This window comes from Podarcis pityusensis, assembly GCF_964106645.2.
Source record: "Podarcis pityusensis genome assembly, chromosome: 6".
In the NCBI taxonomy this organism is placed as follows: domain Eukaryota; kingdom Metazoa; phylum Chordata; class Lepidosauria; order Squamata; family Lacertidae; genus Podarcis; species Podarcis pityusensis.
In genome coordinates, this window is record NC_138030.1 from 3216349 (window position 1) to 3287790 (window position 71442).

Sequence of the window (71442 nt, forward strand, 5' to 3'; positions counted from 1 at the left end):
TCTTCTTCTTCTTCTTCTTCTTCTTCTTCTTCTGTTTTCATGTTGTAAGCTGCCCTGTGATCCTCGGATGAAGGGCAGTATAAAAAATTCAATAAAATAAATAGATAAATGAACAAGTCACTGGGTGACCCCACTGGGTTTTAGTATTGTGGCAGAGGGAGTATCAACAAGAACAACAACTCAGCAGTGATGGAGCCAGATGGAGCCAGATGGGGCCACCACCAAGAAAGCCTTGTTCCCAGTTCCTGGTTCGATTCCTGGCAAGTCCAGGTAGAGCTGGAAAAGAAGAACTCTTTTTGTCCGGCTTTTTCTCAACCTTGCGTCCCCAGACATTGTTGAACTACAAATCCCATCATCCCTGACTACTGGTCCTGCTAGCTAGGGGTGATGGGAGTTGGTAGTCTAACAACATCTGGTGACCAAAGATTGAGAACGGCTGGACTGGAAGGTAAACAAACGAAGGGATTCAGGAAATGGGAAGGGGGAAATGTTCAAGTCAAGCATTTAGCCCATTGGGACTGGTAGGACGGAAAGCAAGGAGGTCAACAGCAGGTGGCGCCAGGGGCAATGACAGGCAGGTCCAACTAATTCTGGTCCTTCTCCCTGCTGAGTCTTACAAGGGCAACACAGAGATGGAGGAGGAAGAATATGATGGGCAGTGCCACCCCTGGGACTGGTGGTTGTAAGTGAGAAGGCAGGCTGGCGATCGCTGCTGAATGACAGATTTGAGCCTGTTGGGTTACTGCCCCATTTGCCCAAAGAGAGCAAATGTAGTTTGCCCCTCACAGTTCCTAGCAGCCCTTAACAAACTCCAGTGCCCCTAATTCTTTGAATTCTGCATCCTATGTGCTTTAAAGGTACAGGAGCTTCCAGATGGCCTGTTTACTGAGAATTCATCTGGATTTGTTTTTCAGGGGGATTACACAGGATTGGCGATTTAATATGCCTTCGCTTGGATTTTTTTGCAGGGAGATGACGTAGCGGTGGTCTAATGACCATCCACTTGGAATTGTTTGTGGGGAGGCTAGACAGCGGTGCATCAAAACCAGCACTGCCACACATTTTCCAGCTAATTTCCCTGTCACCTGTTGCAAAAACACTGTATTCTGTCCCTTTTCTCCGCGTGTCAATGAGAAAGAACCCAGCAGGATCTTGAATCATTGATGGGAGGAGAAGAGAGTGATGCTTCCCCTTTGGCCAGTAAGATGTTCAGAACACTTTCAAGTCCTGTTTCATTGGATGAATTTCTTGAATATACAGTATGGACAAGGCGCTTGGATGGGTTTGGGAAACTACTTGTGCTCTGGACCTTTGTCCCTCATGGCTGATAAAATCCAGCAGGGAGGAGACAGCTGTCTGGGCCAGGGAGGTGGTCAGTGCCTCTTTACTTGATGTTTTTATCCCCAAAAAAGTTTTTGATTTGAGTTTCCATTGAAATGAGGCTGTATTTTAATATTTTAATGTTGTATTTTAATCTTGTTTTTAAGTTGTATTTCAATCAATTTGTTTTTATATCGGGTGTTAGCCGCCCTGAGCCCGGTCTTGGCTGGGGAGGGCAGTGTATAAATAAAAATTATTATTATTATTATTATTATTATTATTATTATTATTATTTACGAGAGGGGGTGTTTTTTTGGCGGAGTGATGAGGCCACTGCTTAAGCAACCACCCCTAAATTCTGAGAACCTACTCAACTACCAGCCAGTTACCAACACCCCTTTTGGGAGCAGAAAGTTATTGAGCAGTAATTTCTAGCATTCGCTAGCTTCTTAGATTTATGGGCGCTTTTGCACCCCCAAACTATGGTACCCCAAATCTGTAATAATATGATGCATCCTGGGCGGGGATGTGGTAAGGCTCTATCAGAGGGACAAGATGGGCCAGCCTGGCTTCTCCCCTGGTTCTGCTGAGAGACCAGCTCCGCCAAGCCTCTCCTTCCATCACCTGCAGCGGAGAAAGTGAAAGACAGCAGAGCCACTCCATCTGCTCAGCTTGGAGACCAAGACAGTTTCATCCCTCCTCTGTTTTCCATTCCAGCTGGTGTTTTACAAGAACTTTGTCACTAGGAACTAGTGCCTGAGTTTGCATTTTTCCTCCTTCCTCCCAGGCCCTTTTCCTTTTGTGCCATGTCTCTGTCAGGAGCTCGTCCTACACTCGAGTAGGACTCTGGCAGAGACACATGCCTGACTGGCATGTTCCCTCCCTCCTGGTTGATCGTTCGGGAGCTTCAAAAGCTTTCTTCAGCCCGAACATCACAGCGACCAATGCCAACCGACACCGGCACACTTAGGGATCCGCAGAGTCTTCGCAGCTTGCATAACAGACCTCAGCAACTCAGCATTTTGGCTAATCTACTTTATTTACATATAAACACACACAGAGCACTGCAACATCGCTCCCTCTTTCTCTAGCATCAGACAGCAAAGAGAAAAAGAACAAAGGACAATAGTCCTACTTCACGGAACACAGTAACACAAACATCCTGTCTCCATCACTTCTCACTCTCTGGAGTCAAAACATACACCGTCATGTGATAGACAACAATCCCATGACTGCAATCATGGAGCAGGAATTCTAACAGTCTCAGCCTGTGGGAAAGGACGGTCTTTGGGTTGTTGTTTTTTCTCTTTACCAATTGTATGCAAACCTGCATATGGGAACCATTTCAGAGTGGGATAAAATGTTTTATATAAGCACATGAATAACATTCGGGGTTTGGGGGGGAGGTAGAATGCTGTAGCAAGTAGGCTCTATCGGTCACCCCAAAATTAGTTGCAGAGAGAAGAAACACCAAGGTGACCTATTTCAGCAAAACCGGACGTCTTCATCTGCCCCACCTGCAGTAAAGCCCATCTCTTCCATATCAGTTTCTACAGCCACAGCAGGCGCTGTGACTCTCCAACAGTTTGACGTTTCCCCCAAAGAAGCACTCTCCCATTGCCTCCCAAAACAGACAGATGCCAACAACTGGTTCTAACATTGTTTTATTTCTGGTGGCTTGAGGAAGGGGTCAGAGAAATCTGATTTATTTCTTTATTAGCGTTTCGAAACCACTTGGCATTTAAAAACATCTAAGCCAGATACAAAAGCAACATGCAAAAACAAAAAACAGCATCATAAAAGCAGGTACACAACATGGAAACCAGTAAAAGCAGTCTTATAAATACAAAGTTTAAAAAGGAACTTGGTATTAACAGGGCAAAGGTTAAGGACATTCACGGCACAGGAGCAGTGGTGGAAAATGCCAATTTTTCAGGCTACCCCACACTGTGATTTTCTGTAGGGCGTGGTGCCACAAGTAGAATTTTCCCAGTTGTTTCCAAAAGGCGTTGTGGGATTACTAGAGGTGGGTGCTAAGAGGCAAGGGGGCAGGTGGAGGTGAGTGGCTGCCATTTCCTAGCAACAGATGAGCTAGCCAAGGGGAACCTCTCCTGACTTGGTAAGATCAATCGCTGTGCCAAAGCCGGTCCTACTGTTAGGCAGTGTGAGGCAGCTGCCTTAGGCAGCAGCTGCTGAAGGATGACAATTGTGGGATAACCAGCCTCAGACATCCCAAATGAAGGGGTTAATACCATAGAGTAAGCTGTCCAGCCAGGCTTAGCTAAGTCCTCTTTCCCTCACCTTAGGAGGAACTAGGAAATCAAGCCTTTGTTCACCCCCAGACTGCATGTGAACTTTGGAGTGTGAGGAGCTCTGAGCTGCTCCTTCCACCCACATGGCTTTAACAAGCCTCTCGTGAGTTCCTATAATACCAATATCTAGGAACCTTTACCACTTTCCAACTAAGCAAAGTTTCACTGCCTGTGCAAATTTGCTAAAGTCCATGAACCCGACCTTTGAAAAGCTTGTAAGTAAACCAATGTTTAAGTTACCACTCTTTTACCTATGCTAGGGGAAGAGGGAAACTTTTTAACTGTTAAAAGGGACATTTTTTGGAACTCACTTGAAAGGTCTAACAGCCTTGTTTTTGTGGCTTTAAACTCTGCTCGGGTTCTTGTCCCAAATTTGGATCTTGGCATCTAGGAATTCTCCCATTATATATATCAAGAAACTAAGAAAGTCTAGGATTTTGATTATTTGGGGTATTGAAGGGAAGATTACAGGCCAGTGGAAAGATACAAGCTAAGATTCCTTTCCAAGCCAGGGCCTCACCTGGGATAGAGGCATTAACAGGACAAAGGGTGGTCTTTGGCTGTAATAAATTATGATGATGGTGGACAAGGGGTGTTGATGGCCCATCTAGGAGATATTGAGCCTGGAGAGACAGAAGGTTGCCAGGATAACTGGCTGTGAAGTGTCAGGAAAAGAGAGTCTTTAGAGCAAGATGTGCTGGGAAGAAAAAGGGAGAGAGAGAGAGGGGGGGGGGGAGAGAGAGAGAGAGAGAGAGAGAGAGAGAGAGAGAGAGAAAGGAGAGATCCATCTTGGGCAGGTTGGCTGAAGGCTGGCTGGGAAAGATGCTTTTGACTCAGGTGTTGCCATGCCGTTGGGGACAAGCCCCTCTTGAAATGTCCATGCTGTAAGATCTGGACTCCCTCCAGGCAGACCAAATGTGTCAATATGTGAATAAACCATATTTCTTAAAGCTATGGCAGTCTGCGCCGTGTCTTCAATTCTCCAAAAGGAGCACATACTCCGGGCGAGTGCCTGGAACGCCCTGGGATCTTGCTATCGCTCAGTAGAGGGTGGGGTTGGTACCTAGCTTTTTGTAACAATATTTTCCAAGAGGTGGAGGACAGGGCTGTGCATGAAACGGGCTCTGTTTTGCATTTCCTTAAGCTAGTCTGCTCTTCTCAGGCGGGGCAGAAGGCAGCATCCCAGTATCTGAATTGAAGGAAGGTGCAACTTTCAGTCCTGTTGGCTTTTAGACGTGGAACTGGAGGGTGATGACATCTTGTCCTCTGGCTTCAGGCAGCAAAATATTTTGGGCTGGCTTTGCACTGTCCCATCTCTGCCCAAACCTGACTTCCCCAGGAAAGGCCCAATGTCCCCGCATTGTCCTTGATCACTGCCTCAAATGGCTCCTGAGCATGGAAGGTGAGCATCTTGGAAAAAACTCTGAGGCAGGAACAGGGGGCAGCTGCCTTTCCTCTTCCTTCTGGGTGCCCCTCACGGCTATACAGCAGCCTGGGGCTGGTGGACCAGGTCAGTGGCGATGAACATGTGTCCCTGCAGAGGGTGGAAAAGCCAACAATGCTAAGATTCTGCTCTACCTCATATATCTCCAGTCTGCTTTACAATCAAGTTTTTAATGTTTGATGTTTTAGTGGTCTAAACCACTGAGCCTCTTGAGCTTGCCGATCGGAAGGTAGGCGGTTCGAATCCCCACAATGGGGTGAGCTCCTGTTGCTCGGTCCCTGCTCCTGCCAACCTAGCAGGTCAAAAGCACGTCAAAGTGCAAGTAGATAAATAGGTACCGCTCCGGCGGGAAGGTAAATGGCGTTTCCGTGCGCTGCTCTGGTTCGCCAGAAGCGGCTTAGTCATGCTGGCCACATGACCCGGAAGCTGTACACCGGCTCCCTCGGCCAGTAAAGCAAGATGAGCGCCGCAACCCCAGAGTCGTCCGCAACTGGACCTTAAGGTCAGGGGTACCTTTACCTTATATTTGTTGGAAACTGCCCAGAGTGGCTGGGGCAACCCTGTCAAATGGGCAGGGGGCAAATAATAAATGTATTATTATTATTAAGTGGGGTTTTTTACATTTAATTCCTGAACAATTTCTTGCAAAAAGAAGTTGTTCTTTCTTTTCCCTTCTGCATCATTTTTAAAGGCACTTTATACAATGAAATTCCATAGAAAGCTAAAGCACCTGCCCCCCCCAAAGGTGCTTCTGGACAGTCCCTATTTTGTGGGTTGGATCCAGTCCCATACCAGCAGATTCAGACTCTGCAATTATAGTGCATTGGGAGGTCTTGCACTGCAAACCAATTTACACCACCCCAAAGAGGACTTTTAGACATAAGGAAAGTGATGGAGTGGAATGCACCAGGAAACAGAGGATATCTCTTGCTTGGTGAAACACCATACACAACCCCCCCCCAAACAAATCACTCATTACAAATCAGTAACTAGTCAGTGTTACTCCATGTAGTAACATTGCTAACCTCCATGTAGACAAACCAAACAAGAAACCTGTTTATTAAGCATTCTAGCTGATTTGTCTTAGGAGAGGCCAGATGACGTTGGGTCAAAGCCACAGTGTCCAGTGTGTTTCGCGTCATTTTCCTTATCGCAAAAAGGCTGATCTGGAGGTAGCAGGTTTGTCACTCAAGACCTTACCATCAACAGTGACTGTGGCACCTGATTTTGCAGGTATGCCGTTGAGAAAGCAGAAACCGCAACCATCTTGAAGTGTCTTAGATAATCTGAAAGTGAGGGGCAATCTCGGAAGTAACCCATTCCGGTACTTCTGGGTTTGCCGCAGACGTTTGCCAGAATGGACGCTAGACAAGGTGGACGTTCGTGGAGGTATTACTGTACAGTGGTACCCAAGTCTTTCTGCAAACTTCCATAAATAAAGCATTATATATACAGTCGTACCTTGTTTTGCTAGCCAAAAAGGACACAGGGCAAAGCTCCATGTCTATCCATGCGCTCAGAGTGGTTTGTGCTTCTGCACATGTGCGAAGCATGATTTAGTGCTTCTGTGCATGTGTGAAGTGCAATTTAGTGCCTCTGCGCATGCGCAAGCGGCAAACCTGGAAGTAACCCATTCCAGTACTTCTGGGTTTGCCGTGGACGTTTGCCGGAACGGACGCTAGACAAGGCGGACATTCGCGGAGGTATTACTGTATGCCACCTTTGGGCATTTATATTCCACTTTTTATGCAAGGAGATCAAGGTGCCATTCATGGTTCTCTCCCCCCCCCCACCTCATTTAATCCCCACAACAAACCTGTGAGGTAGGTTAGACTGAGAGGCAGTGACCGGCCCAAGGTCATCCCCAGTGAGAGCTTCATAGCTGTGTGGGGATTTGAACCCTGTTCTCTCAGGGTCGCGGGTGGCGCTGTTAAACCACTGAGCCTAGGACTTGCCAATCAGAAGGTCGGCGGTTTGAATCCCCGCGATGGGGTGAGCTCCCATTGCTGGGTCCCTGCTCCTGCCAACCTAGCAGTTCGAAAGCACGTCAAAGTGCAAGTAGATAAATAGGTACCACTCTGGCGGGAAGGTAAACGGCGTTTCCATGCGCTGCTCTGGTTCGCCAGAAGCGGTTTAGTCCTGCTAGCCACATGACCCGGAAGCTGTACGCCGGCTCTCTCGGCCAATAAAGCGAGATGAGCACTGCAACCCCAGAGTCGGCCACGACTGGACCTAATGGTCAGGGGTCCCTTTACCTTTACCTCTCAGGTCTTAGTCCAACACTCTAACCACTGCACCACACAGCCTCAGTTTATTCCAAAGAGCGCAATACTTCGGCAAAGGCTGTATCCTTACCCATTGTTTGTGAGGGCTGTGTGGATTCACCTTTTCAGGGAAGAAAGGCATTTGCAAAATTCTCTGTTCCAGCTTTCCTCAACCAGTACAGCCATCCAGATGTTTGGGCTGAAACTCCCACCAGCCCCAGTGAGCACAGCTGGAGCTACTGGGAGTTGTAGTTGGAGAAAGCTTCTCTTTTCTTTTATCACTTTCGCTGCCGACTCTTCCTAAAAGGCCCTCAGGCGTCCTCAAAGTGCATCTCAAGTAGTAGTAGTAGTAATAATAATAATAATAATAATAATAATAAATTTATTTACACCCCGCACATCTGCCTGGGTTTCCCCAGCCACTCTGAGTGGCTCCCAATAGAATATTAAAAACATGATAAATACATCAAACATTTAAAAACTTCCCTGAACAGGGCTGCCTTCAGATGTCTTCTAAAAGTCAGGGAGTTGTTTATTTCCTTGACATCTGATGGGTGGGCGTTCCACAGGGCGGGCGCCACCACCGAGAAGGCCCTCTGCCTGGTCATATCTTGCTTTCTCCTCACAGAAGGCATCGCCTTGTGTTGGCATCTGACCTTGGCATGCGACTGGGCCTTGTCTTGTCCAATCTCTCTTGGGTTCCATTTTGGGTCCCGGGCGCCATCTTAGCTCCTGAATGATGCCATCAAAAATCATGCTTCCTAACTGACCTTAATCACCCAGAAACATGACCTGGTCTGAGCATGACCAAAGGGAACCATCAAAGCTCTCTCGACTCCTGGAGCGGAATTAACGGCGCCGCCTTTTGACATTTTTTGCCTGGTGACATTTGCAGCCTTCTCAGACTTTGCCCGAACGTGACGGACCTGCTTCAACTTAATCAGATCAAGCCGTGAGCTGAAAAGAGCAAAGCTTTGTTCTCTGCACCCCATTGTAAGCGACAATATCAAGATCCATTGTGCAAAAAGGAATTTCAGCTGTGCCTTCTTGGCTCTGGGGAAAATCAGAGTCCCTCTCTGGACTGAACAGTCCCCTGGTCAGAACACCCTGTTTTGTCCAGATGATAAAGCCAGTCTTGAGCTAAGATCGCTGCTTGGCACCTTGCCTCACCTACTTGGGAGGAGAGTCTGATCCCAACCCATGCTGGTTCCAGGTTCTCCTGTTCCTGGGCCAGACAGCCTCCAACCTGCAGAGAGTTCTGCTCCTTACTTCCATTCTCACCAGCTGCTCCTGCTGAACACCCTCTTCTTCCTCATTGCCATGGCTTGCTTGCTTGCCTGGCATTAAGGAGCGTATACCTGAAGGAGAGTCTCCACCCCCATCGTTCTGCCTGGACGCTAAGGTCCAGCTCCGAGGGCCTTCTGGCGGTTCCCTCACTGCGAGAAGCCAAGTAACTGGGAACCAGGCAGAGTGCCTTCTTGGTAGTGGCACCCGCCCTGTGGAACACCCTCCCACCAGATGTCAAGGAAATAAACAACTACAGTGGTACCTCGCGTTACAGACACTTCAGGTTACAGACTCCGCTAACCCAGAAATAGTACCTCGGGTTAAGAACTTTGCTTCAGGATGAGAACAGAAATCTCATGGCGGTGGGAGGCCCCATTAGCTAAAGTGGTGCTTCAGGTTAAGAACAGTTTCAGGTTAAGAACAGACCTCCGGAATGAATTAAGTTCTTAACCTGAGGTACCACTGTATCTGACTTTTAGAAGACATCTGAAGGCAGCCCTGTTTAGGGAAGTTTTTAATGTGTGACATTTTAATGTATTCTTAATCTTTGTTGGAAGCTGCCCAGAGTGGCTGGGGAAACCCAGCCAGATGGCCGGGTACAATTATTATTATTATTATTATTATTATTATTATTGATTGCTCCTATCTTCTGGGTTGACAAAGTCTGGTTCACAAGCAAAGTGAAGCCGCCACACCTCTCCCACCAGTAGGAACTCACCTTGTTCATCATGACAGTAGAGTTCAGTAAACTGGAGCCGTATAAGTTTGGAAGAGCAATCGCTTGCTTCAGCCGTTCTACAGAAATGCAAACGATTTGTTTAGCTGAAAGTTTAACGTTGCCTTTCGGGGTAAAGCTGTCCCAAGACACCCAATACCATGTAAATAGCAAGGGGCAGTGGTGGCCACCAACCTAAATGGCTTTAAAAGGGAATTGGACAAATTCATGGAAGAGAAGAGGCCTATCGATGGCTTGGAAGCTGGTCAACTCTCCTTCCTTGGAGGTTTTTAAGCAGAGGTTGGGTAGCCACCTGTCAGGGATTATTTAGCTGTGAATCTAAAAATAGGATCCCATGAATTTAAAAGGTTCATGGGATCCTATTCTAAAGCCCATAGAAGTGGCCTTATTCGAAGTCAGGAGCCATTGGCCATCTCGGCCCAGTATATCTGAAGGAGCGTCTCCACCCCCATCGTTCTGCCAGGACACTGAGGTCCAGCGCCGAGGGCCTTCTGGCGGTTCCCTCACTGTGAGAAGCCAAGTTACAGGGAACCAGGCAGAGGGCCTTCTCGGTGGTGGCGCCTACCCTGTGGAACGCCCTCCCACCAGATGTCAAAGAGAAGAACAACTACCAGACTTTTAGAAAACATCTGAAGGCAGCCCTGTTTAAGGAAGCTTTTAATGTTTAATAGACTATTGTATTTTAATATTCTGTTGGAAGCCGCGCAGAGTGGCTGGGGAAACCCAGCCAGATGGGCGGGGTAAAGGTAAAGGGGTAAAGGGACCCCTGACCGTTAGGTCCAGTCGCGGACGACTCTGGGGTTGCGGCGCTCATCTCTCTTTATTGGCCGAGGGAGCCGGCGTACAGCTTCCGGGTCATGTGGCCAGCATGACTAAGCCGCTACTGGCGAACCAGAGCAGCGCACGGAAACGGCGTTTACCTTTCTGCCAAAGTGGTACCTATTTATCTACTTGCACTTTGACGTGCTTTCGAACTGCTAGGTTGGCAGGAGCAGGGACCGAGCAACGGGAGCTCACCCCATCGCGGGGATTCGAACTGCCGACCTTCTGATTGGCAAGCCCTAGGCTCAGTGGTTTAACCCACAGCGCCACCCACGTCCCGATGGGCGGGGTATAAATAATAAATTATTTATTATTATTATTCAGCTCTGTACTGTTGACACTGGCTGGCAGCATCTCTCCACAACTTCAGGCAAGAGATTCCAGGGGACTGAAAATGAGATCTTTTGCATGCAAAGCAGATGCTCCATCCCAAATAAGGTGGGAGGTGGCAGAGGAAGGGGGACCCCCAGCAGAAGCGGGAGAGGAAAACTGTTGTGCACTCACTGTTGAGCCTTGACATCCCCAAGTTGCTGGCTGCCTTCAGCAGCGTCTCCAAAACAGTCACCTGTGTAGCACAAATACAGTGGGTTTGAAAAGTGGAGTAATCAAACATCTAGAAATGTAGGGTCACCATACAGGAAGCAGGGAGCTTTTCAGCCTGAGAGCCACATTCTCTTCTTCTGGGGGCCACATGGCAGTGTTGGGCAGGGCCAGAGGCTAAGCAGGCCGGGAAACCAATGCAAACTTTATTTATTCTATTATTTCATAAAATGCATGCACCTGGAAAAACAATGTACATGAAGGACTGCACATGTGAAAGGGATTTTTTTTTTATAAGATGTAACTGAGGTGCTGTTTGTAAGATGAAAAAAGTAGCCAGCTGGAAGAATGGTTTGACGGCAAGTGAAGGATGTCAACTGGACTCTAAATGAGAAATGATTTGGCTATGCGAGGAAATGATGGTGGTCATATGTTTGGAACAGGAGCGGGAAACCTGATTTTTAGGAATTGTACAGTCATACCTCGGGCTGAAGTTGCTTCAGGTTGAGCATTTTCAGGTTGCGCTCCGTGGCGACCCGGAAGTAACAGAACGCATTACTTCCAGGTTTCGCCGATCGCGCATGTGCAGATGCTCATAATGATGTCACACGCATGCGCAGAAGTGGGAAATCACAACCTGCACACGTGCAGATGCGCAGACGCGAGTTGCGTTCTGCTCTGGATGAGAAACGGGGCTCCGGAACGGATCCCGTTCGTATCCAGAGGTACCACTGTATTAAATGAAATTAATTTGGTTTGATTTGTAATAATTTGGAAAAATAATAAAACAAACATGGGGGGGGGGAATCGTTTTCCCCAGACGTCTGCCCCTTCCTATCTATCTATCTATCAATCATCTATCTATCTATCTGTCTGTCTATCTATCTATCTATCTATCTCTATCTCTTTTGAGAACCCGGACGTATAGTTTTAAGCAGTGCTTAAAAAAAATGTCTAAAAAAAATGTTTAGGGGTATTCTTATTTTCCTACTCATATTGAAATACTGCCCCTCAATGAGGCCAAACTTAGATTCACAAAAAGTTGAGGGGTATGCGTACCCCTGTGTCCCCCCAGAAAAAAAGCACTGGTTTTAAGGAGGGAAGAGTGTGTGTGCACTTTTTTTTTTTAACGCGTGCTCCAAAGGTCTTCTCTTACTACATTAGGGATTATATAGATATATCTGAAATTTCATGCATATCAATTAATATCTTGACCCTGCTCCACTGAATTGAAATTTCAGCCTTTACGACATAGGAAAACGGCCCTAGTAAACAGCTATTTTCATGGAGGACGGTCAAGATATTAACTGATATGCACGAAATTTCAGATACAGTGGTACCTCTGGTTGCGAACGGGATCCGTTCCGGAGGCCCATTCGCAACATGAAAAGAACACAACCCGCAGCGGCGCATCTGTGCACGCACGGGTTGCGATTCACCACTTCTGCGCATGCGCATGATGTCATTTTTCGCTTCTGCGCATGCGCGAGCGACGAAACCTGGAAGTAACCCTTTCTGGTACTTCCAGGTCGCCGCGGGACGTAACCTGAAAGGACGTAACATGAAGCGGACGTAACATGAGGTATGACTGTATAGCTATATAATCCCTAGTGTAGTAAGATAAGACCTTTGGAGCAGGCATTTTCAAAAAAAAGTTTTTTATGAACCACCCTAATGTGCACAGCTAGGTGCATCTCACAATCCCAGTCTCCAGATTCCAAGCCCCACCCATTCCTTCATCCTCCTGAGCTCCTCCTCTATACTCACCCTGATCTCGCCAACCTTGGACCATTCCTTGGACAGGCGCAACCTGCAGGGTACACAGAAGGATGAGAAAGCACCGTCGGGGTTCATTTATGCCAGGGGTCCCCAAACTAAGGCCCACGGGCCAGATAAGGCCCGAGGGACTCGTTTATCCAGCCCGCAGCAACACCAGCCGCCCGCCGCCACCGCCCACTCTTACCAGCGCTGCACTGCGCGGCTGCCCACTTCCGGGTCGGAGGAGCACTGGAAATAGCTTGTGCACATGCGCAAGCATTATTTGTGCATGTGCAAGCATTATTTCTGGTGCACATCTGGGTCGGAGGAGGCCCCTGCACATGCGCACAACCTATTTCCGGTGCTCCTCCGACCTGGAAGTGAGCCGGAAATAGCATGTGCGCACACATATGGGCACACACTCCCCCATCCTCCGGCCCGCCACGCGATCGGCGCTGGAGACACCGGCCCGAGGTACGGTAAGTTTGCTGACTCCTGTTTTATGCTCTTGGGAACATTTGCTTCTTCATTCCATTTCTTATATCCCACCTTTTCCCTCCAGTTAAGCTCAAGGGGGTATATGCATTGTTCTCATTTAATCCTCCCAACAGCCCTGTGAGGTAGGTTAGGCTGACAGGCAGTGACTGGCCCCTCAGGTCACCCAATGAGCTTAATGGCCAAGTTGGGATTTAAACTCCCATCTCCCAGGTCCTTCCATCTGCACCCAGCGATGCCAGGGACCGAACTCGGAGCTTTCTGCATGCAAAGCAGGTGGTGATGGGCAGGGGCAATTAATAATAATAATAATAATAATAATAATAATAATAATATATTATTATTATTATTTATACCCCGCCCATCTGGCTGGGTTTCCCCAGCCACTCTGGGTGGCTTCCAACAAAACACTAAAATACAATAACCTATTAAACATTAAAAGCTTCCCTAAACAGGGCTGCCTTTAGATGTCTTCTAAAAGTTTGGTGGTTATTTTTCTCTTTGACATCTGGTGGGAGGGCGTTCCACAGGGCGGGTGCCACCACCGAGAAGGCTTTCTGCCTGGTTCCCTGTAACTTGGCTTCTCGCAATGAGGGAACCGCCTGAAGGCCCTGGCGCTGGACCTCAGTGTCTGGACAGAATGATGGAGGTGGAGATGCTCCATCAGGTATACTGGACCGAGGCCCGTGCAATAATAATAATAATAATAATAATAATAATAATAATTGCACGGAGGCCCGCATTAAAGGTGAGAGAACAGCAGGTGGGAATCCTGCGCTAATCCTGGGGATTGGGGAAGGGGAGTGCGGAATAAGAGGAAGACCCTGGAGCCATAGAAGAGGAGCGATACTCACTTTTTCAGGGCCACAGAAGCCCCGGCATAGCCAAGGGACTTCCCAGACTTCCCAGGCTTAAGAAGGGGTTGTCCCGTGAGGTTGGCGTCCTGTAAGCCAAAGTGAGAGAATAGCCAGAAGAGTATGAGCAGAGTCTGGGTTGGGTGATGCATCTAAGGCCGTTCATGCTTCCTGTGAGCATCGGGGAATGGTATGTAGGAATAATCGCTGGGTTGCGGAGCATGTCGGGATCTCCGCTCAGCCAAGCTCATCTTCTGGAATCGCCCTCCCGACAAATAATTAACGGCCTGAGCCTTTGATGAGGCTCCAAGGCACGTTCCCCCATTCAGCAGAGAATCCAAAACAGCACGCGGAAGTGATGAGATTTATGGCTACATGCTATGCTTTATTTCTAAGCTACGCAGACAGCAAAGAAATATACATCCTCTCCCTGTGACAGCAGAGAGCAACTGAACCAAAGAACAAAGAAACAAAGAAACCAGTACGCCACATCCGTCTCCCTTCTCCCGTGAGACTTCCAATAGCCTGGACTGTCTCGGGAATGTAAACAGAGCCTTGTGACTCTAAGCAGCTGCTCAGTTGCAAACAGAAAGTAACAGAGCACACTTCCGCCTGCGGACAGGCTCAGCTGTCTGCACGCGTGACCTTGGGGTGTGGAGCACACTCCCCCTCACAGATAAGGCCACAGCTGTCTGAACATCTTGCCCTCTGTCTAACCTTTTGCGGTCTTACTAGTCTGCCGTGTCCTGTCTGTGACCTTTGTCTCTGAGACCTTTGTCTCTTTCGTCATACATTGTGCAAGGGGAAAATGACGCGGTGGAAACAGGTGCCAAAGTAACTTTGTACCACCCCACGATCTCGGGACGGAAAGATGCATAAAGGTCACAGCCCAAAATGTATCTGCCTGGGTTTGCATATTGTGCCAATAAAAGGAGCCTTCACAGAGCTAGCCGGCAGCTTGCTTGTGCACAGCTCACCTGCATTATCAACTCCTGCCTCATGTCCTTCACTTCAGGTAGGGCAGAAGGTTGGGAGCCAAACAGCAGGTGGCGCTAAACCAACAATGGAGGAAGCCAGAGCCAACGGCAGCGAGGGCCGACTCGTTCGGGCTTCGTCCCCATCCACCCTGAGCCGGGGAGGGAAGAAGCCGACAGGCAAGATCACTCTCTGGGCTAGCTTTAAGTAAGAAAGCAGGGGCAGCCTCCCCTTACAGCTCCCAAAAGCACACTTATAAAATTGTAGAGCTGGAGGGGCCCTAGGGTCATCTAGTCCAACCCCGTGCGACGCAGGCACTGTTTTGCTGCGCTAGTAGCAGCAGCAGACCTGTGACACACACCTCCCAACACACTCATCCTTTAAGACAGTTCACATTGCAGCCTCACCACCACCTCATAGAAGGACAGGGATCTCCGTTCCTCCACCAACCCCACCTGTTAACGATGCTTACAATATTCAGCAGGAACACGGAGGCCAGGCTGGCGTTCGGGAGGATGACGAAGGCCTCTGCAGACGCAAAGAGCGTGACCTCCATCCCGGTGGGCTGGAAGCGTATTTCAGGTTCCTTTTGGGCAGCCAGGTGGAACTCCATGGGCATATTTGGAAAGCGCTCGTTCAGCTGCGGAGGGGAGAAAAGAGAGGCGCTGCGATGGAACGGGTGTTTCATTACGATTGGGTCAGTGGCACGGGGAGAGATCAATATTTCTGCGCCCGGGGGGTGCTTCCACATGAGAATCATTACGGGGTGGGTGCGTCTTGCTAAATGCAAGGTGGTTCTTTTAATGAGATTCAGTGAGGATGCCTGCTTGAGATCAAGAGGCAGGGAGTTCCAGGTGCCGCCACACTAAATGATCAAGTTCTTACAAATGTGGAATGGGGGTTTTGCGGCATCTACATTGGTGTCATCAAAAATATTCAGTACTTTGAGATTGTTCTTGTGCAGCTGTGCTCCTTTGCACCCGTCTTGCCAAATGCAAGATAAAAGGAGATTCAGAAGCAATGCAAAACACAAGTGAGCGGGAAGAAGAAGATTTTATTTCTAAACAGCAAGCAATACAGTGGTACCTCGGGTTAAGTACTTAATTCATTCCAGAGGTCTGTTCTTAACCTGAAACTGTTCTTAACCTGAAGCACCACTTTAGCCTCCTGCTGCTGCCGCACCGCCGGAGCACGATTTCTGTTCTCATCCTGAAGCAAAGTTCTTAACCCGAGGTACTATTTCTGGGTTAGTGGAGTCTGTAACCTGAAGCGTCTGTAACCTGAAGCGTATGTAATCCGAGGTACCACTGTATATACATACCAAGCGTAGCTAGCTAGTGCAGATTATTAATTAGCTAGCCCCCTCTTCCAATACCGCACGTTCCTCCAAACAATGTCTAACATCAAAGGAGGTCAGAAGGTACCCTGCATCATCACTTCCTTCCAACAAATTAAAGGCTGTTCACAGCCGTCAAAGAGCAGAACAAGAGATAGAGAGGGGAAGTAAACAGAGGCAGGAAGAAATGACCATGTCAGATCACTAAACTCCTCGAAATACAAATATCTTCCGGAAAAGATTGCCCCTACAGCAGGGGTTATGCTAGAAAAACGCAAACTGTGCTGCTGATATAAGTAGTGTGACTCACGCAACACGTTGGCGATTAATATACACAGAACAATATTTATACATTCTTTATCAACCTTCTGAGAAAAATACAAAACATAAACAAAGCCACAGAGACTTGCGAACTACCCAGCCTAAGATGAACTTATAATGTCTGGTTTCAATAGATTTTTCAAAGGCTTAACTCCATCTTTTAGATAAGTTCATGAAGATACCAACAAAAGGTAAGTTTGGTGTTATTCACAGTACCGGGAGATGCCAGTGGAGTTGTAGACAGATGTTAATGAAGTTGTAGTTATAAGTTCATTTTAGGTTGAGTAGTTCTCAAGTCTCTGTGGCTTTGTTTATGTTTTGTATTTTTCTCAGAAGGTTGATAAAGTATGTATAATTATTGTTCTGTGTATATTAATCACCAGCCTACAGCAGGGGTTGGCAAGATTTACCTCGCCTGGGCTGGTTCACTCCCACGGAAATCGCTCCTTGGGTCTGCGCAGACGCAATTTCCACTGCAGCGGAAGCGAGTCTCCGCTCCGCGCTGCGCCAGTTTAGCGCAGTGCACAGGGACTCGCCGAGCGGGTGGCTCGGTTCGGGGGCAGCTCATGGGCCATTTAAATGATGCCCGTGCACCTAGGACATGAAAATTTTATGCAGCATCAACTTTGGCTGTGATTCCTGTGCTGCAGGGGGTTTGACTAAGAGACCTTTGTGATCAACTCTGCAATTCTATGATTCTACGACACAACAAACAAAACCTTTTTGTGACCCATTGCTCCAAAAGAGAGAATATTTCACGAGAGAAAGGATTTCACAAGAGATTTTCAGCTATACATTTGGCTCTTGTGGCTGGGTGGGGCAATCACATTGCCCTCTGTTCCTCCCCACCCCTGGCAATAATTCCCCCACCTTCACAAGACTGAACTCACCTCTGGTACAAATATCCCCACATTCTTGGTGTTCAGACGCAAAGGCAAACTTTTGGGAACCTGAAACGACAACGCGTGTGAATGTTCGATTGGGACAGCCCCAGTTTCCAAGCTGACGCACTGGATTTGCTCTCCGTAATCTTTGGAGATCAGGGACCACCCACACTTCTTCTTGTCCTGGGCCTAGAAAGGTTTTCCGCTTGTCCTGTGTTGTCTAGGACCAGGTATGTGCTTCTTGCCTTTGCCCCACAGTTCTCACTTAGATGAGCTGCTCTTTAGTGCTAAATTGGAACAAACAGCCATCCACAGAAAACCCAATTGCCATTTGTTCAGTGCTAAATATCACATTTCTCTAGGAGAAGTGGGGGGGCAATCGGAGGTGCAATGACAGAGCTACATTTGTGGGGGGGGGGCCTTTGCAACCAGCAACAAGGTCTGGGCAACCACTGCTACCATCTTCCGTGGGGCTGTTCCATGACAGATCACCAGATTTTTTTTTAAAAAAATTAACTACACCACCTCTTATTTTGATTAAAATTGCTGTACCGGATTATCTCACATGCCATAGTCACTGGTGTGAATAAACATTTTCTATGCCTTATTAGTTTCAAGTTATGGTTGCGGGAGTTAGAAGCTTCATTCGTTCCATAGTAGAGCCACACCTTCAGAGGTTTGAATCAGCCCTAAGAGGGGTTCAGGCAAGGATCGGCTTGCCGTACATCGGGAAAATTCCTGACATGTCCTGGTTTTCGGGTGTAAGCATGGTGTCCGGGGGGAATTTAGCTGAATCGGCAAAATGTCAGCAAAAACCCGGATGTATGGCAATGCGATGGAAAAAGCACCGGAAACAGCTCCAAAAGCTTAAAATCACTATCTGGGGGGAATTTGGGCTTGTTCCCCCAAAAAAGCTGGTTTCCTAAAAAAAAAGCTCACAAATTTTTGCAGGAGTCAGGAATTTTACTTTTTGAAATATGGCAAATAAGTCAAGACCCATCAGACCCTGAGAAGTTGCCTCTTGCCCAGTCAGGACATCAGTCCATCTAGCTCAGAATTAATAATTATAATTAATTTACGGAGCACTTCATATGAAGCATCTCAAAGAGCTTTCACAATGCAATAAAAACATATATGAAACAATGCGAGAGAGTTTACTTTTACCTTTGACCCTCTATGTCTGTGTGTCAGTATATCTGATTGTCTACACTCATAGCAGCTCTCTAAGCAGGGACGTAGGAAGGGGGGGAGGGGGTGGCCCACCCCGAGTGTCATCCCGGGGGGGGACAACCCCCCCGGGCAGATCGTCACACTGCCCCCCCTGGGCTCCAGTCGCCACACCAATCACCCCCCTGAGTGCCAATAGCTGCACTGATCACCCCCAATGGGCACTGATTGCTGTGCCGATCACCTCCCTGGGACGCTTAATAATAATAATAATAATAATAATAATAATAATAATAATTTATTTATACCCTGCCCTCCCTGGCCAGGGCGGCTAACACCAGTAAAATTACAATAAAAACATAATAAGGGGGGGGGTGGGACCAATTTAAAATACAGGTTAAAAATACAATTTAAAATGCAGCCTCATTTTAATAGTAGCCCATAGATCAAAACCAGAAGGGGAGGGCAACATAAGGGTCAGACTGAGTCCAAACCAAAGGCCAGGTGGAACAGCAGGCCTTGCAGAAAGATGTCAAGTCCCGCAGGGCCCTGGTCTCTTGTGACAGAGCGTTCCACCACGTCGGGGCCACTACTGAAAAGGCCCTGGCCCTAGTTGAGACCAATCTAACTTTCTTGCGACCTTGGACCTCCAAAATGTTGTCATTTGTGGACCTTAAGGTCCTCCGCGGGGCATACCAGGAGAGGCAGTCCCGTAGGTATGTGGGTCCTTACCACTCGCTGTGGGTGGCACCCCCCTGGTACGCTGGCGCCGCCCCTGCTAGCCCCGCCCCCAGGCAGCTAGTCCTGCCCCCGTGCGCTGCTCCGGGTGCCGGAGCAGCTAGCTCCGCCTCTGTCTCCAAGGATTTGGGCCGGGGACTTTTCAGCCTCGTAGCCTATCAACTGGTGACGCCAGGATTCGAACCTGGGACCGTGTACCTGTGCCTCATGGCCTTGACAGGCCCTGTGCACATCCACACCTCCTTACCATGGCATCCGTGTAGTTCACCCTGAGCGCCCCTGCAGTGTAGTACACAAAGGCAGCTGAGTTGGCGACGAGTTCAGAGATGCCCAGGAGGATCATGGAGTCTGTCTGGTTGGGTAAGAGGAAGGCGGCAGGCTGGAAGGGGCCGCTGTGGAGGGTCTTTCCCACCGTGTAGAACTGACCCTAGGAGAGAAGAGGAGGGAAGATGGTCAACTTGTGGAGGGAGCTCCACAGATTGCCACCTGCCTCATGTCGCAGGAACCCCCCCCAATCATTCAGTTTGTACAAACTTCACACACACACACACACTCACACTACATACGCTATGCTTCTGTTATAAATTCATAGAAAATCAACCATACATCGGATCTGCACCGTTCCACTTTTATTTTACCCCGTGAAGGAAGGACTACAAAATGGGGAAGGTTTGATACAGGACAGCCATAATCCCTTGAGCATACCAGCACATACACAGGAGCCCTGCCCAGTTGCTATGCCAACCCTGATGGTCCTAGACAGAAGACCATCAAGATCACAAAGAACTTGCATATAGGAGTGGATTCAGCAGGACTGGAACAAAGGACAATGATCAGCTCTTCCCTCTGGGGGCAGGAAACTGCCAACTCCCCTTTGTCTCCTGGAAGTGACTCATGGGGAGGGGGAAAGGGGGAACCAGCCAGGTGACAGGACACTCAGGTTACCACCAACTCCTCCCTCAACCCCTCCTTTTTGTGATGTAGTTGTGATGTAGTCTTAGGGGTGTAGTTTGGAGGATTAGTAACTAATTAAAGTTGGGGGTCTTCTTTTGTTCTGGGCTTCCATTTTGCTTCATCTTGTTGCGGGTGGGAGTCCTGTCGCGACAGTATTCAATAAAGGCCAAGCCTACAGGCTGCTGTTTTGCTCCAAGTTATCCTAGTTGGTGTCTTTGTTTTTGTTCAAGGGAGCCCTCGGATTTTCCGTTAATACTCAGAAAGAAGGAAGAATTTGTAGGCAGATCCCAGGTATGAAACCTGTTGGAAGTGTGGGGTGAAAGAAGGCAGTTTCTTCTACATGTGGTGGACATGTGACATAAAGGTAAAGGGACCCCTGACCATTAGGTCCAGTCGTGGCCGACTCTGGGGTTGCGGCGCTCATCTCACTTTATTGGCCGAGGGAGCCGGTGTACAGCTTCCGGGTCATGTGGCCAGCATGACTAAGCCGCTTCTGGCGAACCAGAGCAGCGCACGGAAATGCAAACTGACAAATACTACTTAGAAGTATTTGCTGCCTGCGTTGAAATGTAAGTAAACCTTTTTGCTTTTACTAAAATGTGTGGTTTATTCTTAGCAGCGGGGATAAAGAAGGGAAAGGGCAGCAGATCACAAGCAAACAGCGATAAAAGGTGTAACTGCCTAATTCCTAGCTTCCAGTAGGCTGCAAAAGTGCGCAAGTGTTTTTATTCTGCTAAAAGGGCTTCACGGCCTATTTACTCTCATATTTCTCACACACAGGAGGTTAAAATTTAAATTTACCCATTGAATTCTCAATCCATCTCCATCAAACCACCTTTCCAGTCTCTCTTGTTTTGGACAACTGCTCTGGAAATTGCTTCCCATTCCACCTTGGGAAGGCCGCACAGAAAGAGAAACAGCTATTCAATCTCACAGTGCTACAAAGCTCTACCTACTTTGGGACCAGGCTTCACCAGAAGGCTGGGACGGAGAGGTTTGAAAAAAGGCTTCGCAGATCCACTGACAATCTGAAATTATCTGCTGGATCCCTGCTCCCTCCATCCCCGCAAGGTTCTCATTACCTTCAGGTCCACATTGCATCGATCCACATCAATCACGGGCTTTTCCACCAAGGAATAGTCTATCCCTGCAATGGGGTCCAACTGGGCCGAGACTGGAAAAGGACACGGAGAAAGCCAATGTTTAGCAAGGTGCAGACCAGTGTGCCAAAAATTATTCCCAGAGGGGTGATTTTGAGCTGGTAGCTCCAGGAATACAAGGAGCTTACCATTCATGGTTTTCAGGATTTCCGCAATCTTGCCGATTCCTTTCTTGACCTCCGAACACAGCTGGAAGGGGAGAAAGCCAATAACATTCAGAGGGATGGACAGTGAATGTCACCTGGAGTTCTCTTCCCATCACAAATGGAGAGGGGAAACTGGAACCAGCTGAAGGGGGGGGGGGACACTTAGGAAGGTAGGAAGTGAGTCTGACTATTGGTGTATCCAGATGAATACGGCCTACACTAACTGGCAGCAGCTCTCCATAATTTCAAACAGTTCGGGATCTCCCCGGGGATTGAACCTGTAGCCTTCTGCACGAAGAACAGATGCTCTACCGCAGACGGTCTCACCAGAGTAGTGCATGCTCTAGTTTTAGAAGACATCTGAAGGCAGCCCTGTTTAGGGAAGCTTTTAATGTTTAATAGACTACTGTATTTTAATATTCTGGTGGAAGCAGCCCAGAGTGGCTGGGGAAACCCAGCCAGATGGGTGGAGTATAAATAATAAATCATCATCATCATCATCATCATCATCATCATTTCCTGCTTGGACTACTGCAATGCTCTCTACGTGGGGCTACCTCTGAAGGTGACTGGAAACTACAACTAATCCAGAATGCGGCAGCTAGACTGGTGAATGGGAGCGGCTGCCAGGACCATATAACACCGGTCTTGAAAGACCTGCATTGGCTCCCAGTACGTTTCCGAGAACAATTCAAAGTGTTGGTGCTGACCTTTAAAGCCCTAAAGGGACTCGGTCCAGTATACCTGAAGGAGCGTCTCCACCCCCATTATTCAGCCCAGACACTGAGGTCCAGCTCCAAGGGCCTTCTGGCAGTTCCCTCACTGCGAGAAGTGAGGTTACAGGGAACCAGGCAGAGGGCCTTCTCGGTAGTGGCACCTGCCCTGTGGAACATCTTCCCTTCAGATGTCAAGGACATAAACAACCGTATGACCTTTAGAAGACATCTGAAGGCAGCCCTGTTTAGGGAAGTTTTTAATGTTTGATGCTTGATTGTGTTTTTAATATTCGATTGGGAGCTGCCCAGAGTGGCTGGGGAAACCCAGGCAGATGGGCGGGGTATAAATAATAAATTATTATTATATTATTATTCCGCTCTGGGACTAGGTGATTGCTCCACCACAAACATATGCATTTAATGCTGGGGGCAAAGGATCCTGTGGCTCTCCCAGATGTTGAGGGACTCCAACTCCCATCAGCCCCTGCAGCCAGCATGGCCAATGCTCAGGGATGATGGGCATTGTAGTCCAACTGCCTGCACAGGGCTACAGTTTCCCTGTCTCTGATTTAATGTACCAGGGCTTCACACGCAGAGCAGGGCAGGGCAATGGAGACGGGCAGCAGTAATAAGGTCCAGCTTTTGTCCTTCAACTAAGAAGTTCAAAAATCTTACTTGTTGATTGACTTCTGACTTCAGCATGTCCCTGAGAGCAGACGCTGCAATGTTGTACAGCCAGCTGTGGGAGAAAGAAGCAGCAAATGTCAGTATGATGGCTAATCTAACACTGCTGTTCTTCCAACCTAGAGGAGGGGCTTTGCAGTGCCTTAAGCAAGAGAGGTGCCCCTTCTCTGTGGGACATCGTCCAAGCTTTGGGTAGGGAAGAGAGATTAGATTTTGGTTTATGAGCCTCATGCTCTACTGACTGAGCTATTCCAGCAGCGGCAATGTGTTACTTTAAACCACATGAGGGCACTGTTTGTTTAGCAATATAGCCAGCACTTGTTTGTAGCCTCTCTTTTTAAGCTAACTCCACCCCTAAAAGCTGATCCATTTTCTCTCTTTTCATCTCTACCGATCCTGTAAATAGTTCCTACCAAGATAAATCTGCTCCTGCATGAATAAAGCCTTTGAACTCCAGAAACTGTTCAATCTAACTCACCCAAGTTAAAAGCTCTTCTTTAAAAAATGGTCCATTAGCTCAGTCATGGCTCTCTAGGGTTTCAAGCAGGTGTCTATCCCACCAATACCTGAAGATGCTGGAGACTGAACCAGGACCTTCTACACGCAAAGGAGGTGCTCTCTCACTGAGCTGTAGCCCTTTGCCTTTCAGTGTCTAGGAAAATAAGGAATTAGAGGTACCTGGTTCCCCCGTAGAATTTCAACCTGAAGTCCCCCATGGCAGAACGGCAGCTTTCATACCACACCCGAAGCCGTCCTTCATCGCCCCTGTCCACTCCCATAACAGTAGAGATGGTGAGACGGTCGATGTTGATGTCAACAGTGCCACTGTCATCTCTGTAGGGGAAAGATGCAGTCATTGCATTGGAACGAGGCAAGGAGAACAGTGATGGTGTACAGCCAGGATAGCCTCTTGAAGATGGGATGCAGAAACTGAAAGGGTGTCTGGGCTGGCTCTGTTCCCCAGGTAGATGGAGCACAATGCCCAGCCAGAAAGCCTGCAAGAGGGATGTGATGTGCGTCCTGATGTGAAGGAAAAGATGGCCGCCCCTTCCATTTCCAGGTAGAGACATTGACTGGACCAGCAACTGAATGTTTTTTCAGCCAGGGCAGCTGCAAACACACAAAAGCACACAGCTTCCCCCTAAAGAATCCTGGGAAATGGAGTTTGCGCCTCACAGAGCTACAGTTCCCAGAACTAAGAAATAATACTAAGGATGAGAGTTACAAATTGCAATCTAAATAAGAATATTAAAAAATGACGAACACTGGTGGAGGGAAGTCACATAAGTGTAGCATTTATCCTTGCATTTTTGTATTGTCGGTATTTGAGTTGGTGTAATTGTATGGTGCTGAAGGAGACTCTTGAGAGTCCCATGGACTCCATTCTGAAGGAAATCAGCCCTGAGTGCTCACTGGAAGGACAGATCGTGAAGCTGAGGCTCCAAGACTTTGGCCACCTCATGAGAAGAGAAGACTCCCTGGAAAAGACCCTGATGTTGGGAAAGATGGAGGGCACAAGGAGAAGGGGACGACAGAGGACGAGATGGTTGGACAGTGTTCTCGAAGCTACCAGCATGAGTTTGACCAAACTGCGGGAGGCAGTGGAAGACTGCTCCTTGACAGCAGGCAGTTCTTACCCTAAAAAGGATGCCAACTTCCAGTTACCGCTCATCAAGACTTTGGCATCTTGGACGGAAAGGTCGACACCCGTCCCGGCAGCAAACTCAGCGCCTGCCTGGTTCACCTGGAATTCAGTGACCTGTACCCTAAAAAGTAGAACAGAGAGACATGTTCCTGCTGAACGTTTCCTTTTCCTTTTTTTAAAATTTGCAAATCCTTTATTATTTTATTCACGTAATATACATTCTTTACAACAAACAACTCCAAAATAAAATCATATGTAACAAAACCATAAGTCTCATGTTTTCATTTACACTGATCTCCTCGCGATACCTTTACTTGATATTTCTTGCTGCTTTCTGCTTTCCTTATAGAATCTTTATAAAAAATTAAATCTCTTAAATCCTATACCAATTTTTAACAATTTCAACTAAACCCTTCACCTCCCTCCCCCCCACCTGTGTGCGATCTTCTTTACCTACTATTATTTTTGTTATTGTTACATTCTTCACTTTATTTGTTATTCTATCCTTAATATATTATTATCCTATATCATGAACACTTCCTTGGGCTGGTGTGGGCAAAGGAACACAGGCAGCTGCCTTATACCAAAGCCAGACTATTAGTATTAGTATTAGTATTAGTATTAGTATTAGTATTAGTATTAGTATTAGTATTAGTTTTCTTCTTTGGCGATCCCTCATAGACGAGTAAGATTGTCTTCCATAAACACGGTTTTAACAATGAGTCCATAAGTGACTGTGGAGGCCAATTCTGGATCCACATGTCCTTCCACAATGGGGACATTGGTTTTCGGGAGGAGTTGATCACAGTGTGGATTTGCCAAGCGTGCCTTCCTCTTAGCACGTTTCTCCCTTGCATCCTGAGTTTGAGTGTCTTCAAAGCCCATGACACCTTTGGTAAAAGGCTGTCCTCCAACTGGAGCACTAGCAGGCAAGTGTTTCCCAATTGTTGGTGTTTATACTACATTTTAAAAAACTTGCCTTAAGGCAGTCTTTAAACCTCTTTTGTTGACCACCAGCATTACGCTTTCCAACTTCCAATTAGTATTAATATTAGTACAGTGGTACCTCGGGTTAAGAACTTAATTCGTTCTGGAGGTCCGTTCTTAACCTGAAACTGTTCTCAACCTGAGGTACTCCGGACCACTCTGGTGGTCCGGAGCCAAGAAGAGGGGAGGTGGGGAGCCACAAACTCTCGCTTACCCAGATACAGAATACGACACTTTCCCAGCAAGCGGAACAGTGTAAGAACCATTTATGTTGTGGAACGTTTCCTTCTTCAGCGCTGACTTCAATATCTCGATTCCAAGTTCCTTTGCTGTAAAGAGGGGGAAAGGGGCAGAATCAGAGAGGTCTGCCTTCCTTGTCTCTCCCAATTAACCTCCCTCTCCAGTGCTCAGTGTTGGGAAGAATCCTCAGGACTCACCCTTCATGACATCACAAGGGGTCGCCCTTGGAGCTCAGCTTTGGGCCCTGAGATCTTAGGTTCTGAGGTTCTCCTGGACTGACAGCCCTTGCCCCACAGGAAAATCCAATGGTTCCCAAACTTTTTGGGGCCACCCCCCCAACCCCAGTGCCTTTTTTTCTGGGGGGACACATACCCATAGCTGTCAACGTTTCCCTTTTTTAAAGGGAAATTCCCTTATTCCGAGTAGGATTCCTTGCAAGAAAAGGGAAAAGTCGACAGCTATGCGCATACCCCTAAACATTTTGTTAATCTTTGTACTTTTGTCTATTTCCTGTATTTATTTTCCCCAACTTGAACTATAAAACAGTGATTTTCTTTTCAAAATGAGAGTACCCCTAAACATTTATTTTTTTAAAAAGCACTGCCGTACCCTATAAAAAACATATTTTGTTTCAGAATAGCGGTTTGCATGGCCCACTAAGGAAGATAATAGCCCAATAAACTTCAAAGCAGTAACAATTAATTGCACATTTATTCAATTAAAACTATTTAAGTTTAATTAATTTGACAGAATTGATGAACTTGATCCAATGGTAGCAGCTTTTAAAAGTCTGACTGTTGTTTGCACCTCTTGCGCCCCCACTCCACTGCCTTGCCTCTGAGGGTCTCCCTAGGTAATCCTGCCCCCCAGGCGGGTAGGGCCACCCCCCCTTTGGGAACCACTGCCTTAATGCAAACATCACATTTTTAAAAGTACTTTCTGCACCAACAAGTTCTCAATTTGAGCATTTCTGGGAGACTCTCTCTCTCTCTCTCTCTCTCTCTCTCTCTCTCTCTCTCTCTTTTTAATCTCCCCCTTCCGTTTTGCTCAAGGCCAAGTACGGAGATTGCCGTGAAGTCACGCACCATAATTCAGCCCCTTCTGGGTCACTTGGACCTTCAAGCCTCCATCCGCTCCCATGGCTGTCTGCACGCAAGAGGCCAGAAGAGCCAGAGAAATTGGCCAGAGCATCCTCTGTAGGCCCAAGGTGCGTGCGAAGGTCATCTGCATTACCTGGAGGAGAAAGGGGGGAAAGGTACCTAAAACGATGCTGTATGAGAAATGCACCCGGTAGACGAAAAAATGTTTCTGAGAATCAGTGATCTAACACAGAGCCCTTCCTGCCTCTGTTCCTTCCCCCTCCCTCGCTCTTGTTAAGTTCCTTGATGATGTGAGAACAGTCTTTAATGTCCTAATCAGTTGGGAGAAGGTGAAGGCTCCCCCCAATGCCTTAATCACCTGTGGAGGATACAGTAGTTCTGGAAAGTTTCTTTGATGTTGGAAATCATTGTGGGAAAGTGAGTGGCTATCTATAAAATCGGATGGTTTGGGCAGAGTTTTTCAGAAGCTCCTGCATGGACTGATCGGCCGCAGGGCTGTGCAAACTGAAGCTACCAGGGGGAGTCACTTGGCCGCTTCTTGAGGGCTTCCAAATGGCAGGTAGAAGTGCCTGCTTGGTATGTATATATTGCTTGCTGTTTTGAAATACAATCTTCTTCTTCCCTGAGGGACACGGGTGGCGCTGTGGGTAAAACCTCAGCGCCTAGGACTTGCCGATCGCATGGTCGGCGGTTCGAATCCCCGCGGCGGGGTGAGCTCCCGTCTTTCGGTCCCAGCTCCTGCCCACCTAGCAGTTCGAAAGCACAATTAAGTGCAAGTAGATAAATAGGTACCGCTTTCTAGCTGGAAGGTAAACGGCGTTCCGTGTGCTGCTCTGGTGCTGGCTCGCCAGAGCAGCTTCGTCACACTGGCCACGTGACCCAGAAGTGTCTGCGGACAGCGCTGGCTCCCGGCCTCTAGAGTGAGATGAGCGCACAACCCTAGAGTCTGTCAAGACTGGCCCGTAGGGCAGGGGTACCTTTACCTTCTTCTTCCTACTCACTTGTGTTTTGCATTGCTTCTGAATCTCCTTTTTTAAAAGAGCCACCTTGCGTTTGGCAAGACGGATGCAAAGGAGCACAGCTGCACAAGAACTATCTCAAAGTACTGAATATTTTTGATGACACCAACGTAGATGCTGCAAAAATACCCATTCCACATTTGTAAGAACTTGATCGTTTCATGTGGCGGCACCTGGAACTCCCTGCCTCTTGATCTCAAGCAGGCATCCTCATTGTATTATTTTCAGCGTCTTTCTCCATGTCTGGGCTGGCTTACCTAAACAAATATGTTTGTAGCAGGCAGCAAAAGAGTACAGGGAAGGCACCTGATTGACGTCAACAGGCAGGGAGTTCCAAAGCGCAGCTGCCAGAATATCAAGTTCTTACAAACACAGAACTGGGCCAATTCCACATATTAAAGAAGTTCAGAGTTATGGTAAGGTGATCTCACAGGTAAATTGGTCCCAGACTTTATACTAATGGCAACTCTTTGAATGTGGCTCAATAGCAAACCAGCAACCAGCACAAGTCTCTAAGCACAGGTGCAATATGTGTTATATGAAACACGGGTATTATGGTGTTACAGATTTTGGGGGGACTCCCCCTAAACCCTAGAAATTAATAAATGGTAGGATTTTGCATCAACAGAAGTCTAGTGTCCAGATCAAAGGAAGTAATAGTACCACTCTATTCTACCTTAGTCAGACCACACCTGGAGTCCTGTGTCCAATTCTGGGCACCACAATTTAAGAAGGATGTTGACAAGCTGGGAGGTGTGCAAAGGAGAGCAACCAAGATGGTCAAGGGTCTGGAAACTAAGCCTTATGAGAAATGGTTGAGGGAGCTGGGTATGTTTAGCCTGGAAAGTTCAGGTAAAGCAAAGAGTAAGGTTAACGCAGGGATGCGGGTGGCACTGTGGGTTAAACCACAGAGCCTAGGACTTGCCGATCAGAAGGTTGAAGGTTCGAATCCCCGCGACAGGGTGAGCTCCCGTTGCTCGGTCCCTGCTCCTGCCAACCTAGCAGTTCAAAAGCACGTCCAAGTGCAAGTAGATAAATAGGTACCGCTCCGGCGGGAAGGTAAACGGCATTTCCGTGCGCTGCTCTGGTTCACCAGAAGCGGCTTAGTCCTGCTGGCCACATGACCCGGAAGCTGTATGCCAGCTCCCTCGGCCAATAAAGCGAGATGAGCGCTGCAACCCTGGAGTCGGCCACGACCGGACCTAATGGTCAGGGGTCCCTTTACCTTTGAGGTTACCGTAACTTCCGTCATATAGCCTCAGTATGCTGATGACAATGTAGTGTGCGCACACTCAGAGGATGACCTCCAAACCATCCTAAATATCTTTGCAGAAGCTTATGAAAAGCTTGGCCTATCACTCAACATCCAAAAAACCAAAGTGCTGCACCAACAAGTACAAAATAACCCCTCTGCAGTGCCACAAATCCAACTGAATGGTGAAACATTGGAAAATGTTGATCACTTCTCCTTTCCACAATGGCCAACATTGATGCTGAAATCCAGCATCACCTGAGCTCTGCGAGTGTGGCTTTCTCCCAACTGAAGTGCAGAGTGTTTGAAGACCGGGACATTCGCAGGGAAACAAAAATGCTCGTTTACAAAGCTATTGTACTACCAACCTTACTACATGCTTGTGAAATACGGACCACTTATAAACGCCATCTCTAACTCCTCGAAAGATTCCATCAACGGTCGCAAAGGAGAAACGTGCTAGGACGAAAGCACACTTGGCAAATCCATACCGTGATCAGCTCCCGCTCGTAAACCTTTGTCCCCACAGTGGAAGGATGTGTGGATCCAGAATTGGCCTCCACTGTCACTTACGGACTCATTGTTAAAACCGTGTTTATGGAAGACAATCTTACTCGGCTACGAGTGATCGAAGAAGAAGAAGAAGAAGAAGAAGAAGAAGAAGAAGAAGCCTGGAGAAGAGGAGATATGAGAGCCATCTTCAAATATCTTATGGGCTGTCACCAGGAAGAAAGAGCATGCTTGTTTTCTCTTTTTCTGGAGGGTAGGACTCGAACCAATGGCTTCAAGTTGCAAGAAGGGAGATTCTGACTGAACATTTGGGAAAACTTTCTGACAGCAAGAGCTCTTTGACAGTGGAACAGACTCCCATGAGAGATGGTGGACTCGCCTTCCTTGGAGGTTTATAAGCAGAGATTGGATGGCCATCTGTCATGGATGCTTTAGCTGAGTTTCCTGCATTAAAGGGGGTTGGACTGGATGACCCTTAGGTCCCTTCCCACTCTAAGATTCTATGATTAATTGGGATATGGGTGAAAGTACAATCTGCAGAGCCATGCCAGAGAAGGATTCCCAGGGCTGGCTGATGCAAACCAGTCTGGCTGGCCTGATGAAGAACAAATCTGTTAACATGGCAAAAGGGGTTGATGGGCCATCAGAGAGGAATCTTTTGGCCTGGGGAGACAGATGTTGCCAAGGTCATGGTGTGTGAGTTTGAAGCTACAGGAAAGAGTTTCTTTAGCAAGGTGTTCTGGGAAAAAGGAGGGGAGAGAAAAAGGAGACATCCATCTTGGGCAGGCTGGCTGAAGGCAGGCTGGGAAACATGCTTTTGATTCAAGTGTTGCACTGCAGTGTGGGGCAAGCCCCTCTTGAAATGACCATGCTGTAAGATCTGACCTCCTTCCACACAGACTGAAAGTGTAAATAGGTGAATAAACCACATTTCTTAAAGCTACGACAGTCTCCGCCGTGTCTCAGTTCTCCAAAGGAACACAGACCCCATGTGAGTGCCAGGAACCCCCTCGGATCTTGCTATCATTCGGCAGAGAAAGGGGGAGGCACCCAACTTTTGTAACAATAGAAACTGCTGCCTCTAAGTGAGGCAAACCTTCATGGCAAATAGCCATCGATAGCCCTCTCCTACAATCTTCCTAAAGCCATCTTGGTGGGTGGCCATTTTTGCCCCTTTGGGGAGCAAGTTCCATAGTTTAAGTATGAGCTGTGCAAAGCTTTTTTTTTGCCTTTTATAAAAACCCAGCTGATATAGAAATTCATTTGTGTTGCAAATCAGACAGCAGCTTCCCACACACACCTGAATGTATAATCAAGTGATAAACCAGTAGCACCAGAAGCTGCACCCACAGAGGTAAAGGTTTTGCAGAATTGGCACATTTACCTCCCCTGAAGTTGTTTAAAAACCCATGTGTTTTATTTTTTCCAAAGAGGAGTGAGCAAATCACTCCTTCAGAAGGCATATGAAACACTTGGTGTGATATTTATTTTAAAGGCAAATTCTACTATTTCAACCTCTCAAACCCCAAACCAGTTTCCCCTCTAAAGTAACAACACCACCACAATATTTTTTTTTGTTCTGTCTTTCAGGGCATATACCCTTGCAAGGTGACATAAAGAGATAATTGTTTGATTTGTTTTCAGGGCTACAGTTCCTTCCTGGAAATGTGATATGAGAACCTCTGACCATATGCAAAGTGCCTCCCCAAAGTCTCTGTGAATCTGTGCCAACATGCTTATTTATTCATTTCAATCAGAAAATTTATATACCCCTTGCTCAAAAAGAAAATGAAAACAGAACAATCCTCCAAGCTGTGTACAATTTCAATTATATAAATATATAATCTGGCTAAAATACGCAGACCGACAAAAAGCAAGGATACAGAAAACCTTCATTGAAACAGAGATAGCACATGCCTATTGTCCTCACAGAGACATACTTTGCAGAGTGGTTTAACAGCCAATCTCTCTTTCCAGGGAACTCTGGGAACAGTCTCTCTTTGAGGGGAACTGAGGCCACCTGACAACTCCCAGCACCCTTATCAAACTACAGCTCCCAGAATTCTCTGGGGGAAGCCACAGCGCTTTGAAGTGGCATCATGGGTGGTTTAAATGTTTGGTGTGAATGTGGCCTCCGCCAAGGAAAGGAGAAGGAGGAGAAGGGTTTGCACAGCAAAGAGGAGGTCGTGTCACCCCAAGATGACAGGGGCCTGGTCAGGCTCAAAAACAGAAGACAGGAGAAGACAGGGTGGGGGGGGGGAGAGAGAGAATTCTGCCGGCTGATGGACTTGTAGCCAGAGGGATGAGTACCTGTCCGTGTTTCTGCAAAGCAGCTGCCTGATGTGTTGGAGCTGAGGGTGTCTTAGATGGAACGTGCTCCAGCCCTTGATGCAGAAGGAAATGGTCCAACCACTCACTGGGGCTTCCTACTGCTGCCCTGTTAATGCCACTGCAAAAAGAACCAGCTACTTATATGGCCCCTTGGCCATTGTGCTTTGCAGGAGAAAGCACCCTGCAGATACCGTCTTATCAGGAGGTCTGTAGACGCCGACCAGACAAGGCGCCACCTCTATCATCTGTCGAAGACTGTCCATTCCCAGCAAGCCTTTTACGGGACCACCTCTATCCCAGTATCATCAGATTGAAAGTTGTTTTCCTGCACGTGGCACTTCACTCGGAAGCTGCCGTTGCGATGCAGAATGCTGCAGCACAGTTGCTGACAGGAGTGAGACCCTGTCAGGTTGTACAGGTCTGCCCCAGCTGCTGATTTGTTACCAGGCAGAGTTCAAGGTGTCACTATTAGTATAAAAAGAAAGTGCTGTACTTAGTAGCTTGGGAACAGTTTATCTGAAGGGCAGAAGAAAGCGGCCAAGGAGAAAACCATACACAAGGTCAGAGTGGAGTCCCTAAGTTGATTGGATGGTGCTTTGTATGCCTCCTTCCTGCAACTCCTGCAGCCAAACTGGTGCCAAACATATTGCTTTTCTTTGGACAACATCAGTGAGGCCAGGAAGTCTTGTCATCTGGCCAGCCCAGGACCTCCAGACACACCGCCCAGGCTTGCACCCTGGAGAGTGATAATTTTATTGTTTTATCCTTTTTTGGTAAACTGCTTTGAGGAAATCACCTTGCCAACAAAGGTCCGTATAGTTAAAGCTATGGTTTTCCCAGTAGTGATGTATTGAAGTGAGAGCTGGACCATAAAGAAGGCTGATTGCCAAAGAATGGAGGCTTTTGAATTCTGGTGCTGGAGGAGACTCTTGAGAGTCCCATGGACTGCAAGAAGATCAAACCTCTCCATTCTGAAGGAAATCAGCCCTGAGTGCTCACTGGAAGGACAGATCCCGAAGCTGAGGCTCCAAGACTTTGGCCACCTCATGAGAAGAGAAGACTCCCTGGAAAAGACCCTGATGTTGGGAAAGATGGAGGGCACAAGCAGAAGGGGACGACAGAGGACGAGATGGTGGGACAGTGTTCTCGAAGCTACAAACATGAGTTTGACCAAACTGCGGGAGGCAGTGGAAGACAGGAGTGCCTGGTGTGCTCTGGTCCAGGGGGTCACGAAGAGGCGGACACGACTAAACAACTAAAAAACAACAGCAAAGTACAGTCTACTTTGGTTGCCAAATGCCTTGGAACTCGTATGTTTCAGCTCCTGAACGATCAGAAACTGGAAGTGTGTGTTCAGGTTGTTGAATGATTTTCGGAAGCTGGACATCCAGTAAGGCTTCTGATTGCAATCAGAAGCCGCACTTTGGTTTCCAAACGTTTTGGAAGTTGAACGGATTTCCAGAACGGATTCCGTTCGACTTCCAAGGTACGGCTGTATATAAATTTTATGAAATAAGCAAATAACAGCTAAGAATGATTTAAAGCAACACAGTAAATAATAGTAGGCAAATTTAAAAGCAGTACTGAGCAGACAGCCAGGGGCAGAGACCTATTCCTCTTGACAGAATTGTTTCCAGAAAGTGCAGATAGCTGGTGCCTGTCATATCTGGAAATAAAGATTGCCCTAAACTGCCTTGCTATCATGTCTCTTAATTATAAAAGGAAGGAGGCAATAATTCTGCTGAAGCAATATGTCTGGGTAACTTCTAGAGGGGAGCCTCAGGCCATTGAAAGCTCTTGACTGGTTTTTATGGGGGGTGGAGGGAAAAGGAAGAAGGAATCATCTCTTGGCTTTGCACTTCCAGAAGGAGTCTGGTGCTCTCTCCTTTAACTTTATGGTTACAAACGATAAGGGAGGATAGGAAAGATTTGCAGCTAAATCAAAGGATTTAGCAAGAGGTGCTGCAATTGTTCCCTGAGTTAATGCAACAGAATCTCTTGTCTTACTTCTCGAGGCCAAAAGAGAGCTTCTTTCTCAGGTGCAGTCTACCATCCTGATAGCAAAAGCATGATTCAGGGAATACATTGTAACACTGCTCTCTAGAGTCTCAGGTGAGGATCCATTTATAACACTGGCAGAGCAAAAGTTACCACTGAACCGTGCCCCTCACAAGGCTTCCTATCTGAGTATGTGTGGCTCTGCGCATGGGTTGTGCAACCACCGAGCTCATGTGCAAACAGCTTTTCTACAATTTTATAATGACCCAGCAAGACTCTTCTCATTGCGCAAAAAATAAAAAGTCGATGCCCTCTGCAGGCCAAGCAGACACACCTGACCAACGTAGCCAGCTAATTCCAACTAATTCCATGAAATTACAGAGATGATGCACCCTAGAAGATGAAGATTGATTTGGAGCAAGAACAATAAAGCAAGATGAGCGCCGCAACCCCAGAGTAGGTCATGACTGGACCTAATGGTCAGGGGTCCCTTTACCTTACCTTTACAACTCCACTAGCATCTCTCAGTATTGTGAATAACACCTAACTTACCTTTCGTTGGTCTCTTCATGAACCTATCTAAAAGACTGAGTTAAGCATTTGAAAAATCTATTGAAACCAGACATTATAAGTTCATTTTAGGTTGGGTAGTTTGCAAGTCTCTGTGGCTTTGTTTGATGTTTTGTATTTTTCTCCGAAGGTTGATAAAGAATGTATAATTACTGATCTGTGTATATTAATCGCCAACGTGTTGCATGAGTCGCACTATTCCCAACAGCAAGGGCTGGTGGACTGGGCTCCCCCGCCCACTTGCTTGCATACCTCAATGCAACCTCAGCTCCTGGCAACCAGCAGCCCCTGGCCAGTCCCAGAGGCGCCATTCGCCTGTGGAGCTTGTAGCTGGGGCTGTTGCAACAAACAGCCCTGCAAGCCTTTGGGAGGCAGAGACGCAAGAGGGCATAAGAGGAGAGAGGGAAGGAAAGAGGATGCCTGTGGCACCCCTGACCATCCTTCAAAGCACCCCAGGGTGCCACGGCACACTGGTTGAAAACGACTGTTCTGGTGTTGTGAAAGAGGGAAAAGAACTTTTCTCTGTCTACTTTCTGCCTGCCATGCATCATCTTAGAGACTGTTATCATGTCTCCTCTTCCTTTTCTGTAAAACGTCCCAAACTCTGCAACCTTTCTCCATAGGGGAGTTGTTCCCTTGACCAAACCTTCAGAAGTCCTGCCACCTCAAGTAGCCAGGTGGGCTACCCAGTCAGTTGGGCCACCAGCCCTCCTGAAACCCTAGAGTGCAAATCTTGAAGAAGTGTTACTTACAAGAGTCTTGAGCTCCAAAGGATCAGCTGGACGCTATCCGATGATCTTATCAACCCTCCTGGAACCTTTATAATTCTTCCCCGCCATTCCTAGACTTCCTTATATTGCAAGTGATTGACAGTAATTCGTCAATCCGGGGCCCATGGAATGCCCCCACAGTTCCCCATCCCCAGTCACACCACCGGAGACAAGAAAGGAAGTGATGATTTTTTTATCTGGGTGTTGTACTCTGGGGTGTTCTCTCTCTTGTGAGAAAATCCAACCACATCATTTATCATCGAAGGAACTCCGGCGGGATGATGAAAGGCTGATTGTCTTTGATATTGACACAGATGAAGGTTGCCCAATATATTCGACGTTTGTGGGCAACATGAACGTCATGTCAGGTTCAGCACAAGGAAGTGTAACGAGATGAACCTTCAGGCAAAATAATATTCATCCTAACTTCAAATATGCAATGACGTTGTCTAAACTCCTGATGAGCAACCAAGGAAAAAAGTATACCGTATTTTCCCATGTATAAGACGCCCCCATGTATAAGACGACCCCTGTTTCCAAAATTAAGAAAATGAAAGAACAATGGCAAGAGAAGTTGATGAACCATGTGGAACTGGCAAAAATGACAGGTAGACTAAGAGAAAAAGACAACAGAGACTTTGAAAAAGATTGGGAACCATTCATATTATATTTGCAGAAACAAAGAAAGTCAATAGACTTGATGGCAGGATTTAAATAAACATCCACATCATTAGCATCAGAAAATGTTTAGAAGATAGTGAAATAAGATGATGTGGTTAATTTTATTTTTATGTTTATAGGTTTGATGTTTTGTTATTAATAACTTTTTCTGTTAAGAGATAGCAAAGTGGGTGAAAATAGAACCAAAACAGAAGTGGAAGTTGGGGGAAGCCTTGGAGGGGAGGGAGGAAGGAATATATAGTAAATGTTAATAATTTGAGATATATGGACTATATGGAACTTGCCGAACTGACTAGGAGACTCCATGTCCAGAGAGAACAGATGATGGAAGAAGATTGGAAGAAGTTTAAGGAATATTTGAAAAAATATGTTAATATTTAAATCTTAGAATAGCTTTGGAAGTTGATTTAGGCTGTAAGGTTAGAAGTAGAAGATAGTGTATTTTAAAATAGAATTATTTGTAAGTGATAAAATGTGAAGATTTTTATGGTTAAAGTAAGAGTGATAAAAAAAGGTTAGAAATTATGATTATGATATATGTAAACTGCTAAAGATGAGGTAAAATGAAAATCAGATAGGGGGGACTTGGGGAAGCCCACCTAACAATGTTTAGAAAAAATAAGGATAAGTCAAGAATCTGTTTGTATTGTTTGTTTTTCTGTTTGTGTTATAAAATGAATAAAATAAAAAATTGGGGGGGGGGGAGAATTTGAGATGTATGTAATGAATGAAAAAGAAAAATGAATAAAATTTTTTTTAAAGAAAGAAAAGGAAACCCTAAACTAGAAGTGAAAATCTGGATGATTGGTGGTGGCAAGTTGTTGATCTTTTTGGGGGGGCGATCACCCTCAAAGTTTCCAGCATGAGCTGCATGCAGTGCACAGTGGTGAAGAAGCAAAGGCCGCGACTGGGGGGACACCCAACCCTCCCCTCCCCAGTGGCAGGATGCCAAGGAGGGGTGGGGAAGGCAGCGACCATTGTGCATCAGGCCTTGCCTTTGAGCAAACTGAGTTGAGGAAGGTGGTGAGCAGAGTGGGAGCTTGAGAGGGGAATAGGTCTTGGTGTTTCGATTTCTGGGAATGGAGTTGAGAGATGACCTAACCTGGGGAGAAAAGACCTGATGAAGAGAGCACAGCAGAGGTTATATTTTCTGAGAATTCTCCAGGAAAACAACCTCTCAAAGGACCTGTTGATGGCATTTTACCATTGTACTGTGGAGAGTGTATTAGCTTATGGTCTGTGCGTGTGGTTTGGGAGCTGCACGGTCAGGGAAAAAACAATACTGTCCAGGGTTGTAAAGACCGCGGAGAGAATAATTGGGTGCACTCTTCCCACCTTGGATCAAATCTACGCTTCCAGGTGCCATAAGAAAGCTGCAGAGATAGCGCAGGATAGTGCGCACCCTGGAAATGATCTATTTCAGCTTCTGCCTTCTGGAAGAAGGTACAGGGTTATAAAGACTAGGATTAGCTGCCTGAGAAACAGTTTCTATCCAAATGCGATTTTGGTTTTAAATGCAGTGTAAGGTAGTGTCAAGGGACGCGGGTGGCGCTGTGGGTTGAACCACAGAGCCTAGGACTTGCCAATCAGAAGGTCGGCGGCTCGAATCCCCGCATTGGGGTGAGCTCCCGTTGCTCGGTCCCTGCTCCTGCCAACCTAGCAGTTCGAAAGCACCTCAAAGTGCAAGTAGATAAATAGGTACCACTCTGGCGGGAAGGTAAACGGTGTTTCTGTGTGCTGCTCTGGTTCGCCAGAAGCGGCTTAGTTAATGCAGAGGTCTGCAAGTTAGCAACTCCTCAGCGCTGGTCAGCAAAATTAATGCAGATTCACCAAGCTTTGATTCACAGAGTTTCATGCTTTCTTCAGTGGCATTAAAGATTAGAAACTTGCTTTCTTTAAAAGAAAAGGGGAGAAATAGAATGAAAACTGGGGTTCTCAGGATGCCAGTTACTGGAGATTGCATCAAATATGCATAGCCCTGTTGTGTAATTAGCAAGTGAAACTGCACACCATCAGGTTTAATTGTTTGTGTGAGAAAGAATCCCATTATTTCTGCGTAGGCAAGAGTTCTGTCTCAGTCTAAGTCAGAGACTTGTCTCCTGAATACAGTGGTACCTCGGGTTAAGAACTTAATTCGTTCTGGAGGTCCGTTCTTAACCTGAAACTGTTCTTAACCTGAAGCATCAGTTTAGCTAATGGGGCCTCCTGCTGCCGCTGTGCGATTTCTGTTGTCATCCTGAAGCAAAGTTCTTAATCCGAGGTACTATTTCTGGGTTAGCAGAGTCTGTAACCTGAAGCGTCTGTAACCTGAGGTACCACTGTACCAGAATTGCAAAACACTTCCTGACTGTCTCTATCTTCAGGTGGGATTCAATCACACTCCTGCAAACCCAAGTTGTGCAACTATAGCTGATTGGGAGTTCTTGCACAACAAGTCCACTTCCCCTAATCACTGGACTTTTTGCTATGAGGAAAGTGAAATTGAAATGCCCTAGGAAGCGCAGGATTGCGTTTGCTTTGAAACAAATCAGGAGCGAATGCTCGTGAATCAGCTGGCATTGTCTAACCTCCCTGCAAATGATTCAGGGTAAACGCCCAAGAAACCCGTCGTCTGAAAGGCCCTGCGCCGCTTGGAATCCTCCAGTGGTTCCCGCATCGCAAGGGGGTTGGACTAGATGACCCTTGGGGTCCCTTCCCAAGCTACAATTCTGTGATTCACCGGCGCTCCTCAAAATATCACTGCTGCAAAGAACTCTGGTCTCGCTGCTCCGTTGAGAGAGGATCGCTCAGGGCAGCAGTGGTTTGGGTCCCAGGCTGGTGAACGGCAGGAAGGGGTATCATCATTTGTTTATTATTATTATTATTATTATTATTATTATTATTATTATTGATACAGCAAGAAATGAAAGAGAAAGAGAAAAACACAGATACAGAATTACACACAGGAATAGCAACAAACACAAAATTTTCTTAACAAACCATAAAACATAAGTTGGTCTTAACACTATCGACCCAACCTCCCATCTATTCCTTATTTCAATTTAACATTACTTATTGCCAATACACACTTTTATCATAATTTAACTTTTTCTTAATATATCTTAACTCTTCTGTCTAACTTGCAACTACTACTGAAGTTCCTGGAATGCTGCAACAGAGTTTAAACTTCTATATTTATATTTCAAATGTTCTTTGAAAACCTCCCATTTTGAGACAAATTCCTGTTTTGATTTATTCGTTATTTCTTCTGATAGACCATCTAATTCGGCATATTCTGTCAGCTTTTGGATCCATTCATTTATAGAGGGAATTTCAATACACTTCCATTTTGGCGCGATAAGAACTCTTGCTGCCGCCGTGGTGTATAAAAAGATACCCTTCGTTTTTTGCAGAATGTCCAAATCTGTAATTCCCAGGAGATAGGCCTCTGGTTTTTTATTAAAAGAGATCTTTAGCATTTTTTGCAAGGGGTATCGTCATTTGGGCAGCCAAATTTATTGCGCTGGTTCTGAGCACCCTTTTTCTCTGTGGAGAAAGAGATCATTGCACCGCTGATCTGACCTTGCCCTCGTTTTACCTTCCCATCCCCAAGGCCTACAGAGTCCTGTGTGTCAGGTCTGCAGGGGAAGCCAGCCAAACATTTCAGGAGAGAAATGCCTCAAGTACTTAATCCAATCTAAAAGTAAACATATTTCCAAATTATATGATTTGCTCCTAGAATGGGAGGTAAAGGAGGAGCAAGTGAAGACAGTGATGATAAAGTGGGCCCAGGATTTAGGGGAAAATATTACGATGAGCCTCCATTTCTTCCCCTTCTATTTGCCAGGAGGTGATGGGCTCAATGGGAAGAAATGGAGGCAGTGAGAGATTTTACTTTCTTGGGCTCCATGATCACTGCAGATGGTGACAGCAGTCACGGAATTAAAAGACACCTGCTTCTTGGGAGAAAAGCAATGACAAACCTAGACAGCAGCTTAAAAAGCAGAGACATCACCTTGCCGACAAAGGCCCATGTCAGGGAACTGACATCGGAGCGGGAGGCGAAGGGGAGGCTCCTAGATGATGCTGGAGAAGGACCCAGCAGCAGGGGGAGAAGCAGCTCAGTGGAGGGGGAAGCATTTAAGCGCAACACCAGGAACAAAAGTGGGCAGATGGGGAAATCGGAGAGAGGGCTCCCGGACTCTTCACTGGAACTCAGTGAGGAGGGGACAGGTCCTCCGCTACCTACGCCCTCCCTGCGCAGAAGGCTCCCGCGCAGTGAGAGGAGGAGGAGACTGGGTGTCAAACAACTCTTATGTTTCAGTTACAGATAGGTAGCCGTGTTGGTCTGCCATAGTCAAAATAAAAAAAATCCTTCCAGTAGCACCTTTAAGACCAACTAAGTTAGTTCTTGGTATGAGCTTTCGTGTGCAAGCACACTTCTTCAGATTCTGAAGAAGTGTGCTTGCACACGAAAGCTCATACCAAGAACTAACTTAGTTGGTCTTAAAGGTGCTACTGGAAGGATTTTTTTTATTTTAACTCTTATGTTGGAAGAGATTCAAGAAACGCCCACTGACGGATTCTGCCAGTGACTGAGACAGTCATGATTAGAAAGGGCTGTGCAGTCAGAAAGGTTTAACAAGGCAAATTAGCCTAGAGAGGCACCAGTTTACGCACGAGTAACTCATACTCATCACAGCAATCCGTCAGTCCCTGAAAGTTGCTCGTGCGCAGCAGCAGGCAGGCAGCATCATGAGCAAGCCCGGAGAAGCCAGCACCCAGGGGGGAGCAGCTGGAGGGCAAACGCTGGTGGAGAGGAACCGAGAGTTGGAGCAGCATGTGGCCATTCTGACGGCGCGGCTGGACGAAAGGCGGTCTCAAGATGCACAGGTCAGACCCACCCCCATAGCAAGGAAGGTACCGGGACTGGTGCACAAATTTGGGGGGAAGCCGCAAGAATACAGTGCGTTTCGAACGGAAATAGAGTACGCATTGGAATTGCAGCATGACGATTTTGAAGACGACGCGGCGCGGGTGGCATATATTGTGGGTCACCTGCAGGACGGGGCCAGGGAATGGGTCAGGCCCCTTATGGCGACGCAGAATGCCGCCATGCAGGACCTGAGGAAATTCTTCCAAGCAATGGACGCAATGTTTTCCACTGATGTTCAAAAAAGTGTGACAAAGGGGGAATTGATGAACTGTAAACAGGGGAGCCAGTCAGTTAGGGACTACTGGTCGCGCTTTGCCATGATAGTTCACTGCCTCGGGTGGCAACTGGACTCCGAACCCATACAGATGTTATTCGAGGAGGGGTTGTCCCCAACGGTTAAGGATGAACTTTCCCGCGCACCCCGCCCACAGGGGATGGATCAGCTGACCAAGGCTGTGCTTGCGATTGGCGTGCGCCAGGAAGCGCGGGCCCAGGAGAGGCGGGAAGGGAGAGAGCAACGTTGCCATGACTACCGCATTCCTGAAATACCAAGGCAGCCTTCCCCGCCAGCAGAGCCAATGGAAATAGATGGGGCACGCGCGCGGGAAGTTTCAAGCACCAGCGAAGGGCGCAAAAAGGAGGGAAAGGATTGGAAAACCTCCAAGAAGTGTTACCTTTGCCAGCGGCCAGGACATTTTGCCAGAGCCTGCCCTCAAAGAAAGGCCTGGCAAGGAATGGTGGGAGCCGCAGGGGGTGAGGAGGAGGTGGTAAAGGAACAGGAACAGGGAAACGGGAACGCTTGGCTGCCAATCAAGGGGCACAACAGCCAGGCCAGCCACCAGTAAAAGTGCCCCAACCAGACCCCCCCAAGGCGGCAATAGCCATCGAAGTGGTGCTAGAACTCCCGAACGGGCACCCAGTCAAGGTGAAAGGGATGCTGGATTCAGGCAGCTCATGTAATTTCTTCAGCAAAGACTTTGCATTAGAGCACCAGCTCCACTTACTGCCTTTGGATTTTCCCTTGCAAGTGACCACCATTGATGGCAGGGAGCTTCTAGGAGGGGAAGTGACACACCAGACCCCACCAATGAGAATGAGGGTGTCCAGGCACTCGGAGACCGTCGCCTTTCACGTCGCCTCACTAGCAGGGCCCCCAATAATATTAGGGATGAGCTGGCTAGCACAACATGATCCAGTGATGGCGTGGCATCAGAGGACAGTCACCTTTGGGTCAGCTTACTGCCTGGAACACTGTCTAGGGGGGGAAGCCCCAAGAATGACCGTGGCCAGGGTGGCTGGGATGGCGGTGGAGCGGAAAGGGGAGGTGCCGCCACAATACGCAGATCTGCGGGAGGTCTTCAGCGAGAAGGAGGCAGATAGACTGCCACCCCATAGGCCCTTTGACTGCCAGATCAACTTGCTTCCGGGGGCTCAGCTGCCAGTGGGTAAGCTGTACTCCATGTCTGACAGGGAGATGAAGGAGTTGCGAGAATTTATTGACAAGAACCTGAAAAGAGGCTTCATAAGAGAATCAAAGGCGGTAGGGGGCAGTCCGGTGTTCTTTGTGGACAAAAAGGACACAAATAAACCCAGGCTCGTAGTGGACTATAGAGCTGTCAGTTTGGTGTCAGAACCCGTGACCTTCCCAATGCCCAGGATTGACAACATTTTAACGCGAGTGAGGAAAGGCAAAATTTTTACCAAGCTGGACCTCAGGGGCGCATACAATTTGATCAGGATGAGGGAGGGGGACGAATGGAAGACCACAATGTTCACACCCCTAGGTGCCTTTGAGTACTTAGTTATGCCTTTTGGATTACAGTCGGGCTCCGCCTGTTTTCAAGCTTTCATGCACCACGTGTTGGGGTCTCTGCTGTACAAGAACTGCGTAGCCTTCTTGGACGACGTCTTAATTTATTCGGACAATGAGGAGCAACATGTTAGAGACGTCAGGGAAGTGTTACAACGACTGCAGAAGCACCAGTTGTGGGTCAAGCTGGAAAAATGTCAGTTTCACGCCAGAGAAGTCAAGTTTCTGGGGTACAAGTTGTCTGACAAAGGCTTAGCGATGGACCCAAGCAAGGTGCAGGCAGTGCTGTAGTGGAAGGCTCCCAAAACACGGAAGGACGTACAGAGGTTCCTAGGGTTCAGCAACTTCTACAGGAAATTCATCAAGAACTTCGCCCACTTGACAGCGCCCATCACGGATTGTCTCAGTAGCAAAAAGAAGTTTGTGTGGACAGAAGAGGCCCAGCAATCCTTCGAAAAACTGAAGAAGGCGTTCGCATCGGAAGAGCAACTCCTGCACGTAGATCTGGAGAAACCCCTGAGGCTAGAGACCGACGCGTCCGACAGAGCCGTAGGGGCGGTCCTTTTGCAGCCAGGGAGGGGCAAGCAGGAATGGAAACCGTGTGCCTTTTTCTCGAGAAAACTGAGCAAGTCGGAGCAAAACTATACAGTGTATGACCGCGAACTGCTGGCAATCTACGCGGCCTTTCGTCGTTGGCATCATCTACTGATAGGGGCGCAACAACAGATCCAGGTTTGCACAGATCACAAGAACTTGGAGTACTGGAGAACCGCATGAGTACTCAACCAGAGACAGATTCGATGGGCACAGGAGTTCTCCAAGTTTTTCTTTGAAATCCGATACGTGCCCGGAGAGGAAAACGTAAGAGCAGACGCTCTCTCGCGTAAACCGGAGTACCTGGAAGGAGAGGGGCCGCCGGAGAAACGACACGTGATCCCCGAGGACCGATGGGTGTGTGGGGGAACTTTGGTGGGGAAACAAGAACTAGCCGGGCTGACCAGAAACGACGTGTTCGCGCAAACTAAAATCCGGGAACTACGAGACGGAAGAGGGACCCAAGAAGGGTTTGAGGAGAAGGAAGGGGTACTGTACTATAGGGGAGCGCTGTACGTACCGGGGGAGACCCTGAGGGGAAAGGTACTCAAACAACTCCACGACAACCCCACAGCAGGGCACTTTGGACAGCACAAAACCATGATGCTTGTGACCAGGCAGTTCTGATGGCCCAGGGTGAGGGAGGATGTACGGGAATATGTACGGGGGTGCGACCGCGGCCAAAGGGCAAAGGGGGAGCGGGCTGCCCCCACAGGATTACTGGAACCCTTACCCACGCCGGGGAAACCCTGGGAGGTGGTATCCATTGATTTTATGACAGATTTGCCCAAGTCCCGGGGAAAGACAGCAGTCATGGTAGTGGTCGACCTACTGACAAAAATGTGCCATTTTATAGCTTGCTCACATGCTGTAACGGCAGAGGAAACAGCCCGGTTGTTTGTGGAGCACATATTCCGGCTGCATGGCGCCCCCTTGAGGGTTATCTCCGACCGCGGAAAACAATTTACTTCCCGGTTCTGGAGGAAGCTCATGAGCTTGCTGCAGGTGGAGGTGGGTTTCTCGACGGCGAGACACCCAGAGACCAACGGGCAAGCAGAAAGAGCGAACAGTATACTCCAGCAATACCTACGCTGCTATGTCAGCGAGAGGCAGAACGATTGGGTAGAAAAACTAGCGCTGGCTGAATTCGCGTACAACAACGCGGAACACGTGTCCACGGGAATGAGCCCATTCATGGCCAACCATGGGTGTCATCCCAGGGCCTTCCCGGGGAGTGGGGAGGAAAGCTGGAGCGTACCCGCTGCAGAGCAGTTTGTGGAAGAAATGGAGGCCCTACACCAGCAACTTAAGATGAACTTGGAGCGGGCCAAGGAAACTTACAAGAGGCAGGCAGACAAGCACCGCAGGGAAGGGGAGACCATACGGGTGGGGGACCGGGTGTGGTTGTCCACCCAAGGGCTACCTTTCAAAGGGGGGTGCAAGAAGTTGCAGCCCAGACGGCTGGGACCTTTTGAGGTAACACAGCAAGTTAATCCCGTGGCATTTAAGCTCAAGTTGCCTGATAGCATGAAAATACACCCGGTTTTCCACAGGTCCCTGCTCTCACCGCATAGGGAAGGGCGGGAATTCCAGGGGCAAGAGGGAGAAGTCACCACACACCCGCAGGTAGAAGAAAGGGAACACCACCACAGGGCCACGGAAATACTGGACTCAAGGTGGCAAGGGCGCCGGGTGGAGTATTTGGTAGCGTGGGAAGGGGAACCCAGGTCCGAAAACACGTGGGTCCCCACGGAAGCCTTCGAGGACAGGTATCTGGTGGAGGTATTCCACCGCCGGTTCCCGGACAAACCCAAACCCCTGGAGAGATTCTGGGAGGAGCAATTTGGAACCACAGATGAGGAAGAGGTTTTTGAGGGATTTTCTGACTCCGAGGAGGAGGGAGGAGAGGTTTCGGAGGAAGAAGAATCAGACTGGGAAGACCACCCCGTTGGCAGGTGGAAGAGCGGGTGGGAAGCGGGTTTCGAATCCACAGAAGATGGTGACAGTTCCTTCCGGGGGTTCCCCGCCTCCTCGGCCGACGAAGGGGACGAAGTTGATCCCACAGGTCGGTCCAGGGGTGGAGGGGATTCTGGGGGGGAGGTGGATGTCAGGGAACTGATATCGGAGCGGGAGGCGAAGGGGAGGCTCCTAGATGATGCTGGAGAAGGACCCAGCAGCAGGGGGAGAAGCAGCTCAGTGGAGGGGGAAGCATTTAAGCGCAACACCAGGAACAAAAGTGGGCAGATGGGGAAATCGGAGAGAGAGCTCCTGGACTCTTCACTGGAACTCAGTGAGGAGGGGACAGGTCCTCCGCTACCTACGCCCTCCCTGCGCAGAAGGCTCCCGCGCAGTGAGAGGAGGAGGAGACTGGGTGTCAAACAACTCTTATGTTGGAAGAGATTCAAGAAACGCCCACTGACGGATTCTGCCAGTGACTGAGACAGTCATGATTAGAAAGGGCTGTGCAGTCAGAAAGGTTTAACAAGGCAAATTAGCCTAGAGAGGCACCAGTTTACGCACGAGTAACTCATACTCATCACAGCCCATATAGTTAAAGCTATGGTTTTCCCAGTAGTGATGTATGGAAGTGAGAGCTGGACCATAAAGAAGGTTGATCGCCGAAGAATGGATGCTTTTGAATTCTGGTGTTGGAGGAAACTCTTGAGAGTCCCATGGACTGCAAGAAGATCAATCCTCTCCATTCTGAAGTAAATCAGCCCTGAGTGCTCACTGGAAGGACAGATCCTGAAGCTGAGGCTCCAAGACTTTGGCCACCTCATGAGAAGAGAAGACTCCCTGGAAAAGACCCTGATGTTGGGAAAGATGGAGGGCACAAGGAGAAAGGGACAACAGAGGATGAGATGGTTGGACAGTGTTCTCGAAGCTACCAGCATAAGTATGACCAAACTGCGGGAGGCAGTGGAAGACAGGAGTGCCTGGCGTGCTCTGGTCCATGGGGTCACGAAGGGTTGGGCACGACTAAACGACTAAACAACACTTATGATGAGCCAATGGGAATGGCTTTGGAAAAGAGATATCAAATTTACAGCATGCTATAATTTAAGAGAGAATGTAATGAAAATGCAATACATATGGTACCTGACCCTGGACAGACTGGCAAAAATGTATAAAAACTGTCGTGATATCTGTTGGAGATGCAACAATGGGGCAGGAACCTTTCTACATATGTGGTGGGAGTGCAAAGAGATACAGTGGTGCCTCGCAAGACGAAAAGAATCCGTTCTGTGAGTCTCTTCGTCTAGCGGTTTTTTCGTCTTGCGAAGCAAGCCCATTGACGGATTAGCGGATTAGCGCTATTAGCGCTATTAGCTGCTTTTAGCGGCTTTTAGCGGCTTTTAGCGGCTTATCAGCTTATCGGATAAGCAGATAAGCGCCTTAACGGCTTAGAAAAAGGGGGGGGGAGGGAAAAAAACCGTAGGAACTCGCAAGACATTTTCGTCTTGCGAAGCAAGCCCATAGGAGCTTCGTTTTGCGAAGCACCTCCAAAACGGAAAACTCTTTTGTCTAGCGAGTTTTCCGTCTTGCGAGGCATTCGTCTTGCGGGGCACCACTGTAGTGGGATTCTGGGGAAATATCTATAACGAACTGAAAAAGATGTTTAGATTTTCATTTGGAAAAACCCAGAATCCTTTCTCCTAGGCATCATGTCAGAGGAAATAAAAAGAACAGTCAGTCTAATATTTATGTATGCAACTACAGCGGCAAGGTTATTGATTGCCAAAATTTGGAAAAGCAGCAGTCCCAACTAAAACAGACTGGTTATCTAAAATGACGGAATACTTCCATATTGCCGAACTAACAGGGAGGATAAGAGGAGATATAGTACAAAAAGTGAATAAGGAGTGGGCTATCTTTAAGGAATACATCAAAATTTACGTGGAAAAAGTAGAATTTTTGACAGATATTGAGTGAATCCAGAAAATGAATAGAGTGAAAGGAGAGTAAAGTTGACATAGAAGAAGAGATTAAAGAAATAATGAAGTGCGTTTAAGCTAGTTGGAAAAATAAAGTAGTGCAACAAGAACGGCTGGAAGTCAAGTCACTTTGTGGGTGTTTGTGTGGGGTAGGAGTGTAGGTATGTTGATATGTACAGTATAGGTAGGTATTATATAGAGTAATGTAGGTATGTTTTATGTTATGAAAATAAGGTAGTGTGTTATGTACGTGTATTGTGTAATTCTGTAAATGTATATGTATGTGTTTTATATGTTAATAAAAAAAAATTTTTTAAAGGAGAGAAATGCCACCGTTAGCAGGCAGGAGTGTGGTCTCAGACTCAAGCTGCACACCTTCTGCTCTGTAGTCAGTTGCGCTGCTGACTTAGCAACCAGCCTGGGGAAGCCCCCCCTCCCTCTCTCCCAGGGAAGGCTGGAACCACAGAGGGGACCCTTCGGGGAGATTCCTTGCTTCCTCCTTCAGACACTTCACTTCTGTTTTTGAAAAACATGACTCCGGCTTGGATCCAGTGTTAAAGGGGTACCTTGGTTCTCAGACTTAATCCATTCCAGAAGTCCGTTCCAAAACCAAAGTGTTCCAAAACCAAGGTGCACTTTCTCATAGAAAGTACAGTGGTACCTCGGGTTAAGTACTTAATTCATTCTGGAGGTCTGTTCTTAACCTGAAACTGTTCTTAACCTGAAGCACCACTTTAGCTAATCGGGCCTCCTGCTGCCGCTGCACTGCCGCTGCACGATTTCTGTTCTCATCCTGAAGCAAAGTTCTTAACCTGAGGTACTATTTCTGGGTTAGCGGAGTCTGTAACCTGAAGCGTATGTAACCTGAAGTGTCTGTAACCCGAGGTACCACTGTAATGCAAAATGAATTCATCCGTTCCAGACTTTTAAAAACAACCCCTAAAACAGCAGTTTAGCATGAATTTTGCTAACGAGTCCATTGATCCATAAAATGAAAGGAATAAACAATAGACTACAGTCACCCAATCAATCAATCAATCAATCAATCAATCAGTAGCTGAACTGGGTTCCACACAGTCACAAAAACAAAAAAGAGGCACAAAAACACAAAATAAAAAACAGACAGACCTCAGTGTAACACTCAAAACAGAAGTGTGGCACTCAAATCGGAAGCATAACACTCAAAACGGAGCATAGAATCATAGAATCATAGAGTTGGAAGAGACCACAAGGGCCATCGAGTCCAACCCCCTGCCAAGCAGGAAACACTTTTGTCTTGGTGCAGAGATGTGCCAGGATGAACACACACACACACACACACCACACGCACGTGTGTTATTCCCTGAATGAAAGTACACACCCTCTTCAGCTGAGCAGAAGACATTTGAGAGCAACAGGCAAAGGAAAATGCCAAAGGGAGTTGGGGCAAGAACATGGCCCTGTTTCACACTGTTTATCGGGAAGGAATCCGAGGATGAGCTGTTCACATGGAAGGACACAATCATCTTGTGAAGCTAAGGAGGCCATCCTATCTTGTTGAGTCAAAGGTCAACAACTGTGGTGTAGTGGTTAAGAGTGGTGGACGCATAATCTGGTGAACCGGGTTCGCTTCCCTGCTCCTCCACATGCAGCTGCTGGGTGACCTTGGGCCAGTCACACTTCTCTGAAGTCTCTCAGCCTCACTCACCTCACAGAGTGTTTGTTGTGGGGGAGGAAGGGAAAGAAGATTGTTAGCCGCTTTGAGACTCCTTAAAGGTAAAGGGACCCCTGACCGTTAGGTCCAGTCATGGCCGACTCTAGGGTTGCAGCGCTCATTTCGCTTTACTGGCCGAGGGAGCCGGTGTACAGCTTCCGGGTCATGTGGCCAGCAGGACTAATCCGCTTCTGGCGAACCAGAGCAGCGCACGGAAACACCGTTTACCTTCCCGCCGGAGCGGTACCTATTTATCTACTTGCACTTTGAGGTGCTTTCAAACTGCTAGGTTGGCAGGAGCAGAGACTGAGCAACGGGAACTCACCCCGTCGCGGGGATTCGAACCACCGACCTTCTGATCAGCAAGTCCTAGGCTCTGTGGTTTAACCCACAGCGCCACCAGCGTCCCCTTTTAGGGTAGTGATAAAGCAGGATATCAAATCCAAACTCTTCTTCTTCTTCTTCGTCAGGCCGATGAAGGCGATGTACAAGGGGCGTTTCTGCTCTCAACATTTCTTCCGCAGCTGGCACAGGGAGAAAATCATGCAGACTGTTGACCTCTGAGCTCTGAAGTTGCATTGTGACTGTCTGCGAGTGACTGCAATCTGTTGAGAACTACCCAGGCCAAAGCTTTCCCCACAGTACTCAGCAGGGAGATTCCATGGTTGCAATCATAGCGGTCACCTTTGTTCATGCAGAGGGTCACGATGCTGGAGTCATGCGTGTCTTGTGGTATGGATCCTTGTTCCCAACACTGCAAAAGGAGGAGGCTGTGGAGGTGTTGTCCTGAGGGAGGAATTTAAGACAGCTTTCAGAACTTCTGCTGGGATTCCGTCCGGATTGCTGTGTCAGAGGCTGTGTTTTCCCGAGTGCAGTTCATAATAGTGCTCTGCCCATCGCTACATGTGCTTGTTGCAGTCTGCAATGATCTCTCCCCACAAGGTTTTCAGTGGTGCAATTTTCCCAACTGCTGGTCCAAAGGCTTTCTTCGTGCCTTCGTACATTTTGCAAGAGTTGCCAGTGTCCCCAGCGAGTTGGATGCTCTCACGCAGCTCTAGCCAGTAGTCATTGGCAAAACATCTGGCAATCTGTTGGGCATCGCCTTTCTCAGCACAGCAAGCATCTTTCAGCAGGGTGCAAGCTTGAAGTTCAGGAGAGCCTCACACTTTGCAGCGATAACAGGTTCCATGTTGACCACTTTCCCCATCGCTTCCTGCCACTCAGCACTGGACCATCTTGCTTCTGATCTCTCACCATGGCAGCACCTCTTGACCAAGCTATTGGCCTGCTGGTTGCCACCTTCCACAAATACGCCAGCAAGGGTGGCGATAAGAACACCCTAAGCAAGAAGGAATTGAAGGAGCTGATACAGAAGGAGCTCACCATTGGACCGAAACTGCAGGATGCAGAGATACATGCATTAATGAAAGATCTGGAATTCAATGGGGACCAAGTGGTGAACTTCCAGGGATACGTCACTTTCCTGGCTGCCCTGGCAATGATTTACAACGAAGCTTTGAGTCTGTAAATGTACACCCTGGTGGGACGAGGTGTCGTGGTTCGGAATTATACCTCTGTAGGCGGTTTCACGTCCAATAAAATTTAAGGTTTGTAAAAAAACAAAAACAGGTTCCATGTCCTTTAGGTTGACCCCAAACCAGTTGGGGGTCTGTTTCTCTCCTTTGCCAAAGGAAGACCCAGCTGTGTTGCAGATTGCCTCTGTGATGTGGTTCCACCTTGCTTCGACAAGATCTCTGGAGCCGTTCAGTAGAGCTTGTTCGACGGAATCAGAAAAGCGTCCACAAGATCTGTTGTGGTGTTGATGCTGCGACACCCTCCGTCTTATGTTCAGGTTGTAAATATGTGCAAATAAAACCATATATCATAGAATCATAGAGTTGGAAGAGACCACAAGGGCCATCGAGTCCAACCCCCTGCCAAGCAGGAAACACCATCAGAGCACTCCTGACATATGGTTGTCAAGCCTCTGCTTAAAGACCTCCAAAGAAGGAGACTCCACCACACTCCTTGGCAGCAAATTCCACTGTCGAACAGCTCTTACTGTCAGGAAGTTCTTCCTAATGTTTAGGTGGAATCTTCTTTCTTGTAGTTTGGATCCATTGCTCCGTGTCCGCTTCTCTGGAGCAGCAGAAAACAACCTTTCTCCCTCCTCTATGTGACATCCTTTTATATATTTGAACATGGCTATCATATCACCCCTTAACCTCCTCTTCTCCAGGCTAAACATGCCCAGCTCCCTTAGCCTTTCCTCATAAGGCATCGTTTCCAGGCCTTTGACCATTTTGGTTGCCCTCCTCTGGACACGTTCCAGTTTGTCAGTGTTCTTCTTAAACTGTGGTGCCCAGAACTGGACACAGTACTCCAGGTGAGGTCTGACCAGAGCAGAATACAGTGGCACTATTACTTCCCTTGATCTAGATGCTATACTCCTATTGATGCAGCCCAGAATTGCATTGGCTTTTTTAGCTGCCGTGTCACACTGTTGGCTCATGTCAAGTTTGTGGTCAACCAAGACTCCTAGATCCTTTTCACATGTACTGCTCTCAAGCCAGGTGTCCCCCATCTTGTATTTGTGCCTCTCATTTTTTTTGCCCAAGTGCAATACTTTACATTTCTCCCTGTTAAAATTCATCTTGTTTGTTTTTGCCCAGTTCTCTAATCTGTCAAGGTCATTTTGAAGTGTGATCCTGTCCTCTGGGGTGTTAGCCACCCCTCCCAGTTTGGTGTCATCTGCAAATTTGATCAGGATGCCCTTGAGTCCATCATCCAAGTCGTTGATAAAGATGTTGAATAAGACCGGGCCCAAGACAGAACCCTGTGGCACCCCACTAGTCACTCTTCTCCAGGATGAAGAGGAACCATTGATGAGCACCCTTTGGGTTCGGTCAGTCAGCCAGTTACAAATCCACTGAGTGGTAGCATAGTCAAGACCGCATTTTACCAGCTTCTTTACAAGAATATCATGGGGCACCTTGTCAAATGCCTTGCTGAAATCAAGGTAGGCTACATCCACTGCGTTCCCTTCATCTACCAGGCTTGTAATTCTGTCAAATTACAATCCTAAAGTCTCAGTTGGCCTTCATTCCAAGGAAACTGAACCCTGGCTGGAGCCTCTCTGCTCGGATATTGGTGTAGCATGTAAAACACACACAGACAGACAAAGCAGATTTGTATGCATTGCTTCACCCCACTAGGTAAAGGTAAAGGGACCCCTGACCATTAGGTCCAGTCGTGGCTAACTCTGGGGTTGCGGCGCTCATCTTGCTTTACTGGCCGAGGGAGCCAGCATACAGCTTCCGGGTCATGTGGCCAGAATGACTAAGCCGCTTCTGGCGAACCAGAGCAGCGCACGGAAACGCCGTTTACCTTCCCGCCAGAGTGGTACCTATTTATCTACTTGCACTTTGATGTGCTTTTGAACTGCTAGGTTGGCAGGAGTAGGGACCGAGCAGCAGGAGCTCACTCTGTTGCGGGGATTTGAACCGCCGACCATCTGATTGGCAAGCCCTAGGCTCTGTGGTTTAACCCCCAGTGCCACCCGCTTCCCTAGCGTTCACTCCACTAGGCAAAGCCTAAATCTCCCTGGTCACAGAATGACTAGCTACGGCCCTGGCCCTGACACATCCTCCAAAGCATTCTGCACATTCTCAGAAGTACTCTCCTCATAACTCGACTTGTGGTTAGCTAAGGCTGAGCTCCTGGTCTTAATTTGTTTGCGGGGCAGGGGATGTAGGGCCGCAAACAAATTTAGCACAAATCTGAAATTTGGCAACATTTTGGATTTGGCTTTGAAGGAAATAACATCAGGTACCAACATGGAGTTCAGTGGGTGGGGGAAGCAATTCTTTAAAAATGGTTTTGCAAGAAAGTTGTGAGAAATTGGTAATCTCCACCCCAGCTCTGGGCTGCACTCGAGTCTTGGGCAGCAATGAATCCCAGCTTTTGCTGCTGTGGCAAGGAACGTACCAGACTGGATGTCTGATACGTTCATGCAAGTGACAATGACCAATCAGAAGATACCTTCTGGTTAGAAAAGGACGTGGCGAAATCTTGGTCTGTGTCAGGGTTTGCTGTTGGAAACTGAGCTGATCAAAGGGAAAAGGCACCCAAACTCCCTCAGATGGAACAGGGAGAGGCTGGCAAAGTTTGCAGCAACCTAGTCAGCTGAAAAGAAGCATTTTCCCGACTGACCGACTCTGCTCTGACATTGCAATTTGATGCTTACAGATTTGCAGAGAGTGGCGGACTCTCCTTCTTTGAAGGTTTTTAAGCAGAGGTTGAGTGGCTGTCTGTCAGGGATTTTTCAACGGTGGTTCCTGCATTGCAGGGGGTTGGACTAGATGACCCTCAGAGGTCTTATGGTGGACCTCCTGAGTCTCTGGCATAAAGACAACAACACAGGGATCTCCCTTATACTGAGTCAGACGATTGGCCCATCTTGCTACAATATTCTCTACACGGACTGGCAGCAGCTCTCCAAAATTTCAAGCAGGGTTCTCTCCCTGGAGATGACATTGGGGCATCCCAGCTAGATAGGCAGGGGGTACAACAACAACAACAGTTGTGACCTCCTGCTTCCAAAGTCACCCATTGCTCTACCATTGTCGTCCTTCCAAGGTACAGGATTCTTCTTTGTAGCTAAGACAGAACGAGAAGATAGATCCTAGAATCTGGTATGTCCAGCAAGTCTTCCCACCCCAAATTTATAGACTTGGGTAGGGGTACCAAATTAAATAGTCTAAAATTCAGCACAAATATAGAGCCAATCTGTCCCATTCAAGCACACAACACACATCCTAAACTGATGCCGTAACTGAAGAACATCTTGGGTTTTCTCTCGTCTTTGGACATAGGTAAACTTTTGTGCCGTCCATGAATTTATCTATTCCTCTTTTAAAGCCACCTGGCATGGACTGAAGCTGCAGTCCCACCCAACCTTCCTGGGTGTAAGTTCCATGAAGAAGAGCGGGACTTACTTCTGAGTAAACACCCAAGAGGCTATTGCACTGTGAACTCACTTCTTTCAGGGGGCTTTAAAGCACACCAAAGGCAGAATCGCAATTCTCCCTCGCCTTGTGCTTGAAATACTCAGCGCAGCCGGTGATTAATGTTCTTTCCCAACCTCAACAGCTATTAAGTAATTGTCGGAGGCTGGTCTGCCAGCTGCCCTCAACAGCCCGGAGCTGAAAGATCCTCGCTGCAATTTCAGGACTCGAGCCACGATGAAAAGAGCCTCGGATTCTGCTAAGTCCCACCGTTCATGAACTCACCTGGAGCCCCATGGTCAGAGGTGCAATCGCAGTCTTCCCCAAAAACCTTTGGATGAATGGAAGGAATTGTCAGCACACCTGTTCAGGTACCTGCCTGTTGCTTCCCGAGGGCATCTTACTAGGAAGGAGTCCAACCAGTAGCTCCCAACCAAGGCAGGATCCTGGCAAGGACACACCTCTCCAACGGGTTGCGAAGCTTTCCCCCAATCTGGTTGGACCAGTAAGTCTCCATTGGTGCTGACTCTTCTTCCCAACAGACATTTCCTCCCCGGCTGAGTCACCGACACCCCAAAGTTGGTTTAAGAGGAGGGCGATGCTAGAACCACATCTAGGCATTTTGCAAGTTGCCTTTGCTGTGGGTACCAGCGGTTCCTGTGTCCAGAGAAACTCACCCAGCCGCCACCATCCCAAAGGCTCCTCACCTGTCAAGAGCCGCACTCTGACAAACCAAACATGGCCTCAGGGAGAGATTTCCAGCAAAGGGTTATGGTGGCTGATAAAGTGCGTCTCACGGAGCAGAGGGGTTTAGGGGTTGAAATTAGGGAACGGGATTAATTCCATAACATCTGGACCTGCTTAGACACGTTTTCCTAGGCCTTGGGTAACAAAGAACCCCATTTCAACATCTGTTTTCTTTATGTATTCAAGGGACGAAGAGGGAGCCAAACCTAAATAAGTGTCAACAATGCTGGCGACACCTGTCATTTAAGCTGTAGAGGAGCGGTTGGATTGTGGGTGATAGTTGTGATGGCTTTCCTCTGCAACTCAACGACTTTCATAATTTTTGCTTTTTGAAATGTGGCAGCTCTAGATGGGCCATTGGCCTGATTTTTTGCTGTTCTCTCCAGATAAACTGGGGCTATCCAGCCAGCATAAACCCCAAAGGTGAATCCTACCAGACGCTGCCCTGTGGGATTTATCCTGCAGGTGGCAGGACTGAAATAAATCTTACGATATTGGATACAATAAGGAACTGTGGGAAAGTAACTGACATAAGAAAACCTGTTGAAGGGAGGGAAGGAAGTCAATGCTCAGCGGAGTGTAGGGGGGGAAATGTGGGTAAATGATTGTTGAATTTTACTGTATTTTGTTTGTATTAAACGAAACACCAATAAAAAGCATTTTTTTAAAAAAAATAAAATATCCTGCCAAATTCAAAATCGCCTCTTCTCTGAATTATGGGGAAAGTTGTGGAAAAGAAATATGAATTTTATGGCATGTTATGCGATAAAAGAAAATATGAGGGAAATGGCCCACAGATGGTATTTAACACCCATCAGATTGGCGAAAATAAAAAAGAAAAAGGTATATGTTGGAAGTGTAATGAAATTGAGGGAGCTTTTATTCGCATGTGGTGGTCCTGTCGAATAATTAAGGAATATTGGGAAATGATATATAATGAATGAAAAAAGATACTTTAAAAAACTTCCCCCCAAACACCTGAGATTTTCCTCTTGGGGATGGTAACAATGGAGGTAATGAAAGAGTTTATTACTATATTCCACCTCTGCAGCTAGAACCTTATTGGCACGAAGCTGGAGAACAAGTCTAGTACTCACTAAGGAAGAATTGGCAGTGCAAAATGTTCAGATATGCTGAACTGGCTGGTCTGACCGAACAGGATAAGAGAAAACGAAGATAAGGCATATAAGGAGGAATGGACAATATTTATTGACTATTTCAGGGACCAGCATAGACAAATACATAGCTTAGCAGGTCTCATGTAAATCCAGCAGAGATGAAATAGATAAGCGTATTTAATAATACAACAAATTGGATGCTTAAAAAGATGTGGATTGTGCAGAGTAGTAGAAAAGCAAAAGGAATCAAGAAACATGTGGAAGGGAAGTCATATGGTATATATACATGTTGTATTTGGTACGAAGTTGTAAGGGGGACAGGGAAGGAGAGGGGCGTTAAATATGCTCTCTGTTCCTGTTTTTGAAAATGCAATTTTTAATAATAATAATAATAATAGAAGCACAACTTCTTCTTCCCTAGACATTCTGGAAACCTTATGAAGGGTGGCTTCCAGCCAAGCTGCTGGTGGAGCCCACATCCTGATTTGTTTGCAGCGAGATTAGATGACGTTGGCTAAGAAGCATTTGTTCTGAACTGCTTGCAGGGAGGTAAGGTGACATTGCATCAAAGCAACTCCTATCTGTGACTTTCCTCATTGCAAAACACAAGATCCTTTGGGGAAGTGCCCTTATTGTGCAAGACCTCTCAATCCACTGTGACTTCTTCACCTGAATTTGCCAGTACAGTGGTACCTCGGGTTACATACACTTCAGGTTACATACGCTTCAGGTTACAGACTCTGCTAACCCAGAAATAGTACCTTGGGTTAAGAACTTTGCTTCAGGATGAGAACAGAAGTCGTGCTCCGGCGGCGCAGCGGCAGCAGGAGGCCCCATTAGCTAAAGTGGTGCTTCAGGTTAAGAACAGTTTCAGGTTAAGAACGGGCCTCCGGAACATATTAAGTACCGTATTTTGCGCCCCATAGGATGCACCGGCCCATAGGATGCACCTAGTTTTTTGGGGGGGAAATAAAGGGGAAAAAAATTATTTCCCCCCCAGGTGCGGGGCTGGAAGAACCAGGTCGGGGAACAGCGGGAAGGCGCGCTCCGCCTCCCCGCTGTCCCCCGAGCTTGTGGGGCTGGCGATGGGGAGAAGTGCGCTGAGCCCGGGACTGCAGGCAGCTCTGTTCAACCCTCGGAGCCGGTCTCCCGAGGGTTGCGCAGAGCTTCCTGAAGCCTGCATTTGCCCCATAGGACGCACACACATTTCCCCTTCATTTTTGGAGGGGAAAAAGTGCGTCCTATAGGACGAAAAATACGGTACTTAACCCGAGGTACCACTGTATATGATTGAGTGCCACCCATCAACAGCAACAGTCAGGGCAGCTTTATTTTACATTAGGTGGGGGAGGGATCATACAGTTGTTAAAAATGTCGAGTTGGAAGGGACACCAAGGGTCATCTAGTCCAACCCCCTGCAATGCAGGAATCGCAGCTACAGAATCCCTAAAAATTTTGGAATGGATGGACAATTAACGGGAAGATGTGTAGGCACCCTGCAAGCAAACGAGGATGGATGTTCCTTGTCAAATAACTCAGGCATAGGCAAACTCAGCCCTCCAGATGTTTTGGGACTACAACTCCTATCGTCCATAGCTAACAGGACCAGTGGTCAGGGATGATGGGAGTTGTAGTCTCAAAACATCTGGAGGGCCAAGTCTGCCTATGCCTGGAATAACCTCTCTGCAAGCAAATCTGACTGCAGGCTCTGTCAGCTTGCATTTCTTGGTGCAGAAAGTACTGATCTGATGTGTAGAGATCTTTCCTATTCTAATTAATCCAAGAGGGTTCTGGAAGCTTCTCTGTGCAAAAGAAGCAAGCAGAAGGTTCATGATGTTTGGGTTATTCCTTCAGAGAAGCTGAGTAAAGCTGGCTTAAACTGGTTCTGTTATCTCTGACTATAATAATAAGGCCAGAAGGAGCCCGGGTTTCAGTCTTTTCTATCTCTTTTTCCTTCTGGTGTGGTGTTCTGTATATAGTGTTAAGGTTTTAGTCTTCTTATAAGTTATTGTAAACTTAAGTGACGTCTGCTGCAACTGGATTTCTTATGGATAGTGCCAATCCTGAATGTGTTTGATTTGTGACCATTACGCTCATTTGCCTTCAGTAGCAGTAAAGCTCTGCTGGATGAAATATCAATTTGCTTTTTGTTTAGTCGTTTAGTCGTGTCCACTTCTTCGTGACCCCCTGGACCAGAGCACGCCAGGCACTCCTGTCTTCCACTGCCTCCCGCAGTTTGGTCAAACTCATGCTGGTAGCTTCGAGAACACTGTCCCACCATCTCGTCCTCTGTCGTCCCCTTCTCCTTGTGCCCTCCGTCTTTGCCAGCATCAGGGTCTTTTCCAGGGAGTCTTCTCTTCTCATGAGGTGGCCAAAGTCTTGGAGTCTCAGCTTCAGGATCTGTCCTTCCAGTGAGCACTCAGGGCTGATTTCCTTCAGAATGGATCGGTTTGATCTTCTTGCAGTCCATGGGACTCTCAAGAGTCTCCTCCAGCACCAGAATTCAAAAGCATCAATTCTTCGGCGATCAGCCTTCTTTATGGTCCATCTCTCACTTCCATGCATCACTACTGGGAAAACCATAGCTTTAACTATACAGGGCTGATTTCCTTAAGAATGGAAAGGTTTGGTCTTTTTGCAGTCCATGGGACTAATGCCTCTGGTCTATTTTTTGGGAATCCTGCAACGTGTTTAAGTTTTCACTCTGCTAGCCATACATTGGAATCTGCTCTGGATCAATATTGAGTGGAATTCCAATGACATGCTCAATGAAGACTACGCATAGTGCAAGCACTGTGTACGTTTTGTGCAAGCAAATCAGGTTGCATGCTCAGTGAACAGGTCATATGTTTACCTACAGAGTTTGCCCGCCTTTGCTGATGTCATGTTTTTAGAAACTGCTCTCTTGTTTTATTGATGGTTGCTATAATTCACAGCACGTTGCACCCTGCTTGGCTATCAGCGAAGCGTGGGTTATATATCTTTGAAATTAATGAATCAACCTTCTTTATAGGCTCAATGTGAGTATAAAAGGGGAGGGAGAGAACCTTTCACTTTGGCTGTTTTGAGGTCCTTAGAAAAACTCAAGATATAAGCCGAATAAATACATAAATGAAAGCATACCTTGGCAGACCTAAGTGATGGGAGATGGCTTTAAAAAAAAAAAAAAAGGCTCTGAAATTCTTAGAAAGTTGAATCCGGCATAAAATACCACATCCTGTTTGTTCTTTCCCCTCTGCACACAAAAGCCTTTATTAGCCTGGGACAAAGTGTCCAAGTTAAGAAAACCGCTTCCTTCCCATGCAACCAGTCACAATCTCTGCAGAGTAGACCAAGAACTTTGTAACACCCTAATCTCAAGTGGAACATCCTGAACGCGGAAAGAAGGAAGCCCCTCTCGAGGTCTGCCCACACTTGTGGAAAGGATAGATGGTGCGTCAGACAAGTCAATCAATTAAATCTTTATTATGGTCATAGACCAGGATAAGTAGGATGGGGAACAAGAGTCAAACAAGGCTCCTTCTTCATTTCTACCATTTTCAATTACCTTTTTCAAATTGCATTTGTAGGCTATTTCATTATTCGCACAAGTTGCATTCCTGATTTATTCCAATAAATCTGTGTGCGTCAGTCTCTAAATCTTTATTGATTCACGTCGTATGTAAGCCAATAAAAGCAAACTCATTTCATCCATACTTAAGAATAACTGAAATGTACTTGCATCTAAAGAAACTTGACAGTGCCTCTCCGCTTGGTGGTACGCTATTTGATTGTGGTGCAATATTTGATTGCAGTCTAGGACCCACGTACCTACGGGACCGCCTCTCCTGCTATGCCCCACGGAGGACCTTAAGGTCCACAAATGGCAACACTTTGGAGGTCCCAAGTCGCAAGGTGGTTAGATTGGTCTCAACTAGGGCCAGGGCCTTTTCAGTACTGGCCCCGACTTGGTGGAATGCTCTGTCCTGAGAGACTAGGGCCCTGCAGGACTTGACATCTTTCCGCAGGGCCTGCAAGATGGAGCTGTTCCGCCTTGCCTTTGGTTTGGACTCAGTCTGACCCTTATGTCTTCACTCCCCTTGCGGTTTTGATCTATGGGCTACTTTTAAAATGAGGCTGCATTTTAAATTGCACTTTAACCTGTATTTTAAATTGGCCCCCCCCCCCATTATGTTTCTATTGTAATTTTAGTGGTGTTAGCAGCCCTGAGCCCGGCTCTGGCCAGAGAGGGCGGGGTATAAATAAAATTTATTATTTATTATTATAATTCCACCTGGGGTTTTTTCCCCTGGTACAGTGTATCAGCAGCTTTGGTGGTGGAGCAGGATGGATGTCTCTGCAAGCTGAGGACCCACCTGGCAGGTGGAACTAGCAGTGATGTTATAGGAATTCTAAGGTTTTATACAGTATATATAAATTAGGTAAAGGGACCCCTGACCATTAGGTCCAGCCGTGGCCGACTCTGGGTTTGCGGCGCTCATCTTGCTTTATTGGCCGAGGGAGCCGGCGTACAGCTTCCGGGTCATGTGGCCAGCATGACTAAGCCGCTTCTGGCGAACCAGAGCAGCGCACGGAAACACACAGTTTACCTTCCCGCCGGAGTGGTACCTATTTATCTACATGCACTGATGTGCTTTTGAACTGCTAGGTTGGCAGGAGCAGGGACCGAGCAACGGGAGCTCAGCCCGTTGCAGGGATTCGAACCGCTGACCTTCTGATCGGCAAGCCCTAGGCTCTGTGGTTTAACCCACAGCGCCACCCATGTCCCTATATATAAATTAAATGTTCATAAATGTACAAGGTAAACACATACATAAGTATATGAGCCACATGTCTGGAATAGTGCAGGAGAGCAACCCTGAAGCCATTTTGACTCTCCCAGTGACCTCAAATGTTTCTCTGCAATGAGGAAGCCTCCCCATTGTCTCTTTGCTCACTAATCTTTTCTTAAGGGCGTATTTGTGTATGAATAGGGTGAGCCTGTGACCTGGATTCAGGAACTAAGTATTGAGCATCTCAGAAGGAACGGCCAGGCTGCCCAGGTAAAGCAACCAGTGACCATTATCAGGTATCCTGACAAACAGGATTTCTGTTGTAGACCGCCTCCTTCAGTGATGTATGTATGATGTTTTGGGGGGTGATCTTGGGCTACAGGGTGGGCAATTTCAAAAGTCTATATAAGGGCTTGCGCACCATTGTTCTGGGTTCCTCCTGCCTCCTGCGTGTGGTGAGTGGGACCCTGTTGCAACAGATCAGGCTTACGAGCTACTTTGCTTCTCAATATTCTCTGGCTGGCTTCTGTTGTTTTCTCCTTCTGCTAGGGAACCTACAGTACATAAGGACTCTATACACCCTCTTGGATACCCCATAAGCAGTGCAGATTTATGTATAAGCTAAACAAGCTATAGCTTAGGGCCCCACTCACTTGGGTGGGGCCCAAAAAAAATTAAAGGGGAAAAAACTGGATACTTCTTAAATGTATTTCAGTTCAACAATTACTTTGATAAAATACAGTCATACCTCGGGTTACAGATGCTTCAGGTTGCATGTTTTCGGGTTGCGCACTGCGCCAAACCTGGAGGTACTGGAATGGGTTACTTCCAGGTTTCTGCACTCGCGCATGCGCAGAAACACTAAATTGTGCTTTGAACATGTGCAGAAGCGCCAAGTTGCAACCCGCACGTGCACAGATGTGGCGCTGTGGGTTGCGAACGCTGCGGGTTGCGAACGTGCCTCCTGCACAGATCACGTTCGCAACCCGAGTGTCCACTGTACATATTTTGTTATGTGCAAATGGCTTTAGATACCTATTAAGTCCATAAATTACCATATAGCATATATTCGACACGAAAAAACAGTGACAATTTGTTGTGGACAAAGGTCAGCTGGACATATAAAGGGCCCCATTACCTTCAGTAGCTTAGGGCCTCATCAAACCTCAATCAGGCCCTGCCCATAAGGGAAAGTGGGCAGTTTTTTCTTATTTGTTGTTGTTGTTGTTTAGTCGTTTAGTCATGTCCAACTCTTCGTGACCCCCTGGACCAGAGCATGCCAGGCACTCCTGTCCTCCACTGCCTCCCACAGTTTGGTCAAACTCATGCTGGTAGCTTCGAGAACACTGTCCCACCATCTTGTCTTCTGTCGTCCCCTTCTCCTTGTGCCCTCCATCTTTCCCAGCGTCAGGGTCTTTTCCAGGGAGTCTTCTCTTCTCATGAGGTGGCCAAAGTCTTGGAGCATCAGCTTCAGGATCTGTCCTTCCAGTGAGCACTCAGGGCTGATTTCCTTCAGAATGGAGAGGTTTGATCTTCTTGCGGTCCATGGGATTCTCAAGAGTCTCCTCCAGCACCAGAATTCAAAAGCATCAATTCTTCTGCGATCAGCCTTCTTTATGGTCCAGCTCTCACTTCCATACATCACCACTGGGAAAACCATAGCTTTAACTATACAGATAACAGTGAGCAATTCTTTCTCCCAGGCTAGGGCTTGCTTCCTTGTTGCTTGTGCTGGCTGGGACGGATGGGAGTCCGAAACGTCTGGAGGGTGCCACGTTGGCGAAAACCGACTTGTGCCGCTGACGAATCAGCCACAAGGACGTTATCTTTCCTTTCACAACCTTGCTGTTTTGTTTGCAAGATTAATTGTGGCAGGGCTCACGTTTGCACCCTGAGAAGGGATTTCCTGCTTGGTTGCCCAACTTGCTATTGACCTCATTGGATTCGCAGGGAACATCATCAGATTGGCAGCTGCCTCAGGTGACAAGGGAAGAGGAGGAGGAGGAGGAGGAGAGCAGGTGGGAGCGAAACCTCCATCAAGGCTCAGATGCAGAAGGAAACCTTCGATGCCAACGCTAGATGGCAGTCTAGGGTTATGCTTTGGAGACTTCACAGTACATTTAAGCAGTACCAATCCAATTTCATCCGTCATGCCTCCCCCCACAGAATCCCGGGAAGTGTAATTTCTTATTTCTTTTTTTTAAAAAAAATGCATTTAATTTATTTGTTAACATTCTTATATTACATCGGTAAATGTTGTCATATTACATTACAGACTTACTATAATATCATTTCCAACATGTATACAAAAATTATATACAAATTTTATATACCTAGAAAGAAAATGAAACAAAAAGAAGGAACAAAGAGAAAAAACAAAAACAAATCCCCCCCCCCAAATCATATGCGTACCAACACACTAGACTTCCTGTCTTTCCCATTGTATATTCCTTTTTTTACAAATGAATGTACTCTTATTATTGTATATTTCCTTATCCTTTTGTATATTATCCTTATATATTATTGTATAATATACATTCTTATATCAATATGTGCTCTTAGTCTTATTTCTCAACTCAGTCTCACTCCAACGCATAGCTGTCAACTTTTCCCTTTTTTAAAGGGAAATTCCCTTATTCCAAATAGGATTCCTCGCAAGAAAAGGGGAAAGTTGACAGCTATGCTCCACCCTCAATCAAATGCTAGCACAGATAGCGATCCTTTACTGTATAGGAAGTGTTAAGGATGCTGAGAGTTGTTAGGAGACAGTTGCCAACAGATAAAAACATTGGCGGGATTATTGCAGTAACCTGCAGCTTCATAAGAGTATATATATTTAAAGTCAGTGCTTATTTCTGGGGGGGACACAGGGGGGGTGCATACCCCGAAGCATTTTGTGAATCTATGTTTGGCCTCATTGAGGGGCAGAATTTCAATATGAGTAGGAAAATGAGAGTACCCCTAAACCTTTTTTCTTAAGGAAAAAAGCACTGGAATTGCATGAGCACTGTTCCACAGCATTTGATATTTTCATTTACATACATTCATTCGAAATAAGATGGGTTTATGAAGCAATTCTATATCCTCCCACCACACTGACAAACAATTCTATGAAACAGTAGCCTATATCCGGAATCACTGTTCAGTGTTGGACATCATATTTGCTGAATACACAAAGCTTCACAGCTTGTCTTTCATCGTACAAAGTCTTGCTTCATTTAAAGATTTTCAGAGACTTTGAGACTAAAGATTTCATTTCGGACTTGTTATGGTTTGAAGGAATTCTATAAAAGATTGTCTACTGTGTATGTACATGGTCATTGTGTTGCCTAGACATTGCTGACGTCATCTTCCATGTGACAGCCCTTCAGGTATTTGAGGATAACCATCATATCACCTCTCCGTTTTCTCTTCTCCAGGCTAAACAGACTCAACTCCCTCAACTGCTACTCATAAGTTTTGGTTACCAGATTCTTGGTCATCCTCTTCTGCACACCTTCCAGCTTGTCAACATCCTTAAATTGTGGTACCCAGAATTGGACACAGTATTCCAGGTGTGGTCTGACCAAGGCAGAATAGAGTGGGACTATGACTTCCCTTGATCTGGACACTAGACTTCTGTTGATGCAGCCTAGAATAGCATTAGCTTTTTTTGCTGCTGCATCACACTGTTGACTCACGTTCAGTTTGTGGTCTACTAAGAACTCTAAGACTCTTGACTTTACATGCACCAGACCAAAACCATGATTAACCAACCACAAACGTCATAGAAAAGTCTGTGAGAAGGAAATAATTATAATTAGCATGCTGTCCTTCTGTTGACAACACCGGAGCTATAAATAACAATTTGCAAAGTGCATGCGTGACAGTGACACTCAACAGGAGTTTGGCCAACTCACCCATTTGTACATCAACGAAACTAACAAGAGCAGAGATTCATCACATGGGTGGTGAACAGTTCACAAGGAACACATGAGAAGGATTGACGCCCAGATAATCTGTTGCTGCAGCTTTTGCCAATCTAGTGCCCTCCAGATGTTCTGAACTGCAACTCCCTTGGCAAGGGTCAAGAGACACGTGAAATACAGCTCCCTTCTCATAATCCTCTGTAGCATGGCAAAGGATCCTTAAAGTTAATTAATCAATTGCTTTTTGCATGTCTCTCCATCATATTTACAAACACAGCATGTTGTTGTTGTTGTTTAGTTGTTTAGTCATGTCCGACTCTTCGTGACCCCCTGGACCAGAGCACGCCAGGCCCTCCTGTCTTCCACTGCCTCCCGCAGTTTGGTCAGACTCATGTTTGTAGCTTCGAGAACACTGCCCCACCATCTCGCCCTCTGTCGTCCCCTTCTCCTTGTGCCCTCCATCTTTCCCAACATCAGGGTCTTTTCCAGGGAGTCTTCTCTTCTCATGAGGTGGACAAAGTCTTGGAGCCTCGGCTTCAGGATCTGTCCTTCCAGTGAGCACTCAGGGCTGATTTCCTTCAGAGTGGAGAGGTTTGATCTTCTTGCAGTCCATGGGACTCTCAAGAGTCTCCTCCAGCACCAGAATTCAAAAGCATCAATTCTTTGGCAATCGACTTTCTTTATGGTCCAGCTCTCACTTCCATACATCACTACTGGGAAAAAGCAAGTAAAAATAGGACAGGAAACAACAGATGATAGGTTTGGAAACAATACAAAATGAATACCTAAGACAGAGAAGTTTTTGCCCAGGTGGAAAAGCTTTCCAGAACAAAAATGTAGGGATTTATAGGGACAGAACGACCTAAATTGTGTAGAAATTTATTTATTTATTTATGCTACTACAACAGCAAGAATACTACTTGCCCAAAAGTGGAAAAAAGCAGAAGTCCCAGCAAAGGAAGAATGGATACAAAAGCTTATAGAATATGCAGAAATGGCGAAACTTACCGGAAGAATAAGAAATCAAGATAACAAACTTTTTATAAAAGAATGGAAATGGTTTATTGAATATTTACAGGTAAATTGCAAACAGATAAAAACCTTGGCAGGATTATTGTAATAACCTGAAGTTTTGTAATCCTGCCAATGTTTTTATTTGTTTGCAATTTATCTGTAAATATTCAATTTAAAGTAGATAATTAAATGAGCAAATTAACTGAATTTGGATTTGCAGAAGATATTTTTTAAAAAAACAATTTAAGGAACCGCAGAAAGAGGGGGAAGGAAGTCAAACTTTGAAAAGTGTTGTAAGAGAGTCAGTGACAGAGAGGGGAATAAAGGAAAATGACCCTACCAATATCAGAATTATAGTGTTCTACCTAAAAAAAACCACAAGGAAATGAACTGTGTCTCAGAGAATGCATCGTTTGAGAAGGAATCATTTTGATGTGTCTTTTTTATCTTTGCTATCACTGAAATGTGTAAGAATGTATGCTACTATGCCTTTTTCATGTATCATTGAATGTATCATTTCACTGTGTCTTCTTTACCTTTTGCCATCACTGAGATATATATGAGTGTATCACTGAAATGAACAAAGATGTATCCTTACTGAAATGTATCCATGAATGTACCTTTACTGCACTAAGCAGTAATTTTCTGAATGTATCCATTAAATTGATTGTAAAACTAATGAAATGTACAGTGGTACCTCGCAAGACGAATGCCTCGCAAGACGGAAAACTCGCAAAACGAAAGGGTTTTTGGTTTTTTGAGTTGCTTCGCAAGACGATTTTCCCTATGGGCTTGCTTCGCAAGACGGAAACGTCTTGCAAGTTTGTTTCCTTTTTCTTAACACCGTTAATACAGTTGCGACTTGACTTCGAGGAGCAACTCATAGCACGCGGTGTGGTAGCCTTTTTTGAGGTTTTTGAAGACTTTGGTGATTTTTGAAGCTTTTCCAAAACTTTCCCGACACCGTGCTTCGCAAGACGAAAAAAACCGCAAGACGAAAAAACTCGCGGAATGAATTAATTTCGTCTTGCGAGGCACCACTGTACAGCCTTGAAAAGTATACATAAAAACTCTGGGGGAAAAAAAAATTAAGCCCTGTTTAGCTTTAAAAAAATATAATAAACAAAATGTATTCAGTTGCTTCTGGAAAGTGGGTACCAGTGGGATCTCAACAGGGATGCAGAGACAGCCACACTAAAATGCTCTGCGTTATGGTGAAATAGACTTTGGAGGGACTTTAAGGAGAACCTACTCTGCTGGCTGATCAGGGCCTCTCAAATGGGGTGCTGCTTGGTTTGTTAGTGCCCCTGAATTTATTGCTAAAAATATGGGTTGCTTATGCAGTCATGCCATGTGTGCGCGCGCCTCTTTTGCGAAGAAACTGTTATGTACTGAATTGAATAGGATCCAAAATGCAGCAGTCTGATTGGTCCTAGAACAATAGGATTCAGAATGCAGCAGTCTGACTGGTGCACAGGAGCCACCCAATCCAGCTCCAGGTGGAAGTGAATCCACGACCTGATTGGCCTACAGGTGAATCCCGGAATTAGCCAATCACGTGGGACCCATTGTGTAAATAATGTATATAAAGCAGATATTCTGGGGGAACTTCCATTCCTCCTCACCACTATGAGCTGAATAAAGAGCATGAAATCCACTCTCGACTCCGAGTATATTTCAGAAACCTTTGGTTGCCTCCAGACAGCCTTTTTCTTTTTGCAGAAGGGAAAATTCAAGTGTGTTCTGGAAACCGAGGGTTGCACAATTAGATTTGCTGGCTCTGCGACCGTATAATAACATTTGTTGCTGCAATTAAAGTGGAGAAACGCTCTCTGCTGCCTGAACACAATAAATCCACTTTGGCCTTTGTGCGGTTCAGACAATGTGCCATGTAGCATGGAATGAATGAATGATTTTAGGGGGCAGGTGTGTAAACACCCCACAAGCAGAGCAGGATGAAAACGGAGAAATCTGAGGGTTCCCTTGGACAAAAAACAAGGACACCAGGCAGGAATACTAGAGCAAAACAGCAGCCAGTCGGCTTGGTCTTTAGTGAAGACGGTCGCGACAGGGCTCCCACCTGCCACCCGGTGGAACAAGATGGAAGCCCCCAACAAAAGAGCTTCCAAACTTTTATTAGCTGCTAATCCCCATGTTACACCCCTCCCCAAACTACATCACTCATACATCACGGTTACATCAGGAAAGGGGAGGTCTGGTGGCAGTAATCTGAGCATCCTGGACCCTGCCCCATGGTTCTCCTTGCCCTCCACCAAACACCCATCAAGTGTAACAAAAAATATATTTACATTTCCCTATTTCCCAGCCAAGATAATCACACCCTTTTGTCTTCATCTGGGTTTGTTATTTCTGGAATGGCTACCTGTCTGGCACTCAGGTACCAGGATGCCAGGAATTATCACTCAGGCAGAGGGGCTGCTGAGCAGCTGAGCTCACATGTCTATATGAATTTCTGAAGTTTTCCCAGTGAGCCAGTACATAGATACATTGATCAGTGAGCTGTTACATTTGGTATTGTGCAGCAGAGGCCCTTTGAATAGATAGGAAGAAACTGCGATGAAGTGTTTTGTGGGGACAAGTCACAAAAGCGATTGTGTTGATTTTGATAGTGGGCTGCATGTGCATGATATCTGCTGGAGGGGCAACCCCCCCCCCCAACCTATACATAATTTCCTGTAACAGAATGCAGGATAATGCTCGTTTTCGTATCGCCGCCCCCACATCCCCAGAAATAAAAATTGGGGCAAATGCTGGTTAAAGACCAGGCACGGTCTGAGCCCTGCGTCGTCGTCGTCATCATCATCATCATCATCATTATCATCATAATTTATCATTTGTACCCCGCCCCTCTGGCTGGGTTTCGCCAGCCACTCTGGGCGGCTTCCACAGAGACCAAAAATACACTAAAATGTCACACATTAAAAGCTTCCCTAAAGAGGGAAGGATCAGGACCAAAACTTCCCCTATGTTGCTGAGTCTGCCATGTCTTTTTTATTATTATTATTATTATTATTATTGACTTTAGAAAATTATACTGACAGCAAAACGAAGAAGCCTAAATAACAACAACAACAACAACAAATTTATTATTTATACCCCGCCCATCTGGCTGGGCTTCCCCAGCCACTCTGGGCGGCTTCCAACAAAATATTAAAATACTGTAATACATCAAACATTAAAAGCTTCCCTAAACAGGGCTGCCTTCAGATCTCTTCTAAAAGTCTGGTAGTTGTTTTTCTCTTTGACATCTGGTGGGAGGGCGTTCCACAGGGCAGGCGCCACCACCGAGAAGGCCCTCTGCCTGGTTCCCTGTAGCTTTGCTTCTTGCAATGAGGGAACCACCAGAAGGCCCTCGGCGCTGGACCTCAGCGTCCGGGCAAAATGATGGGGGTGGAGACGCTCCTTCAGGTATATTGGGCCGAGGCCGTTTAGGGCTTTAAAGGTCAACACCAACACTTTGAATTGTGCTCGGAAACGTCATGAGAAGGAAGGCTGAATCGAGGGTCACCCAGGCTAGAGAATCTCTCCCACCCTGGAGAGCTGAGCTGTGGGGCCTCTGCCTTCAGCCTGAGACAGATGGAGTGGTTTACACCCGGGGAAGGGGGGGGAGAGATGAGTTGAAAGACGATGACACCAGAGACACGTTTGATGTCTCCAGTTTCTCAGTTCCAGCCTGATGAAAAGGAAAAGTTTGGGAAAGGGAGGGATGGACACCAATACACACATCGCCTTTTGAAGTGCAGCCCGGTAATTGCCACCACAACCAGCCTCTTTAAACCTTTTCTGCCAGGTGCGGAGACCTCCGTCTCTCTCCATCTCTGATATCGGCAGCGCCCAAAGGGATGAAAGGTTCCTTCGCCCCGCAAGGCCAGTTTCTGCAGAATCAAGGCAGGTGGGAGGAAGGAAGGTTTTTCTTTCGGGGTGAAGGGCGGGAGGAGAGATGGAGGAAGATGAAAGCTTCCCTCCGCCCAGACCTGAACTGGCCTTGACCTTGGATGAAGCCGTGTGAAGTCGGGAAGATTCTGGATTGGAAATCGAGGCAAGTTCGGTTCATCTCCTGTTCTGAAAAAAATATATATTATCTGGGCAGCATCAGTGGAAAAATACAGCAACATTAACACTAGATCATAGGTAAAGGTAAAGGGACCCCTGACCATTAGGTCCAGTTATGGCCGACTCTGGGGTTGTGGCGCTCATCTCGCTTTGTTGGCCGAGGGAGCCGGCGTACAGCTTCCGGGTCATGTGGCCAGCATGACTAAGCCGCTTCTGGCGAACCAGAGCAGCACACGGAAACGCCATTTACCTTCCCGCCGGAGCGGTACCTATTTATCTACTTGCACTTGGACGTGCTTTCGAACTGCTAGGTTGGCAGGAGCAGGGACTGAGCAACAGGAGCTCACCCTGTCGCAGGGATTCGAACCGCCGACCTTCTGATCGGCAAGTCCTAGGCTCTGTGGTTTAACCCACAGCGCCACCCGCGTCCCTTACACTAGATCATAGCAGCATCTAAAACAACACAAAGCCAGTGTTTAGAGATTAGGGCCCCTCTAGATGGCCTGTCTGTGGTGCAACCACATTTAGACTCCTGTGTGGACGGTTCTGGTCGCCTCATCTCCAAAGGGATATTCTAGAGTTGGAAAAGGTGCAGAGAAAGGTAACCAAATTATCAAGGGGGTGGAGTGAGTCCCCTTTGGAGAAAGGCTACAGCGCTGGGGACTTTTTACTTCAGAGTAAAAATGAGTAGTAATAAATATTCTGTTGGGTGGCTTCCAACAGAATATTAAAATACAATAGTCTATTAAACATTAAATTCTTCCCTAAAGAGGGCTGCCTTCAGATGTCTTCTAAAAGTCTAGTAGTTGTTCTTCTCTTTGACATCTAGTGGGAGGGCATTCCACAGGGCGGGGGCCACTACTGAGAAGGCCCTCTGCCTGGTTCCCTGTAACTTGGCTTCTCGCAGGGAGGAAACCACCAGAAGGCCCTCGGCGCTGGACCTCAGTGTCCGGGTAGAACAATGGGGGTGCAGACGCTCCTACCTATATGGCTTTAAAAGAAGATTAGCCGACTGTCACCAATTGGCCGGCCAATTGGTGCCAAAGAAGGATAGAACTTTTTTTATGTACGCAACAACAGCAGCAAGAATACTCATCGCGAAGTATTGGAAGACACAAGATTTGCCCACCCAGGAAGAATGGCAGATGAAGTTGATGGACTACAGGGAACTGGCGGAAATGACTGGCAGAATCCGAGACCAGGGAGAAGAGTCGGTGGAAGAAGATTGGAAAAAGTTTAAAGACTATCTACGGAAATATTGTAAAATTAATGAATGTTAGAAAAATGTCGAAATGAAGTTATATGGCTTTAGTAGAAATATTATAAGGAATTAAGTACAGATAGATTAATAGAGTATTAAAGGAAAAAATAAGGTTAGAATGAGTTAAGATAATTATAGGACAGAAAACAGAGGAAGATGGAAAGGAATTGCTGAAATAATTAACAGAAGTGGAATACAAAAAGGGAGGTGTGAGGAGGTCGTGGAAATAAGTGAATGAAAGATGGGATAATGAAATTGTTTGATTTATTTTATTGTCTTTGTCCTGTTTTGTTAATTTGATGTGTTGTATTGTATTGTTTTTCTTTTTCTTTTTCTTCTTTTTTTTAGTGTTTTTGGAAAAATAATAAATATTATTTTTTTAAAAAAAAGAAGAAGAAGATTAGGCAAATTAATGGAGGAGAAGGCCTCAGTTGGAATGCTTCTGAATAGCCTGGAAACCGCAGGAGGAAAGGGGGCTCTTGAGCTCAGGCCTCTTTCATGGGTTTCCTGCAGGCATCTGATTGGCCGCTGTGAGAAGAGGATGCTGGACTAGATGGAGTATTCGCCTGACCCAGTCGC

At 46.9% G+C, this 71442-nt stretch overlaps 1 protein-coding gene and 1 pseudogene across 4 annotated transcripts; one reads left to right on the top strand and one right to left on the bottom strand.

Moving 5' to 3' along the window:
* Window positions 1-2971: 2971 nt before the first annotated feature.
* On the bottom strand, window positions 2972-54768 carry LOC308480058 (bactericidal permeability-increasing protein-like). 3 transcript variants are annotated; one of them, XM_081011327.1, is made up of 16 exons: window positions 54255-54768; window positions 26871-27018; window positions 25760-25874; window positions 24551-24679; window positions 23592-23747; window positions 22905-22968; window positions 21496-21556; window positions 21290-21381; window positions 19501-19680; window positions 17355-17414; window positions 15280-15447; window positions 13833-13921; window positions 12493-12535; window positions 10690-10750; window positions 9346-9422; window positions 2972-5166 (listed from the first exon to the last, which is right to left on the bottom strand). In XM_081011327.1, exons 1-16 carry the CDS (start codon window positions 54264-54266, stop codon window positions 5113-5115), a joined length of 1509 nt encoding a protein of 502 aa, XP_080867453.1. In that variant the 5' UTR covers window positions 54267-54768; the 3' UTR covers window positions 2972-5112. The 3 variants fall into 3 exon arrangements, with proteins under 3 accessions (XP_080867453.1, XP_080867454.1, XP_080867455.1); XM_081011328.1 differs by lacking the exon at window positions 54255-54768 and adding an exon at window positions 35318-35566; XM_081011329.1 differs by lacking the exon at window positions 54255-54768 and adding an exon at window positions 27244-27319.
* Window positions 50144-50513, top strand: LOC308480231 (protein S100-A6 pseudogene; annotated as a pseudogene). The gene has a single exon. The product of its transcript is annotated as a protein S100-A6 pseudogene (transcript).
* Window positions 54769-71442: the final 16674 nt, after the last annotated feature.

Excerpts from the sequence above, each read along its gene's own strand:
- LOC308480058 (XM_081011327.1), bottom strand. Across the intron at positions 21,382-21,495 it reads AATCCTGAAAACCATGAATG|TCTCGGCCCAGTTGGACCCC; the intron begins GTAAGCTCCTTG and ends GTCCTTTTCCAG. Across the intron at positions 15,448-17,354 it reads TGGGGATATTTGTACCAGAG|CTGAACGAGCGCTTTCCAAA; the intron begins GTGAGTTCAGTC and ends TCCCCTCCGCAG.